The sequence below is a fragment of the Cygnus atratus genome, chromosome 1 (genome assembly GCF_013377495.2).
Source record: "Cygnus atratus isolate AKBS03 ecotype Queensland, Australia chromosome 1, CAtr_DNAZoo_HiC_assembly, whole genome shotgun sequence".
NCBI lineage: Eukaryota > Metazoa > Chordata > Aves > Anseriformes > Anatidae > Cygnus > Cygnus atratus.
This window is the reverse complement of record NC_066362.1, coordinates 15,377,885-15,428,939: the sequence shown is the minus strand read 5'-3', so window position 1 is coordinate 15,428,939 and position 51,055 is coordinate 15,377,885. Positions and strand designations below refer to the sequence as shown.

General features: G+C 43.6%; 1 protein-coding gene across 1 annotated transcript; it reads left to right on the top strand.

Annotated features, from left to right (window-relative positions):
• Window positions 1-366: 366 nt before the first annotated feature.
• LAMB4 (laminin subunit beta 4) lies at window positions 367-47,344 on the top strand. Its single transcript, XM_035549313.1, is given in 35 exon segments — window positions 367-412; window positions 5,805-5,962; window positions 9,084-9,219; window positions 10,331-10,404; window positions 11,053-11,241; window positions 11,753-11,816; window positions 12,357-12,571; window positions 13,935-14,055; window positions 15,348-15,536; window positions 16,561-16,740; window positions 17,422-17,531; window positions 18,518-18,597; window positions 19,669-19,819; window positions 20,616-20,747; window positions 21,780-21,965; window positions 23,214-23,335; window positions 23,817-23,937; window positions 24,895-25,072; window positions 26,228-26,371; window positions 26,626-26,857; window positions 28,424-28,581; window positions 30,437-30,661; window positions 31,673-31,860; window positions 31,862-31,894; window positions 33,109-33,205; window positions 34,100-34,475; window positions 34,850-35,010; window positions 38,124-38,329; window positions 39,250-39,453; window positions 41,399-41,552; window positions 43,366-43,573; window positions 44,010-44,148; window positions 44,393-44,569; window positions 45,607-45,760; window positions 47,205-47,344. Coding segments are annotated over 35 exon segments (5,448 nt in total).
• Window positions 47,345-51,055: the final 3,711 nt, after the last annotated feature.

The window sequence follows — 51,055 nt, the reverse complement described above, 5'->3', positions numbered from 1 at the left end:
CAGAGCAAATGAAAATGCATGTTGTCCTGCTGTCCCCAGTGCTCTACTGACCAAATCTGTCAAATAAAATATTTCTTATTTTACTGTGAGCTTATGCTTTGTTCTGTCTTTGTTATTCAGTGCTACATTCTGTCAATATGTGGAAAATCAAAAAAATACACACTCTTACCTTTGAGAAATGACACTTTAAACAAAATTGAAGAAATAAGAGCAGAAACAAAAGGGGAAAGATAGAAATGTAGCAAGAATTTTTTGCTTTTCAGACCATTAGATTTCATTTACTATTTCGGCTAGTTCTTTATGGATGGGATTCATCTAAGTGCACTTCATGTGCTTAAAATGCCGGCATCTGGCCTAAGCTAGGGCATGGGGCTGCCTGTACCCAAAGGAAAGCAGTGGATACCTCCAGAAGGTGAGTTATCCCTTTAGGTAAGCATCTAAAAATATGGTAGGATGGACCTGCAGGGGTCCTTGTCTTTCTCCATGGACTTCATGAAGCCCAGGTAATTTGTTTAGATTAAGTACTTTTTTTTCCACATGGCAGGAATAATCCCAGGCTCAAATTATTTTATTTCTCATCGTTTTTCTTTTTTCTTTGTTTTTTCTTTCTTTCTTTCTTTTTTTTTAAAGATAAATTATTTGTATTTTTTCTCTGATGTTTTTGAAATTTTCATTAAAGGGAAAAAAATCCATATACCCATAGAGATATATTTATTCAACATGTTCATCAGAGGAAAACATGCACCTGCAGAGGCTGGTGCCATTCTCTGAAGCGTGGCTGGTGCACAGAGGCTGTCAAGGCTGGTGCCTCTACTCATCCCCCTTTCCTCACTGCTGGTTGGTGCCTATGAAGGGAAAATATGCCGAAGTGCTAGTAATTCCTGTCCTTCGTATGTGTTAAGGATATGCCTTGGGCCTAAGAAATGACGCCCATAGGATCTGTGATGACTTGAAAAATCATGCACCAGTACTATCTACCCTCCAGCCAGCATGGGACGAGTGATGCATTATAAATCCAGATCCTTTACCTGGGGAGAGATTAAAGAAGCAAGAAAAAAGTTTCTTAATCCCTGCCTCAAGCGGTTTAAAACCTCCTTTTTGTTTGGGATCCTACATAAATCAAAACACAGGACCAGCTATATTCTGGAAATAAATCTTCCTTCATATTCACTCCTCACATAACCTGTCTGTAACAAAATCTGAATTCCCTACGAAATATGCTAATAAAACATCAACCATTCTATAATTTAGTAGCATTACAATAACAATACTTTCTTCAGTTAAATGTCATTCTTTCAGAGTGTACTTGACATCCTCCTTACACATAAAAAGTAGAATTAATATCTTAATTTATCACTTAGTTGATTATTTCTTAACATTGAAACTCACTAAATAAAAATGATGATATAATATATAATAATTTAAGTAAATAATTGATCATGTATCAATACTAAAAAAATGCCAATTAAATTAGCCTGAAAAGTCTCTCATAGGCAATTTCCACATGAACTTGTGGAAGATAATTTCAAAAAAATGTAAGTATATGCATTATTTCTGCTAGAGTGAACACTCAAAGTAAAGGTAGAAGATACATAGCACTGAACAGTACAATATGATTAAAGAGCAACTACCTGTTTTTGTTTGTTTTTCTGTGTTTTTTTTTTTTGAAAGAATAGGAACTACTAAAAGAAAAGCAGTGATTAGTATATAAAACATATATTTTGCACATTTAGAAAACCTTTTATTTGAAGATGCGATGCTTTACAGACAACTATGAATTAGGCCTTACAAGCAGTCAGAAGAAAACTGATAAAAAATATATCAAAACCAAATATATGTATCCAAGAAGGTCTGCTGTTCTGAAAATTGAAATTTAAGTGCCATAGATTTTGGCAAAGCCATCAGAAAATGGTTCAGAGCACAAGTGGATGAGTGCCATCTTGGAGCTGCTTCATCACAGTGCTTCTCATGATGGCGGGGTAGGCCTCACCGCCCTGCCCGTGCTTGCTGGTGAGGTAGTCCCAGGCAAAACATGCTGAAATTCAATGCTGTGACTGTATCTCAAGCTGCCATGGTGTCTTTAGCTTTAAACTGAAAACAGTAAAAATAAATAAATAAAAATAGTGTTCATGCCATTGATCCAGAGCTTGAGCTAATTTGAAGCTGGCTTGATATGTCCACGTGGGCTTTGATCACGGCTTTTGGCTGGGGACATTTACAGTCACTACAAAACCAAAACCTGGTCCTTTCAGACACTTTGCACCCCTGCCATGAGGAGGAGTCCTTTAGACCACGCTCAGTTAAACCAGTGCCACTGGACCTCTGATGCAACGCAATGGTGAAGACTTCAAGGTATGGGTGCAAGACAGAACAATTTAACAGTTGTTCAATCATACAACAATTAAAGGGTTGTTTTTTAAGAATCCCACTCTTCTCTTTTGAGTTGTGTGAACTTTTTCTGCCTGTCACTGTGTTCATTCACTGCTTGTACTTGCTAATGCCAGAAGCCCCGGCAGAATGACTTCACAAATCACCCCCTTGGCAGGTTGCAGGCCAGGTCTCATTCGCACCTACACCTCGGTGCCTCGGGGGACGCGTGATCTTGTTCGGCTGAAGTGCACAGGTATGCCTTTACTTGCTTCCCTCATTCTGTGCTGTTCACTTCGAGCTGAAACGCCTGGCTGTCTGAAATACAGGTAAGATGTCTCCACTATTTAATTTTCCTACTAAGCGTGGAACTGAAGTATTGTTGGGGTTTTGCTGGTCCTTGTTTATCTGTTAAAGTGAGCCATGTATAAAGAGTATCATTGGTATGAAGCGTGACTGGGACATGTAACTACCAAGATGGGTAGATTACTCCTGCTGTGGATACCTGTGTTTTACTGCAGTGCTGTCACAATGGTTGCATTTAAGGTCATCTCTGAGTTTGTTCATTATTTTCACAGACTATTAAATTTGAAGTCCATCTTGGCAGGACAATTTCTTTGTTTTGCCTGATACTGGCTTGGCTGCCAGTTCTCTCTGTAGACGGGGGAAAACGTGCAGCTGTATGATGGTAGCCAGCATCATCTCACTGTAGCACACCAGGCTTTCCATGGTTGTGGCAAATGACAGAAACCAAAGGAGCACGAAATTCTGGTGGTCCCTTATAGCTTTCTCTACCCACGGTTGCTGAAACAGCCACGCAGGTATGGCTATTCTCCCGTGTACTGAATGGGACTGTGTGAAACAAGCCTATGTGGAGCCTGTAAAATCTGAAATACTTTGAATGCCTTTGTTTCTTAAGTGACTAGTTCCTCTACTCTAACACACTGGGGTATTTCATCTTAGCTCTTGCAGGGAGGGTAGTGACAGCTGTGTGAAGGTGAGAAACAAGAACAGAGCCAAGAAGCAGCGCATTGGGTGTGCTTGCATGGGGACACCTCAGGAAACAGCTGCATCAGGACATGCTGGTCCCGCTGATGTCTACAGATGAAGAAAGAGGTGGAAGGCACAGATTTGGAGTCAGGCTGGGACTTGGGAGCTCTGCGTGGTGGCAGGACGCTTTTCCATCCATGTCTGCCTTCTGTTTTTCTAAGAGAGTTTTTGTGTTGGCAAATCATATTTTCCTCCATGTGAGTGGTAGGAGGAAGGATGTAAAGTAAAAACCACAATGAACCTGCCTTGGGTTCCAGCTGAGGACTCCTCTATACAAGTATTTTGCACTAATACTGACATTACCCATTTTTCCTCACTGCACTTAAAGATTGATTTTATAATTTATAATTATAATTTTGTTATAATTTTGTCTCTGATGAGACCAAAATTCGTAGCACCTGATTTCAGGCATTTCTTGGTAGCAACTACATTAGAACGTCTGGCTTTGTTTGAAGTCAGTGCAAAGAAACAAGAAACAAGAGAAGGAGTTAGGTGTCTTCAAACAGCCCTGTTGAATCTAGTTAGGATTAAATAGCTGATATTCAAATACTACAATATTTTTGCTGATAGCATTTTTTTTTTTAATTTCAAACTATCTGAATATGTTTTTATGGTCTTCTGCTAAAGCACATGCGAGGTGTCCCTCTACTTTGATCCCATTCTGAGCACTGAAAACTCTGTCATGAGAAATTTCTGCTAGAACAAAATCATAACCAGGGTTTCCTTTCAGTCGTGATGTTTTCATTTCGTTCCTTAATTTTGCTGACGGATAGCCCTGCAAAAGGTGTGCCCTTGTGCAGCAGAACACTGTGTGACCCATCAGGTCTTCTCTTCCAGCCAGACCAGCCTGAGCTCCACACAGAGGCATGAGGCTTGGGCTGGCCCTTCTGTCACTTCTCAGTAAGTACAAATGTTACAGTCATTCTAGCCAATTTTGAAATACTAACATGTCATTTATGTGTCTCTCCAAGATTTTGCTAGAGTACTTCTTTTACATACACTGTTAAAATGCATGTGATAGTGAGTCCTTGTTCCCCACTCTCCTGCCTAGGAGCTATGAGTGATGTGAAAGCTTTAAATACAAAGAAAAGATACACATTGTGATTGAATCTGAAACAGGTCCTGAAGTGGGCAATCAATGCCTGCTAACAGCTAATACGTGGTGGACCTGGATAAATAAAAAACCGCAAGCCAACCAAACATATGCATTGTTTTATACTTAATGAGTCAAGCTTCATTGATCGCCTGAAGTATAGCCTGAGCCACAAATTGAAATCTGGATGTTTCTACAACCATTCATAGTAAATAATGCATATTTACTGCTGTAATTGCATTACTGCTCCTCGTGTCCTTGTGGGATCTTCACGTATTGATTCTATTTTTTTAACTGCACTTTTTATAACAAGTTGAGCCAAGTAAAGCTGAGCAGATAAAGCCTCCAAGGTACCCATTCCTTTTCAGGGTTTCAGGACAGAACTTGTTTAAAAGGACAAGCCCTGTAAGGGAAGTCTTGACATAATGGAAAAAAAATATTTAAATTCTTGTCAGATAAAATAAACTGAAAAAAACTCACAATTATTTACAGAACCATGAATTATTCTGTTTATTTATTAATGGCTATTCCATGGGTTCTGAACAGAGGGTGCTGGGACTGGATCAGGATGTTCATTGCAGATCACCAGAAAATCATAAGGACCCCTGTCTCCATACCTGTACTCAGCTCCATCAGTACAACTTGGACAACTCAGCAGAAATCAGCAGAATGAATCAGAATCTGGTTCTGCTCACAAAGTCAGAGAATCACATAATCATAGAATGGTTTGGGTTGGAAGGGACCTTAAAGACCACCCAGTTCCAACCCCCTGCCATGGGCAGGGACACCTCCCACCAGACCAGGCTGCCCAAAGCCCCATCCAGCCTGGCCTTGAACACCTCCAGGGATGGGGCATCCACAGCTTCTCTGGGCAGCCTGTGCCAGGGCCTCACCACCCTCATAATAAAGAACTTCTTCTTTACTTCCTATCTAAGTCGATTGTAATGCCTGTGATTCTGCTGCAGTAGTGCTGTCTCTGAGTATACCAGGATCGGACACATCATATGTTATTACTCCTAGCAGATTGGCATGTTTGTTGAGCAATAAAGTGCAGATTATTTAAGTTTTAGCATAAATTTGCAATATCCTAGGTGTATTTTTTTCACGATTTTGCAGCAGGTGTGTTCACGAGCAAAGCTCTTCCAGGTTCAGAGAGGATATGATTAAGTACAAAAGGAAAATAGACAAAGAATTTACTTTTCTGCTGATGTCAGAACATAACTCATTTTCTCTGAAGAGTGTTGCTGAGTACATGAACTAATTTCAGCTGTGTCTAATTTTCTTCTATGCTCAGTGTTGATAAGACTCCAGCAGGCGCAGGATGACTGTGGTGCTGGGTCCTGCCACCCAGCCATTGGGGACCTCCTCCTGGGTCGCAGCAAGCAACTAACAGCCTCGTCAACCTGTGGGATGAAGAGCCCTCAGAAGTACTGCATTATAGGCTACCTCGAGGTTGGTTTGCTCTTCTTTTTTAATAAACTGAGCTCTGCTTACTAATGATGTTCTTGTCTGTAAAAGAAGTCGACCAGACTGTGAAGCTTCTACTGGAGTTGTTTGAATAATCATCAGACAGCATGAAATATGCCTGGTGTAAGGCTGTGCCTTATTGCAGCACATATGGAGGGTTTGGCGAAAGCAGCACACAGCCTTCCCAGTGATGCACAGCTTCTCCAGAGGGAGAAATACCCATGAGATGCAAATGAGCACGGGGATTTCTGAGCGAGCTTTGGTCTGCCAGTCTTTCCCCACTCAGAGATGAAGACCACAGTTTGTGTGCGTGTGAGTGCTTAGCAGGATGAACGTGGTCCTTGACATCTCTTTATTGAGGGACACATCCCATACAGTGCTGAGAGCTGAGGCAGCCTGTTAAGAGATTCACACTGCATCCTCTCATGTTGTTTGATCTGAAGTAAGACCAACATTGATGAAAGCTAAAAAGCCCTCTCTGGCAGAGGAAAAGCTGCAGTCTTTGGCCTTGTGGGTAGGTAGGCGGACACAAAATGTGGGCAATTAAATGGATCCCTCTTGGGGAAGCACTGTGGGTCCATCGGATGTGTGGGAACACTGTCCAGCAGAAACAGACTCCCCTGCAGCACATCCTGGAAGACTTGGCCCCACTGAGCTAATAAATTCTTGCAAGCAGAAGTATTTTCACTAAATAGCATCTGTAGGCTAAAGAGGAAGTTAATAAAATGCCACTTCATTTATAAGCAATTGAAAATATTTAGTTTATGACCTTCTGGCAAAATGCTGTGACACATTTACAGTGTAAAGCTCTGCCATACTGAGATGACACCAAGCACTGCTCCAAGTTACTCATTGCAACTGCGTTTTTCTGCAAAATGTAAATATCTTTTTTCCTTTCTGAAAGGTCGTTTGAGCTGCTCTTCACTCTTTGCAGTTTTTCCCCAGGTTGTTTGAATAAATGGATCCTGGGCACTAAATTGCTGGCTGTGCTCCAAGCCTTGGTGCATCTTGGTAGTGAGGCACAGAGTCATCTCTGGGACATGGCATTTCTGGCCCTTGGCTGTACGGCTGCCTTTTTTGTCTTTTTAAGAGGAGATCAAAGAGTGATAAAAAATTAATATTTTCACTTGCCTGTACTTATCCTTTGTATTATGTAAATACAGACTCGAAAAGGAACAGCTGTTCCTGCAATAATCCCAGTGATTTAATGCTGCCTTGATGCATCTTGACCCTTGGTGGCTGTGTCCTGAAGACAATGAGAGTTACAAGTCCTGCAGCTTCCCAGAGATGTTTTTATGTTCTAGCAATGCGATCTGCTGTACCAGCTCCCCTTAAATGTGTGTGCCACCTAAAGAATATAGAGAGTCCTGCTGAAATCAATTCTCTTTCCCACCAGCATACCCTTGAACACTTTGCTGGAGGCAAGCCAGGAAGCTTCACGCCTTGCAAAGTCAAGTTCTTCCTCCCCAGATTCCCCTCCCGCTGACCTGTGCCATGACAAGAGCACCGTGACGAGAGCAGTCCCGGCGTGTGGAAGTTTGTCAGTCAGCGTGGCAAGCTGCCAAAAGCTCAGGCTTGGTTAGGATGTTTAAAGAAAATTCAGATTGAAAAAAAAAAAATTAGAGTTTGACTTCTTTGTGTTTGAAAAGAAGCACTTTAAATAATTGTCAGTCTTCTTTAGAATAACGTCTCTGTTTGTTTCTAAATGTAGGTTGAGTGGATTTTGGCCCTATGATTGCACTCACTGCTTACATGTGTTTAGGAAGGAAAAGAAAGAGAACTCGGTGCTGAGGAGAGTGTAAAGCTGCGTGCTTCAGAGGCAGATGGGATCTGGCAGACCTGCCTACGGGGACATGCGCATGCTTGTCATTTGGGGCACAAAAAGGTTGTTACGGTGCAACCTTAAACATAAGTTGAATGAGTGTCATACTGAGTGTGTCTATATAAGCCAGAGCGTGGGTGTGCACAGTCCTGCCAAATGCTGAGATAACCGGAGCTCTCCTTACCAGAGCTTTGTAAAATGAGATGACTGAGTATTTTTTGTGCTTCTGTCTTGTCTTATAAATTGTATTTTCATCATAGGCCGCAAAGTGCAATGTAGAATGGCTAAATATGACATACATTTATCATAATATTTAAGTATATATATATTGTAGTATTTAAAACACATGGACCATAGCACACCTGCGAACCTGTATCTGTTTATTCATTTAAAAGTGAATAATTCCTAGGTGATTTCATAATACATGAAAGCTGGCCACTTGGCCAACCTGACTAGTGGGTGGCACCCCTGCCTATGGCAGGGGGGCTGGAGTTAGATGATCTTTAAGGTCCCTTCCAATCCAAGCCATTCTGTGATACATGTGCAAACCATTCCTAGTGTTTCCCTGCACATCCTGAGTGTGTTGGGCAGGCACCTCTGCCGCAGTCCCTTTCCAGTCATTTCCAGCCTGGCCTCTGACCATTTCTAGCCACTTAACTCGACTTTGTGCTTTCAGCTGAATCCCTGGCAGCCTTAGCCAAGGTGCTAAATCCGTGCCTCCTCCTTCCTTCCCTGTAGGATGCTGTGCTATGCCCAGCTCCCTGCTGCATTTCTGCCGCCACACTCAGCTTGTGCTGTTGCACACAGCTCAGCACGGCTCATCTGCCCACCTGGCATGTTCACCTTGTCACCTCTCCTTGTGTCTTCCCTGTCACCCTACTGACATCCCAGTTTTGCATCGTTTTTAAGCTTTTCCCACTCCACGCTGCCTGCAGAAGGCACCGGCAGTGGTTCAGGTGATGGTGTCAGCCCAGACCACTTACATTTTACCTGGATCCAGACTTGCTTTCCACTTGCACAATTGCACCTGGCTGCAGGTCCTAGCATCACCTCCAAGGTGCTAGGAAATGTGCAAAAAAAAGAGAGAAAAAAACATATGAGTGAACATAGTGAATGTTCCTCTTCAAGGCTTCTTCAGTCCCTGAAGGAGCCAGTCCTCCCTTGCATCCCCTCTGAGATCTCACTCCAGGCCAGAGCCTGCAATCAGATAAATACGTGTGCATCCACCTGATCTTTAGAGAAGACACTGAACTCATCCTTTACCCTGCTTGTTTTGTTTTCTAGGCTGAACAGAAGTGCTTTCTCTGTGATTCCAGATACCCATACAATCCCTATACGCAGCACAACAGTCACATGATTGAAAACGTTATCACAACTTTTGAGCCTGATAGGAAAAAAAAGTGGTGGCAGTCAGAAAACGGTAAGTTTCCTTGGCAAAACATCGCTGCATGCGGTTAGATTCACTTCTGTAATTGTTATCCACCACTTGGCCTTCACGAAGACCATGTGTGCTCTTTGCTTCAGCAGTACAAGGTACATTTGCCTACAGATGCATAGTGACAGAGTAGGCAAAGCACAAAGACCCATTTAACACAAGTAGTGCTTGCAGTAAAAAGTACTCGTATTTTAGTGAATAATTAAATAAATCTTAGCTACTGTACCAGTACCTTTATTGCCCCATGTTAATTTTGTCACAAGCTTCTCCGTAGTAGTTCTTCACTGACATCAATTTATATATTCTTACATCTTCTCTGTGAAGGCATAATAGGAGGAATATCATTTACTCCATCTTATTTGGCATACAGCGAATGTATAAGGATGTTTGACAATTTGGAAATTAAAGCATAGAAAAATTAAAATTATATGTTACCACTACTTTGAATATCCAACTAAAAATTCGTAAGCCTTGTTTTTTCATGATGTTTACCAAGGAACTGTCACCAGTTTTGGGCACCACATTAAATAGAGCTGTGGGACAGCTGTGAAAGGATTCTTCCTGGCTCTCCCCATCTTTCCTCTGGGTCTCGTGCATAGCCTGGCCAGCAGGAGCCCAAGGATGGTGCATGCAGATGTGAACAGTGGGATATCAGCTGAGCTCTTGCAACTCTCTACGGAGAATGTGTGAATTGTGTTTTGTTTGTTTGTTTGTTTTGTTTTGTTTATCTATATCTGTTGCACTTTTGGAAAATGTCTGGTGTGGTAGCTTTGCTCATGACACTTTCAGTCTGTCAGTATAGAAGGGTTTAACAGATCAATTTAGCATGAAGAAAACCACATATTTTGTACCCAGAACCTTACGATCACTGTCATTTTCAGTCTGAATGGTCTGAGCAGGACCTTCAACCATCTCATGCAGCCACTGACTCACAGCATCGCGGATCCCATTCTGGGTTTGTGCTCACAGGATGCCCCAAAGAGCATGGCTGCTGTGCTGGAAAAGGCAACTTTAAATTCCCCAAGGAAAGCTGCCTCAGCAGTCCCTCAAATGTGTGTGTTGTGCTCTTCATTTCATTTTCCTTCTCTTTTTTCAGGTATTGACCATGTCAGCATTAGACTGGACCTGGAAACCTTATTCCAGTTCAGCCATCTTATCCTGACCTTTAAGGTACTACAAGCACATCTTTTACCAGAGCTTTCATGTAATTTTATACACTAATTATTTAACCACAGGAATAATGGCTTAGAGAAGCAGTGAAAGCATCATCTTTAGAGGTTTGTAAGAGCAGGTTAGATAAACACCTGTCAAGTATGGTTATAGTTGATCCTGCCTTAGGGGAGGTGGATAGACTGAATAGCTTCCCATTCATGTGCCATCTCTTCCTATTTTCTATAAATCTGAGAATTACATCTAAAAAAAAAATTCAACATTAAGCCCAAACATTTTAGGGTGTTTCTGAACTGAGGTTGCTCTTTCAAGTTTAATTCAGTCTTATGCATACCTATTATGATCTGTCCAGATGGTTACACACTTTTTTCTACAGAGTTCCTACACTGTTAACATAGATTTCCTTATTTAGAAAGCAATCTTCTACCTCTACGGGAGGTTGCCCTGCCCTTTTGCTTCTAAGGTTTGTATGAGGAATCTGGCTTCTTTAGAGACACCAGTAGCCCCATACTGCACCTGCAAGCTCCAAGCACAGAATTTTAGCTGCAGCTGTTGGCATCCCCCAACCAGAAATGTCAGTATAACAGCTCCTGAGATGTCTCATCAATGCCTGGCTAAGGAATTCTTGAAATAATGGTTTTTTTGCAGACATTTCGGCCTGCAGCAATGCTGGTTGAACGCTCCACTGACTTTGGACAGACCTGGAAAGCATTTAGATATTTTGCACAAGACTGTGCAGCTTCTTTTCCCAACATCTCTTCTGGTCCAGCAAAGGGTGTGGGGGACGTCATTTGTGATTCAAGATATTCAGACATCGAGCCCTCCACTGAAGGCGAGGTATTGCTAAGAGTCTGTGTTTGAGATCATATGTGGCCAGTTTTCTGGAACTGATGGACTCACTTTTGTACCCATCAGATCCACTTATGCAAGCCCTGGGACATGAAGTGCTATTGATTTTACTGAAGTAGGAGGGAAAGAAAACCACAGTATTTTACTCTAATTTTCACATCCAAATGAACTCATAAAACAACTTGTGCAAAGCCTTCCAGTGCTTTTTGCTCATTTCCAAATTAATGTGAAAGTCCTTCCTCATAAGAGTTCTTCAGCCTCTGTGGCTGAAGGGCACACACCTAATCCTGACACGTCAATCTTGCCAAAAAGGCTTTTTGCCTCACAAAGCCAGGGTGAAAGAGTGAGAATACTTGCTGAACCAGGGCCACCAACTGGTTTTAAGTTCTATGGTATCTGTAAAGTGCAATCAGTATCTAATGGGTCTCGGGTAACAGACTTTATGTCCAAAAAGAATAGCTTCCATGACTTATAGAGCTGTTTTTAATTTGTTTTGCAGGTTGTCTTAAAAGCTTTGGATCCCAGGTTTGAAATAGAAAACCCATACGTGCCATATATCCAAGGTAAGAACAGTGCAGGTTTTCTCTGAAGATACTTTGCTGGTGTTGCTTGTTTTGTACACTGAGAGGGTCAAAAGCTCAGCTGGTGTAAATCAGTGATATTGAAAATTAATCCCTAAAGATCATAGGGAGACATCTGTATTAAAAAATAAAATGGGCTGGTCTTGTCCCCTAACCCAGTAGGCAAACAGCCCAGCTCTGCACAGATCCATGCAGCTACGCTATGTTTCCCTCAGGGACCAGGTGGCCTAATCCTCACTCCCTTTTGGGAGCAGCCCCAGAGCTGTGCATGGGCCCAGGAGGCATTGGATGGGGAGACACAGCTTGGCCAGGCCAGGGCTGTGCCAGGGAAGGTGTGAATGCTATGCAGCTGTGTGCCGGGAGTGTGTCCGTGCCCCGACACTGTGTGGGTTACTGGTCATGGCCAATATAATTTTACCTATTTCTTCAATATGGGGGAATTACTGGATGTTCGATGCAAGCTGAAGATTTGACCCTCTTCATTTTCAAGTGAACTTTGGCTCTTGACTTCTTTCCCTCCAGAGCTCATTACGATGACAAACCTAAGGATCAATTTCACTAAACTCCATACCCTCGGGGATGCTCTGCTTGGAAGAAGGCACGGTGACCCCCTCGAGAAGTACTACTACGCTGTCTACGAGGTGGTTGTGCGGGGCAGCTGCTTCTGCAATGGGCACGCCAGCCACTGTGATCCTGTGCAGAATCTGCGGGGTGATGCCTTCCATCAGCCCGGGATGGTATGTCATTAACACTATCTCCTACAAGGGCAGTCCCTACCTGGTATTCTGGGGGAAGGAAGGGATGAAAGGAGGGAGGGAGAGGAAGGAAGGTCCCTGATGGCCTTTGGACTGACCATTTGCAGCTCCAGTGCACAGCTTCTTCCTCTAGAGCTCTGGGCCAGATAGCTCAGAAGTTTCTTTGTTGGCACCGGTATGGTGTTTCAAAAGCAACCGGGTCGTGACATGTTGATAATAGCAGCAAAATACCAGAGCTGTAATGGTGCAAATATAACACAGTAAGTAGCCTGCGCTGTGTGCGGACTTGACTGGCCCCTTGCTGGGCGCATTCCATGCTCCAGCTGGGCTCGGGGGCTCTGCGGCAGGGAAGGAGATGCTGGCACAAAGAATGGCTGATAATGCAAAGCTAACCCATGAAAAATGGATTATTAAAAAATTGAGGGACATTATTGCAAATTCTTTCTGTGAATAAGAGTGTTTTGTTTCTTTTTGTCTTTTTTTTTCTTTTTTTCTTTTTTTCTTTTTTTTTCCCTGGAAAATATGTATTTCAGAATAGAGACATGTAGGGAGAGAGATACAGAAATAAAAAAGTTGAAGTCTCCATTGGTATCACTAGAAATCTTTTTTTTTTTTCTTCAGTGTTGCTCAGAAGCTTTAAAACTGGTTAAATTTTACAGGTATTCTCCAGACCTTTTACTCAAATAAATGAGCATTTTGTCAGCTGAGGGAGCCAAAGAGCTTTGGATTTCCCTGATCTTGCTGGTGTACCTCAAGCAGATTATTATTGACTGGATTTGCAAATAAGCCTTTTAACATAGCATAAGCAGCTCAGGAGGGGCTATATCCCTTCTTATGAATACAGATATAATTCCTGGAATGATAAAACTTGATTTAGGAGTCCTTGCTGGAGATTAGTGGCCATTTTGTAGCATTAAGACTTGCAGTAGAAGAGGAAGAAAAGATCACTTGGAATCTATTACTTAGGGTAGGCAACAGAGCCATCAGGAACAGATTACTCCAGCAGACATAGAGAAAACATCATTTTGATCCACATCTGTTTCACTTGGGAGAGGAAAAGATGCTTTTATATTTCACTTCAAGTTCCACAAATCTGAATAGAGTCTCTCTTCTCTTCTCTTCTCTTCTCTTCTCTTCTCTTCTCTTCTCTTCTCTTCTCTTCTCTTCTCTTCTCTTCTCTTCTCTTTCTCTTTCTCTTTCTCTTTCTCTTTCTCTTCTCTTCTCTTCTCTTCTCTTCTCTTCTCTTCTCTTCTCTTCTCTTCTCTTCTCTTCTCTTCTCCTTTCTCTTCTCCTTTCTCTTCTCCTTTCTTGTCACCTTATCTCATCTGTTCTCACCATATTGCAGGTCCATGGGGGATGTATCTGCCACCATAACACTGAAGGCCTGTCCTGTGAAAGATGTAAAGACTTCTACAATGATGCTCCCTGGAGGCCGGCTGAAGGGGCACAAGATAATGCTTGCAAACGTAACTCAAAACATATCGCATATCATTTTCCTTTTTAATTACTGGGGGTGAGGGGGGGAGGGGCATGCAGCATAGTCCCAGCACAATGCATTATGTGATGGTTTCTGGGATGGAACCTTTTCCATGCCTCATCTAGAAAAACAGATGGATTCATGCATCCAACGGTGTTGTGTAGCCCTACAAGAAGGAGAACTGTTTTACATTCTTATTTTTCATAAAAAGAAAAAAAAAGTCAATAATGCAAAAAAGACCATTCATTGCTTAGCATAAGGTCTTTCTTGCAAATGAAAGAAGTATTTAGACAAGACTGAATTATTTCTTTTTCACAATGGTGAATAATGTAGGACATGCAAGAATAATACATGAGGATCTGTAGCAAACATTCAGCTAGATCTTTCTTTGGTGGAGTGGTGTTCCCCACTCCATATCAGGCACAGACCCCTGCATGGGTGCTTCTCAAAGTGTAGGGCCCAGTTCTGACTTGTTTAAGGCTCCAGCTACCCCACGGAGAAGGACGCGATGGAGGAGGTTACCTTACCTCACTGTCTCTCCTACCTTACCCTCCCCAGGGTGCCTGCGGGGTGTTTTATGGGAGGATGCTGCCTCCTCCTTGGGGCAGCTGCTTCTCCCTGGAGGGGGTAAATGGCAGGCCGAGGGCTCGTCTCCCTGAGGCAGGATCAGAAGCACCCAGAATTTCTCACAGCATCTGGCAGCTGGTATGTCAGCCTGAAATGGTGTCTCTCACGTAATGAGGTGCTGGAGCTTGCTGTCATGTTCCTCCTGGCAGCTCATTTGACTTGGTTTATACTTTAAGACATGAACATATGCCCAAGACAAGACTCTGAAATGACTCAGAACTACCTCCTGTGCAGACTGCTGACTTCTGCAGCCAAGAGATTTAGCTTTCTTCACCTTTGGTCTTGCTCCCCTTTCACTCCAACTTTTTTCCACAGTCTCATGTTTCCTTTTTTTTTTTTAAATTTCAATTAGTCCCCAATCTTAGCATCATTATATTCCTACCAAATAGGTATAAATCAAATCAACCTTGTTGATGGCAGCAAAAGAAATTTGCAATAGAAGCATCATTATTTGCAGAACCTGGACTCTGTGATTTCTGGAAAATCTTGGCTTGACCCCACTGTAAAGCACAAGGCCTGGGATGCTGTAGTCTGTCTGGGACACTGAAATCATGTGAATGACAAGTAACCCAGAGTTAAAGGTAGACAGCAGCGGTGGCAAGGCTGCAGCAGGAACCGTGGTGCTAAATATCTCCTGTTTGTTTTTGTTTGCAGGCTGTAACTGCAATGGCCATTCTGGCAGATGCCACTTTGACATGGACGTGTACCAGGCCAGCGGTGGGGTCAGCGGCGGGGTCTGCGAGGACTGCCAGGACAACACCACGGGGCAACACTGTGACCAGTGCAAGCTTTTCTTTTACCAGGACCCACGCAAAGTCATCTCAGACCCTCACGCGTGTCTTCGTAAGCTTCCCTTTTTTAGCTTCTATTTGCTTCTGTTGCATCCCCATACCTGAATGCTAACGTGGTTGTAAAAATGTCACCAAGCCTATAACATCCAAACTACTGTACAAAATAGCTGCATGACTCCATTCTTGAAACAGCATTATACAAGGGGCTGCATATTCCATCATTGCCAAAATGAGATTTGAAGTCCAGCAGGGGCATCACCCTTCCTGAACAACATCAATATAAATATCCCTACAATAGTGCTTGTTGTTGCTTCTGTGATAGTAAGGGATTACAGAAGGGGTGTGAAATGGTGGAAAGAGGAGTGTCTAGATACCTGTCATATATAGAAAACACAAGCTTTCAGGCATGTAAACCCTTCTTTTGAAAGATGAGCTAAATTCAGTATTAGCATAGAATGGGGAAGGTGCTTTGAGTGTAATTTAATTATAGTAATTGATTGTTGTGGAAAATCCTTAAGGAGCTAAGGGGAGGTTACAAAGGGAAGCGCTGCGGTAGATTTTAACTCTGCTGTGCGAAACAGCCAGTGCTGAAGCAGAAAATGGAATACATCATGAAAGCAGCGTCCCCTGCTGATCCCATCCTTTCTAGCAAATAGTTCAGCCATGGCCAGCTCAGACCAGCTCTGGGGAGGTGGCTCCTGTGTGGTACCCCCTGTAACCTTACAGCTTTCACAAGAACATCCTTGAAAGCACAGGGCCTGCTCCTCCCCATGTGCTCTGGACAGGGTATGGAGCGGGTGAGTGACACCTATTTCTACCTAAAGCAAAGGGTAAATTTCTACCAAAGTGAAGACTGCAACTTTCCTCCAGAGAAAAAGTAGATCTTTGAAACCCTCTTGAAATATTTCTTAGTTGTGGCTGTGCATTAACTGTGAAGCATCCAACACAGCAGGCATGGGTGAAAGTCTCTAGTCTTTACAAGAACACCGAATTTTTGACAACCTGCACTTCTATAATTGCATTTTCATGCCTATATCTAAATATGCCTTTTTGTGCCTCTTTGACCCTGCCTGCAGCCTGCAGCTGTGACCCAGAAGGCACGCTGCACAACGGCATGTGCGAAAGCCACACGGATCCTGCTCTGGGGATGGTGGCGGGTCGGTGCCTGTGCAAGGAGAACGTGGAGGGCGACCGCTGCGACCGCTGCAGGGCGAACCACTACGGGCTGAGCGGCAGTGACCCCCTGGGCTGCCAGCGTATGTAGAGCACTGCTTTTGTTCTTCTTCCCAAAGCATTTTAAAGAGATGAAGGTAATTGAACATGCAGACGCACTTGCTAACACACAGATACTATCCTCATTACAAATACTCAGTTGCCTACTGTAATTTTAGGTCAAGGACATGTCCCTGGTACAGCATGTGAGAAAAGCAAGGGTTATCAGGACAGAAAATATATGAAATCACTTGCAGAACACATAGTATTTTATAATAGATCAGGCTGTTGTTAATAGAAAGATCGTTAAGTATTCATTTTAATTGGGAAGGGAGGTTAAAACACATGAAAACTATTTTTGTACAAAAATCAGCACAAGAGTCATTCCTCTGAGCAAGGGTTGCTGGCAAACACATCTTACCCCTACTCAGGCATGCTGTGGGTTTGCAAGCCCATTATGCCCAGCACATGGTCCTCAGCCACATGGAGGGACTGTGCAGTGCAGATCAGCATGCCGGAACACATGGCAAAACACCACATCAAGCTGCTGCTGGCGCTCCCTGTTCCCCCCGAGGGTCCCCACTGAGGAAGCTGCAGGGTGTCAGGACATGTCCACCCAGAGGATGGAGACTGCCTGCCGTGTTGCTGCCACATCTAAAGCCAATGCCAGTCCTGCTGCAGTCACCGGAGCCAGCAGAGCTAACCACACATTTCTCTCCCTGCAGCCTGCAACTGTGATGCCTTTGGCACTTTGCCTTTCTCCATCTGCAACCCTGCCACCGGCGAGTGCCTCTGCCAGCAGTTCGCCACAGGCCGACGCTGTGAGAAATGTGTTGTATGTACCCAAACAGTTTCTGTTAATACTTCATGCTGGCTCTCCTTGCATGTGGTTGTAGAAGTCTCCTCTCCCATCCCCTGCCTTCCTGTGGGCTCTGGGCTGGCATTTCATCAAAGGAGAAAATGGTATCTGTTCTGTGCATGAGACGTCATTTCTTGTGCAGTGACACTATTTAGGGAATATGAAGACCATCTGGTTTTACCAAGGGAGTGCCTCCACCCTGGCATGGGACAGCTTGGGGGTTTGCCCTTGGTGATGTCTCCATTGTTTTCACTCTGTGTTCGTGGACTGGGATCATGCCCACAGATGAGGAAAGCAGCAGGAGATGAGTCCCTGAAAGTGTCCTTCATTCAAAGCCTGAAACTGTCCTTAGATTCATTCAAAGCCTTTCCTTAACAGACTCTGGATGGGAAAAAGTGTCCTCTGTGCAGTAGGCTGTGAACTACTGCTACCCTGACCTGCAGGGGAGGATGGGGAAGCTGTGGATTTAGCTGCTCTCAAAATATTTGTAGTGAGTATCCTCACAAAAAAAATAGGATCTCGTAGTCTTTTTTCCTGTATAAGGGAACAGTCATTGCCAAAAAAGTAAACAATTAGATTTACTTGAAATTAATTTTACAGCGATACACTTCCATTTTGCATGGACACATTTGGTTCTTCTTTTTTACCTCATGCAAACATTTGTGCAGTCAAACTGGACTAGGAGCAACACTCAGAAAGGAAAGGAAATGCAACGTCAAGTCCTCAGACCATCTCTGCTGTTTCCAGAACAACTTGCCTGCACAAATGCATAAATATCTGGCCCTTCTTGCAGTGTCTGAGCACCCATGCAATCTGGTAGAAGAAGCAATCTCACATGGCCAAGCACAGGCAGGCATCTCAGGAATGGTCCAGAGCATCAGTCATCCAAGCAAATAAATTATGTTGATGTAAATAATTGCCATTAAATATATATATATATGTTTCATTTTCTTTTATCTCAGGTGGAATACTGGGGTCTCGGCAAGAGCTTGTATGGCTGTTCTCCATGTGACTGTGACATTGGCGGATCCCAGAATAACTTGTGAGTTAATGTTCTTCATCAAGATTTGTCCTATTTTTAATTTTTACAAAATCTTGGGCTAGACTTTCTCATTAGGTTAATAGAGTCTCAGTGCAAGTGGGAAAACAGACTGTCGACATAATTTCATCACATATGAACAGTATAAAGTCATGGTGGGATTGTGGAGATTTGTTTGTAATTTTAAGTGGGATTTACCTTTTACCTTCAAAGCCAGCTTTGGATCAGCTAGAATAGAGACTAGTTTAATATAAAATACAAACTGTATAGCTTGAGAGAAACAGGGGCCCTAATTTCAGTAGAAATTAGTAGTTATGGGTGACATTTTTGACTTAGCTTCCTATACATTCTTCAAAGCTTCAAAAGCTAGAAATATATATATATATATATTTTTTTTTTTCCTAAAGCATTGGCTCATATTCAAAATATATCAATTTAGAGGCCAGTTTCATTTCAGTTGAGCTGCTCCAGTCTGTCAGGCAGGGTTCTTAACTGTTAGATTTCAGACACATCCTTCTCAGACATCCTTCAGACATCCTTCTCAGACTTCAGACACAGAAGCACATAGTCCAATATCATGCATAGTCAGCAGCTCCTCAGCATGTATGGCATGTACTTGTCAGTAAGTTAATCAAAGCTAGTAATCATTTAACGCGTTAAGTAAGAGTGCAAGTATATGAAAACTACCATATCACTCAAACCAAAGGTCCTTCTGACCTCATGTCGTGTTTCTAAAAATGTGTGAGAGGTGCTTACGAAAGGATACTGTAATAGATATAGAAACAGATATGAGAAATGGATACAGGAATAGATGGGAACAGATGCTCAGGAAAGAAAAGGATCTGTGCTCCTGGTTATAGGCTGGATGGAGAAAGACAAGGCATGTCACGTCTCCTAAGTGAGGAAAAAGAAGCACGAAATACATACAGCATTGGAAAGAGGAAACAATGAGGGTTGTTGGTGGAAATCCTCTTCCACAATGGAAGTGGATTAAGTAATTCACACTGGAAGAAATGAAACAGAGCTAAAGCAATGGTAGAGCTGAGCAGCTCTCTTTACCAACTCTTGCCCCAGGTGCTCACCAGAGGACGGTCAGTGCCAATGCCTTCCCAACATCGTGAGTCGCCAGTGTAACGAGCCAGCCCCAGGCTACTTCTTTTTACCCCTGGATTATTACATTTATGAAGCTGAGCATGCAACATCCCTTTCTGGCTCTGCACCCTTGGTATGTACCTGGACTTCTGGGTGTCATATAGAGAACGCGTCCATATGGTGGTTGATATTAAGCAAGTCCCTTGACCATCCTCAGGACATTCTTGTCTTCCATGTCTCCCATAACTGTGGCTGTTACCCAGGGACAGTCACTACAAATTAATCAAATTAATTTGATTATTTAAGTTAGAGGAAAATGATTGAGTTGCCAACAGTTTGAGGAGAAGCTGTCACTAATTGTGATATTTCTGGAAAGCTCTAACAGGGGAAGAAACAAATCCCTCTCTGCGTCATTGGACTCATTACTGCTGCCCTGTATAAAGGTACTGATGGTAGCCCTAAAGAATTTGGCATTAATTCCACAACATTTTTAGAATTATTTTTTTCTCCTCAAAATTAGGGTAGCTGTTCCCCCTGCAAAGTACAAGTCTCGCCTTGCTGGAATGTGTCCCTTCCGCTGCCTACATTTTTAATAATGTTTTTTAATCTGATGTGTTGTCCAGAAGCTATGGAGAAGGAATAATAATAAAAATGTTTATTTTCAGGTCACATCCACAAATATTTAGCTATAATCACAGCCAGTAATCATCCTACAGTCCAATAATTAAATGGAAAACAGATGTCTGGGACGAAGCTAATTTTAAGAGTGAGGGAAAAAGGTTTCCAGCAGTTGCTGGGCTGTGTTTCAGGGTTTCACCCAGCAGAGAACAGAGCTTATTTTAAAATTGGGTTTTCCATTTAGTTGCTTACCAACCCTTCACAACTGTTGAGACAGTGATACCTCCTCTCTCTTTACTTCTACCTCATAGGTTAAACCAACCGCTCTTCCAAGGTGTGACATCTACTTCCAGAAGCAAGGATATGAGTTCACGATTGAAAATGGAAAGATTGTGTTAAACAGGAGCAAAAACCGAAGTGTAAGAAAAGCTGGACTTGGGCAGGTAAATAGGTGCTTTGTTATTTAAGGAAAAATTACAACAAATACTAAATTTAATCTTGCAACAGGGAGAGAAAATGTCTGAGCATGTGGAATTCACAGTCCTAAGCATCAGAATCCTGACACAAGTGAAATCATTTTTTTTTATACAGTTTAGCTGTATTTTTTATAATTCCCACAGACAGGCTTGTTTTGCTATGTTCAGTGCCACTGTAGGCTCAGGTTCAAAGAATTGTTTAGAAGGGAAGAGCCTCAAGAAAGGTAAAATCCCCACCACCACCACCTTTTTATTTTGTTTTGTTTGCAAGACGTCTACAACATTTAAGTGTACCTAGAAGTTAACGTGGTACATTCTGTATTTAAATGCTCCATCACTGCAAGTCAGCTTAGTCATTTTAAGTATTGATATTTATTCATTCAGCTTATAATGAAAAGTCCAGTCATGTACAAAATCAAGTTTAATCTGTTTAAGGTTTGCAGTGTGAATGCCTGGAGGTGCCACATATACAGAGATGGATGGATTAATCTAGTCCTTCTCATTGCTGTTGTAGCAAAGCTATAGGAAGCTTTTCTCTATCTGTGACCCTAAACATCCTACATGTGGGAGAGTTCTTAGCATGCAGATCATAGAATCATAGAATCATTGAGGTTGGAAAAGACCTCCAAGATCATCTGGTCCAACCATCATCCTACCATCAATGTCACCCACCAAACCATGTCCCTAAGCACCACGTCCAAACTTTCCTTGAACACTCCCAGGGATGGTGACGCCACCACCTCCCTGGGAAACCCGTCCCAATGCCTGACTGCTCTTTCTGAGAAGAAATGTCTCCTCATTTCCAACCTGAACCTCCCCTGGTGCAACTTGAGGCCATTCCCTCTAGTCCTATCGCTAGTTCAAGAGTGTGTTCAGAAAATGAGGCTGACCAGTGGCTGAAATAAGTAAATAATATGGCAAAAAGCAACTCCTTTCCTTTTTTTCTGAGTTTGCCTGTTTGTAACTTGCAATGTTGAAAATGTCAATGTGTCTTTGCAGGATGCCATTCAGCTAGGACAGGGCTCAGCTGTGGCAGTGGTTTTCAGGCAGCCCAGTGCTGGCCGGTCCGTCACGTGGACAGGAGCTGGCTTTGCCCGTGTCCTCAGTGGAGCTGGGCTGAGATTTGCCATCAACAATATTCCCGTCGCTATGGACTTTGATATCTCGATCCGTTATGAACCTGAGGTATTTGTGATGACTTGTGTGTCTTGTGATGTGATAGATGCAGGGTCTATTTTGCCAATAATAGGCAACTCCTCCTGCTCTTTATTTTTAAAATGAAAATTGTTTGCCTGCTCATCCTGAACAGCAGAGAAACATGCACTCTACTTATTCCCTTATCTCCTTGCAGTCATATTAAAAAAAAAAAAAAAAAAAGTGTTTTCTAAGTATCAGACAAATTTTCATCTTCTGGAGCTCCTCATTTGCTACCCTTGCTTGTACTGCACTTTTGTTCATGGGTCAGACACCTGCAAAATGCCAGCTCCTTCTGGGTGGGCATCTTATATTTCTATCTGAGATTTTCTGGGCAGGACAGTGTGCACAGGCAGGAGTGAGCTGATCTGTGCACACACAGAAGGTATTTATCCAGGACCTTTGTAGGCATCCAGCCTCCCAGTTGCCTCAGCTGGGCTCTGAGATGTGTGAAAACTGTTGGATATTAACCAAAATCATAGAATCATAGAATCATTAAGGTTGGAAAAGACCTTCAAGATCATCTGTTCTTATTTTATGTCCGGACAAAATTTCTCAGTGATGAAGATATGTCTAGGGAAATCCATTAACCCAAATCTGGTTAAATCCAAGTCCATAGCCATGTGTTCAAAGACATATGCAAGTGTTTTATCCATACCAGTTATTCATACATGCTTTGTTCCTTCCCTTCCCAGCTCCCTGGGACTATCCCACCACTCAAGATACTTCTTCTGTCTATTGTATTCTCCTCTTTTCCTGTCATTCTGAGGCAAACAAAACTCCCACTGACTTAAAACATGAGAATAATTTCACAGTGGGCTGGTTTGACATTGCTTTTTCCTTCTAAGGACTGGATGAAACAGCTGAATTTGAAAGACTCATGTAACAAAATCATTTATGTTTGTTATTCCTTATTAGATGTGAGGGGAGGCACACAGTGAAGGCTATCTGTGGGACAACACTATGCTGAGAAAGGAAACAACTCCAATGGCTTTAACAGAGCTGTTTCCATTTGCACCAGCTGAGGTCCCATTTCCACTACTGCTATTCAATTAACCATTGCAAATACAATGCATTTTTCACCAATAACCTTATTTTTAATCCTATAAAGAACAAAGAGAAAACCTGCTTTGTCACTGCTATTTGCAACCACTCAGTTGGCTTTCACAAACCATGACAGGGAGAAAGAGGGTTTTTCAGGTATGAAAAATGATCGTAATTCTTGTCTTTTGTTTATAGACCTTAGAAGACTGGCTAGCAAGCGTCGCCGTTCAGCCCACTGGTGCTTTGTCAAGTCAACGCTGCAGAACCCAAGGCTTTTCACAGGAGCCACATGTGTTGGCTCTCCCAGCTGTGAAGAGGTCCAGCTATTCCTGTCCTTCCGCTGTAGATTTCCTGTGTACAAATCCTTTGCTGAACCACTGCAGCACGTTAAATCTGTGGGAAAGCGTGGATATTGGAAACACATGTGTGGCCTTTCCTGTTGCTGCCGAACCACAGCACCAGGCAGACCGAAGGAGGGCAGGAAGAAGCAGATGCTTCAGCCTGGCAATGGCTCGCCAGAGCTGGGAGAGCAGCCTTAGGTCCTGCTGGGGCTAATTCCTTTGGCAGAGATCCAGCTGAAGCTATTTCCATACAGGAAGGAAATACTGACCTAAAGACACTGCCGTAGCCTATTCTCAAAACCAGGTTTTCAGATTGCACCTATGTAAAGAACAGAGAGGAGCCGGGAGGGCAGGGAGAGCTCACAGCATCCCAGCAACTTGCCCCATCCTGCTCTGGTGAGGGACCAAGCATATAACTATGCTCTGTCCATAACTGTGCTTTGTTTCTGCTAAACAGGGTCGCTCTTCTGCAAACTCCAGTCTGCCTGGAGCCAGGAACAGAGTATTCTGTGGACGTGTATTTCTCTCAGCCCTCTGCCTCTGGCCCAAAGGCTAAATCGTTCATCTTGATTGACTCTGTAAGTAACGCTGTCACAATTCCCTCTAGACTGGATTTATACCACTTTGAAATTTGTTTGTTTTTAGCATAGACTCATCCAAATATTTTTAAATCATTTATGGTGTGTTTTATCAGAAATCCAGGGAAGCTTGCTTCAACTTACCTCCATTGGCACTGTCTTTCTGTGCTTATATATGGAAAGACAGGATTGCATCATTTACAATTTTTATGGAGCAATACCATAATAGCTCACCAAATCATACATGTTATGTATGTTAATAGCCAGAGTGTGTACCTCTAGAGGTTGCTCATTTATTATGAGCACATTCCACATATGCTGACAAAGTGGTGTGGTTAGGGACACACATTTTTCAATTCTTCATTCACCTATTTTTTTGAAAATCTATATAACTGAACCTAATTAAAAAAATCATGGGGATTTCGAGATGGGTCTTGTCACTGGAGAAGTAAAATTAGTTCTGTATTATCCTGGGAATTATGTCCAGACATTTCCCATGTTTCCACCAAAGCAGAAACTGGGTATTAGTTTTGGGTCTTTCTCTTGAGAAAAATATTTAAAAATTCATTCCTCTAATTACTTCTGTAGAACTGGAGCTGACAAAGGCTGGCCATACTTGGACATGGAGCCTCCAGATTATTTTTTCCCTATCTCAGTAACACAAGTAAAAATTTTGGCCTGCTTTTGGAGTCGTAAACATGGTACCTCTTAGCAGCAAAAACAGTTCTGAGCATATATCTGAGGTCTTATTATAATCTGACTTTTTTGTACACAGTCTCTTTTATTTGAGGAACGCGGGGAATGTCTAGATCTTCAGAATAAATGTGAATTTAGATTTAGAAATCCGGTGCTCCAGGCCTCTGTCCTTACCATGCGCACCACAGTCAGGGAATGTGGGAAATTCTGTTTTTCACTATATCTAAGCAAAAATATTTTCTTTTCCTCTTAACGCCGCAGCTTGGACTTATTCCCAGAATCAGCTCTGTGGAAAACTTATGCAGTAAAAAGGATTTAGATGACTACCAAAAGTACCGCTGCATTGAAATTGCGTCAGAAGTTGGACCTCACATCCTGCCTGAGGCATGCTCATGGCTGATCGCGAGCATGTCCGCCCGCATTCACCATGGTGCCGTCGGTAAGGGGCAACCCGCACAGACACCTGGTTTGGTCAGTTGATGTTTTTTCCTTGAGTTTGTTGGGCATGTTGACTGGAGAGCTTTCAGTCCATGGTGGTGTAGGTAAGTGAAGCTTATCGGTATGGGCATGCTGGATACATCCCATTGAACCCTGAGCATGCTGCAAACATCTGTGGGTGGCATGGCTCTTGAACAGCCATGGATCTTGAGCCCATCGCATGTTGAGCTTGGTGGAGCAGCAAGATGGAGCAGTGCTTGTGTGTTTTCTGAAGAGCATTGCAACCAGAAGCAGCTTCACCAGCTGCCCAGAGCAGCAACTTGGCTAGTTTTTGGCTGCCAGAAAATGACAGAGGAGTTTTTAAGCCCTCTCTACAGATCCTGCAAGACATCTGGATGGCCTGGTAGAGCTCCAGGCTTGATGGCACACAAGCCAATGTGCTGAAACAAGTTCTCCAAGAAAACATCAGTGGTGTCCCAGCGAGAGTGCAGTGGCAGGTGGGGTTTGAAGCCCCTGGCAGTATCCTGGCCCCATTGCAGAAATAACTTCTCTGTTGTTGGGCCCACAGTGATGGAGCTTCTCTGTACTTCCAGTATCAGGAATTGTCTTTCTGGGCACCTTTGGTGGTCAGCTCCCTGTGGAGATGACTTTGATCCTTGCCAAGACCTGACAGCTTCTCCTTAGTTCGTGCTGTCTTTAGAAGAACAGATGCCTCACTCACAGATCATGCGATGTGGCCATGGCCACACAGCTGCAATCTTCCCCTCAATTAAATTTGGGCTGCACTGATTCTGTGTAAACATTCCAGTACGGCTCCCCATAGTGATGGGATTCTCACTTTGGCTTTCTAGCACTGGCATGTGAGCATCCTGGACAAACATCCTCTGTGAGTTAGCAGACCACCTTTGTTCAGTAGGACAGTCCAAGTTGCTCACAAAGGAGCAGACAATGCACAGGCACAGGCTAAGCACTGCTTGCAGACCACGTCCAGTGCTGCAGCTAGTGCATGGCTGTTGGTGGTTAGTGAATCCCTGATGAGAGGTCATCAAGCTCTTTCCTTCCTGTTCCTAAGTGCAAAAACTGCAAGATTATGAGAACAGTCACACCCCTTTGTTTTTTTAACCAAGCCTGGTTTGATTTTCTTTTCCACTGGCAGCATGCAAGTGCAATCCCCAAGGGTCGCTGAACGCCAGCTGCAGCAGACTGGGGGGGCAGTGTCATTGCAAAGCCAACGTCGTGGGACGCTGCTGCGACACCTGCGCTGCGGGCAGCTACGGCTTTGGCTTCCACGGCTGCTACTGTGAGTACTTGGCAGCCAGTACCAGCACCAGTACCAGCACCAGTACCAGCACCAGTAACAGTATGGTGCTCTTCATGGACACCCCAACCTTGTAGGGCTTTGAAGCCACTAATATGCATGATGCGATAAAAAATTATTTCCACATATAACAAATTTGCCATCCCCGTTGCTTGTCCTGTCTCTGAGCAGTGTCAGCGATGGGTGGGTTGGTGGGGACATGCTGACGATGCAGCTTCTCTCTCGGTGTTTTCCAGCATGCGAGTGCCACCCGCAAGGCTCGGTGAGCTCGCTGTGCGACCAGGTGACAGGGCAGTGCGCCTGTCGCCAGGACGTCGATGGTCAGCGCTGCAGCCAGTGCCTACCTGGGTATTTTGGGTTTCCCCACTGCCGCCCGTGCCCATGTAATGGCTACGCAGAGCTCTGCGATGAGGTGACCGGCAAGTGCCTGAACTGCAGCAGGTTTACGGCTGGAAGCCGCTGTGAAAGGTAAGGTGATGGGCAGCACTGCACCGCTCACCCCAAAAACAGCTGTCTGAGATATGTGGTTTGCTGGGGACCCACCTACATCCCATGAATGCATCAGAGACCTTAACTGGAAACATAGCTAAAAACAGGATTGAACTGGACCTCAATGCTGAATGACAGATGCCCGTTTGTTGGGTAAATGTGAACGGGAAGGCGGATCCTCTGGGATGGACCGGGGCACAGCCACCTGCAAGCGGCATTTGAGACATGGGTGCCCAGGTGCTATGTGCTCGGAGACCTGTGATACAAGATTTTCTGCCAGCTTCTAAATTGCCAAGAGGCTAAACTAGAGCTGAATACTCATTTTAATACCTGCAATTATCTCTGAGGTGCTTAAATAAACATGCCCTCTTTGCTGGCTCATATCATTTCCATATGACCAGCAAATGACTTCACCCACGTGTTTCCATCTCTGCTCAAAACAGTGCTCATGTTTTTCATTTATATCCTTGCAGAATTATCAGCAGATTCAGCATGGACATCAGAATTAAATTTATTGGCTGGTTAGTTTGGTTTGGCTGGATTGTACCTCTTCATTCCCTTTTAAGAGGATTTCCCCATGAAGCCTGTTGAGCTTCTCTAGCAATGCGTTTGGACAATGCGGCCTTTCGCTATTGTGGCTGTAGAAGTCAAATAGATTAAAAATGGGAGACTGAAACACTTGTTGCCCTGCGCCTCCACGGGAGTTCCATTACCCAGGGCGAGGATAATTGGAAAGCCAAGACTTTTAAACTGGCTTGTATAAATATACAGAATTGTGTTCCCATTTGCCATAGTAAAGCGGATTAAAGACTGAGGATGCTTCAGAAGCTGCTCCATTGCCTGCTTGTCCGGGTAATGCCACAGATGCCACCACCTTGAAGCAGCCATCACTCCAGGTTTGCAGAACGTTTCAGACAGAGCATTTCTACATAAACGTCACGCCTGAAATATGCAATATTCTCTAAGTACTCTGAATGAATATTTGCTCTTTCACCCATGCTGGGACTTTCTAATGTCATGCCAATCACTCTTTGTGTGTATATATGGCAAAATACATGTGGGAGAGGAATACACATAGTAAGAGCTGGATATGCAGATTTTTTCTGTGATTTTACAGAATCACAAAATGATTGATTCTGTAACCTAAATGATAGTATGTATACGACATATCACACATATCACACGCAGAAATTCTGCATATCCAGCTCTTACTACGTGTATTCCTCTCTCACATGTATTTTGTCATATATACACACAGGGAGTTAAAAATATTTCAGAGTAGGTGAAAGTTTTCAGGAATATTCCTTGAAAAGAAAATGTATTTTTTATTTTTGTTTTGTTTTTCTCCAGATCTTGGGAATGCAGCTCTGATTTTACATTTTAGAGCATGTTTGAAGCTGCATACATCTGCACCAACTAATGGGGATAGCATTAAAATGGCCTGGAATCCCAAATTAATTATAGATATATATAAATTGATTCACATGCCAGGACTGCAAGGAGCATTTGACAGTTCCTGCTGCTTTGTGTTGACTCTTTTGACAGGTGCATGGATGGCTATTACGGAAACCCCCTGAACAGAGAACCCTGCCGCCCATGCATGTGCCCAGGGGCACCTACAAGCAAGAGGTTTTTCGCACATTCCTGTTACCAGGACTCCCAGACTGCACAATTAGTCTGCAACTGTCTTGAGGGATATTCAGGTAACAATCAAAATAAAGACTGGTTTTGATTATATTAAAACTGATGTAAAACAAAAATTATGATCCTCTGCCCATCCTCTGTTCAGAAATGACAAGTGAGATAATGATAAAATAGATAAGAAAAGTTAATGCCCAAATTTACTCAACTTGAGTGGGAATATCCCAACTGAGAAAAGTGGGATTTGTGCAGTTAGTATTCAAAAAAGGCATTCATCTATTTGTATTCAGTGAAGTCATTAATTAATCTAATGTCACTCTCTGGAAACGTCCCCCTTTCCAGGGGTACCTGGTGGAGGGAACTCCAGTTGCTCATCACCTCTGAGAAACAAGAATTGGAAACCCAAATCAGAAAGATCAGGGCACCAAAAAGGAAGTTTTCACTGTTTGAAAGGTTACTGCAGAAAGGGCCATTCCCAGCTATCTCAGATGCGGGTATTTTTTGCAGCAAACTGATGTCTCACTTCCAGAGATCCCATTGACTTAACTTGAATTTCTGCAGGGAAGAACTGAAGTTATTTCCCTTCCCCTGGGCATTACAAAGATTTCCAACAATGGAGCCAAAACTAAACCAATGCTGTCATATTTATTTAGGCCATGTTCCTTTATAAGTGAAGAGCAGTTTTGTCCAAGGAATCACTGTTAGGGCCAAAATGATCCCTGTTGGTACTTACCCAGGGGATTACTGTCCTCAGAAACAACTGATATCCTCAGTTCAGGACTTTCTTCCAATTGCTCCTTCCTGGCAAGGTTCTTGGTCACCTCTGAGGCACCAGGCTCACTCTTCTGGAGACTGGGAAAGGCTCTGGTCCTTGGGACTGTGGTGAAAGAGCAGAGTCTTTGGCCAAGGATGAGCCAGTGGACAAGGTCCCAGTAACACTAGCCTGCCCAGAAAGGTTTTTGAGAGTGCAGAGTGGTAGCACCTTGATTGGGGGGGGGGGTGGGGAAGCTTTGGGATGGATGCAGACAGAACTGCAATGCCAGAAAGCAAGGACAGAATCTCCCAGAGCTCCTCTGACCTCCTGGAGATCCTCTGTTAGAGAAAGGAAGGCAGGTCTGGTGGGCTCTGCATCACTCCAGAATAGGGCACATCCCACCTTCCCTTGACATTGGGGTGAAGACACCAGGGAAAATCCTGCAAAATGGCCTAACTCCAACTACAGTTTTGTTCTCTACGACTTTCCAAGGAGGAGAAGTGGAGATGGAGGTGCTCATCCATTTTCCCTGATGTAAAGCAGCATCAGGGGAGGTTCAGACTAGACATTAGGAAATCCTTCTTTACTGAGAGGGTGGTTAGACACTGGAACAGGCTTCCTGGAGAGGCAGTTGATGCTCCATGCCTATCCATGTTTAACGGTCACTTGGATAATGCTCTTAATGATAGGTTTTAACTTTAGGTCAGCCACAAAGTAGTCTGACAATTGGACTTGATTGTCTTTGTAAGTGCCTTCCAACTGAAACTATTCTGTTCTGCTCTGCTCTGCTCTGTTCTATCCGATCCGATCCGATCCTATCCTATCCTATCCTATCCTATCCTATCCTATCCTATCCTATCCTATTTGAAAATACTTTGCTGGAAAAAGATGCTTGGAGGTGGTGTCTGAGGGGTATCCCTTTACACATACTGAAAGGGCTTCCCTGGTAAAAGAGGCTTGGGGTGAGAGGGGTGTGTTTCCAACAGATTGCAGTATGGGAGATATAATTTTAACTGATCACAGGAAAAAGGCACCAGTCTCAAACAGATGGGTATCTTCCATTCGAAATCTGAATTTGAACAGGCAGCCTTTTATTATTAAAAATTACATGACTCACTTGAATTCTCACCAGCCAGCACGTTTTTTACCTTTCTCTCCGACAGGCCGGCAGTGTGATGCGTGTCCTAGCGGGTTCTACAAAAACCCAGGAAGCCCCATGGAGGATTGTGCACCATGCCCCTGCAACAACAACATTGACGTGACTGACCCAGAGTCCTGTAACGGAGTCACCGGGGAATGCATCAAGTGTTTGCACAACACCCACGGAGCACACTGCCAGTTCTGCAAACCCGGGTATTTTGGTTCAGCCCTTGCTCAGGACTGCCAAAGTAAGTGAACAACAGCACTGCAATTGCATATTATCAGCGAGAAAAGTTTTAAACAAATAAGGCTATAGGGAGAAGTTAGCCCCTAAGGGGATGATAAAACTAAAGCAGACAAATGGAGCAGTATATGAGGGTCCTGAATAAATTTCTACTCAGTGATACATATAGCTGCTAATATGGCATCTATTAAATTCTATCCTTGTCATCCAAGTCTCTCTAAATCTTCTACTGAATACCACTCCTAGGAAATGATTATTTGTGAACTGAAATCAGTATTAGCTGTCAGAAAAATAAATGTGCATTCTTGCCATTCAGGAAGGAATCAAAATTAAAGAAATCAAAGATAATCAAAAGCAATGCTGAGTTAGCCAGATGACCTCTTGCTGAGCTCCCTGCCTTCCCAGTTGTTTTGATGATATGGCTAGAAATAGAGACTGCTCAGGAAATTTAATAGACCACATGAGGACACTGTCAATAACAGCATTTTGAGAGGAAAGGAAGGAGTGCAAGAACATGCAGGTCATAAGTTTCTTCCCAAAGTTTCTCAAATACCATTTCACAGATGTGGCTGATTGAAGGTCTAATTTCAACAGGCCAGAAAAATATATCTATTTTCAAGTATCACTTTTTCTGGGATTCTCTGAAAAATAGTACAAACCAATTCCTCATTCATTCTTGGAAGATGTCACCCAGAAATGGTTTAGCAAGAACTTTTGGCTCCTCAAAAGGAAGTCTTCTTACGTTACTCAGCTTGCCATTAACTGGGGGTTCCCACACTGTACAGTGCCTACTGTAAATCAGTTTTGCCTTATCCAACATATTCAACATTTCATTATAATAAGATTCAAAATTCACTACACCTTCATTTTTGTGCTGGTATTAAAAGCAGTAAAAGCTCCCAGTAAGTTTGTTCAAAGCCACGTTTCAAGGCCAAGCTGTGCTTTATGTACAATTCTGTTTGCTCATCTGCTGTATCAGCATCTGCTGTAGTAGTTGTCCTTTTTTTTTTTCCAGTCTGCACATGCAATCTCACAGGTGTCCTCCCTGCCATGTGCCCAGGGAGGGATGCAGCCTGCCTGTGTGACCCGGCCACTGGCGCTTGCCCCTGCCTGCCCAACGTGGTGGGTGCCACGTGCAACCAGTGTGCGCCTGGCTACTGGGACCTGGCTAGCAGAAAAGGATGTCAGCTCTGCGACTGTGAGCCGAAAAAACACCCAAAGCAACCAGTGCAACCAGGCAAGGAAGCTACTCTGCTCTCTGGGAACTGGGATGGTGGCATTTTGGCCTGGCATGCTTGGGACCTGCTCCTATAAGAATGTTTTTCTGTCTTGCACCCTGAAAACAATGAGTCTTTGAAATTTGCAGTTGTTACAACTGGGCTTGGAGTCAGTATATCAAATGTGCTGTTCTGATACCGTGACTTTGCTTGCAAGCAATTTCTCTTTGCTTGTGTGTTTCTTTGCAAAGTGGATTGTAGAAATTGAAGAGAAAATGATATATAGGAAAAAATGCCTCATACACATACGTACAGGGAAAGAGAAAGTCCAGGCTTGGGCCCAAGAGACTTGCATGTGTTTTTTTAAGTGTTTCCTTTCATAAAGTAGAAGCTGCTACCATTACATTAATCATGCATCATCAATCAGACTGCTAGAGTATCTTTTCTCACCTTTAATTCCTGTGCACTTTCTAGAGCAAGAACATAGAAAAAATAAAACAATGCTTCAGAATAGAGAGCTAAAATTGTGGTCCCCATGAAGACAACTGCAATTTTGCTCTTGACTACATAGCACCAGGACCTTATGCCAAGTTCTTGCTGATATGCTTTCACATTTTCCCTTCATTATGCTTTCTGTTTGTTCTGGTTTATTTAGCGGATTTATTATTTTTCCCAGGAAATGTAGCTCTTAACGTGACAGAACTACACTACTACTGCTTTTCTGAGTTATACCAGTTATCAGAGCTGTAATTCCCTGCAGTTTAATTTTGCTGCTGAATTCCAAAATAAATTTTCTAGGGCAATGTGCATAGCATACCCTGGAGGTTTTCTGTTACAGCTAATATATCATGTAGTTAAAAGTTGAAATGTTAAGCTTTGTTCAAGCAAAAATAAGACATTAATCTGTTTTGCAAAAGGAAGAAAAAAAATCCTCTTTCAGATAATAGTCAAAGGATGAGTTCTCAAAGATCATCTGTAGGCTGGACCATACAAAACTTTCCATATCAGTAAAGAAAAGCCAGCTCTCCATGCCCATTTTGTTTTCACAGCCTTCAGGAGGAAGATGGGAAAAGTGGCTTATCATGTATAAACCATGTTGTTTAAAGAACATATGGAAGCTGTGTCACTGCAGTCCCCATGCAGCTGTATGACAGAGCAAGAAAGAAACCCAGCAAATAATGTCTGTCCAGTCATTCCGTGTGGGCAGCTGTTTAATCCTGACCTGTCTTTACAGCTTACAGGCCAGTGTCCATGTAAGCTTGGCTATGGTGGAAGACGTTGTGATGAATGTGAGGAAAATTACTTTGGCAATCCCGAGATGCATTGCATTTGTAAGTATTACTAAGTGGGGACAACCAGACTAGAAACTGCTGCAAAAGAAATGTTTGGCCCTTACGTTCACAGAGAAGACAGGACTTATATCTAGAGAAATAAACTTTAACACATTTGAGTGTACAAGATGGATAAAATTGTTTATATTATTTATCAGTACTTTTCCCTCTACAGTTATGATGTGAATATGGATGCAAGAGCTAAAGAAGAGATGTTAGACATGTAGTCCCTTTCACTCTAACGTGAACACTGGTTTCACCCTCTGCTATTTAGAAATGGTCTACATTAGCTGTAGGCTGCAGAAGTGGAGTGGAGTGCAGCTCTCAACAGACAGCTCCCCACCCCAGGGAGTACCAGGGTGAAGTTTCAGGAGGGATTTATCTCACCTGACTTTAGCTGTCCCAAAGCCAGGGACCTAGTCTGAGCTCCTCTGATCAGTGGTGCTGATTTCCAGGTTGTGCAGGCTGATAAGTGTCTCCAAATAATATTTTATGTCCATTTTTGTTGTTCAGATTGGATGTTAGGAAAAGGTTCTTTACTGAGAGGTGGTCACAGAGACATAGTGCTAGAGGAGCAGAGCTGCACACAGTGGGGGAAAACTCCACCATGGTCCAAGGAGCAAGTAGCAGTAGAATCACATCAAGAAAAAGAAACCCCATGAGTGGTCTGCTCAGCGGGATAAAGTTGATCCATTGGTCAACATTAATGTTGATCAACATAATGTTGATCAACATAATGCATTGATCTCTGCAGACCCAGCCTAGCAGGCTCAAACAGCAGCAGAGAGAACCAGTTTCTGTTTGCACCGTTGAAGTGCACGATTGTGTCTCCTGTATGTGTTACTCCTGCAGAGAAGGGACAACTGCATGTGACTTGCTGTCCCTTTCTTGCAGCATGTGCATGTAACCTGGAGGGAACCAGCCAGCCCCAGTGCGACAAAGCCACCGGCGCGTGTAACTGCCGTGCTGGTGTCACGGGGTGGTTCTGCAACCAGTGTGGCCGTGGCTTCGAGAAAGACTTTCCCTCTTGCCGTCAGTGTCATCTGTGTTTTGATCAGTGGGACGCCGAAATTACTGCCCTCACCCAGACTGTTCAAGGACTAATGAGGTTTGCTGCAAGTCTAGAGGATAAAGGAGGACGAATGCCCAGCTGTGACATGCGCTTCAAAACCTTTGAAGATGCCATTTCTGAAACTGAAAGAATTTTGAAGCATCCTGTTCTTTCACTGGAGGCACTCACAGGCATCAAGGATTTTCATGGCTACGTTCAGTAAGAATTGACTGCCCTGTTAAAATCACTTGGCTAAGAAAGCAATCTTCCCCCAGGCTTCACCAGCCTTACCTTTGCTTACCCTTACCTTCAAATCCTGTTTCTGATCAGCACACAGATGTTGGAGTGCTAATTCACTGTTTCCAATAGATCTGTGAACAAAATAATCTTTATATATAATATTTTCCCCCCCACAGGCATGTACTTAAATGCAGGAATTTTCCAGTTCCTAAAAGATTCCTAAATAAGCCATTACAAGTAAATGTTTCTGCTCATTTAGAAATTTAACTCTTGTCATCTAAAATATTGTGTACCTCAGTTGCAGTTTAATAACATTTCAGTCTGATTACTGACAACTGTCATTTCCCTTGTAGAGAAAAAGTTGCACAAATGGGTCCCCTTCCTAGAATGCTGTATGAATTTCCTGACCTTAATGAGAACATTGAAGATATTAGGGAAGAAGCTGACCTTGTCTATGAACTTCTACAACAGAAAGTGCATCTGCATCACAGTTTTCATTACTTGAACCTCAAAGGTAAGTCAGCCAGTAATTAACTGGAATAAGTAAACATATTCCATGAAATTTCACAATTTTTTGAACCATTGAACCACACATTTCAAAGATCCCTAGATTTTAGTTCCATAGGTTCAGAAAAAATGGAAATGCTAAGAACATAATTATACTAATTTCCAAACTCTCTTTTGTTGTAAAATGCCATGATTTCTAGCATCATAAATTTCAGATGCATGCACCAGGGTCATGTCAGTCAAAAATCCCATGAGTCCTGATGTTTACATCAGGATTTAAAGGCCACCCAGTTTCACATTATAGACTCACAAATCATACAGTAGAAGAGCAAAGGATTTTTTTTTTCCCTGCTTCTGACTGCTATTGCTCTTAGCAATACTTAAAAAATGTACGGCAATAGTTTGTTTAATTAAAGCAGAGAGTCATAGTGCAACTTCTCAGTGTTCCCATGGGAAAATGCATTACTTTATGTGGTAAGGAACTCGCTCTCCATCATCAAAAAATGTGAAATCAGAACTGAGTTGTTTGACATTTTTTAAATAATTACACCGCCTCTGCTTGAGCTAAGTATACTCCCATCAGCTGCTAATGGCAGTAATAACAGTGTCACAGGCTGAATTCTGGAGAAAGATGGGAATGTATCAGTCAGGGATCTTGAGCAGACACTAGATCATCCACAACAGCAGATTTTCAACAGTGTACACTCTACCAAATGACCAAAGAGATGGCTGCCAAGATACAAACCCCCAGAAGACATGGTAAGCACCACAGAAGACACCAGCTACAGGCACTGCACCCCCACTTTGAGTTCCTCTGTGTTTTGTTCAAGCAAGAAGAAGATTGGACTAAAAAAGATCGAATAAAATGAAGGAAAGGTCAACGGAATGTAAAGCCAAGGGAAAGGAAGAGGGGAAAAGAGGGATTCATTAAGATTTAGGGCTCCCTGCACCGTTGTGCTTGGCAGTGCCCCCAGAACTGTCTCCTCCGCTCGGATCCTGCACGAGAGGTCAGCACAGCTCTCCCATGCACTGAGTCCCAGTTTGATCGGGTCTTGTGCTGACTCTGAGAAAGGCAGGAAGGCAGAGAGACAATAAATCCCAGTGAGATCAGTGGATGCACAGCTGAAGCATCTGTGGTGCTCTCTGGTGATGTTCCAATTCTGCTTCATCTTTCGGCTTCCAGAGGCAGATAAACAGCCCTATAAAAAGCACATGGGGGTGTGGGGAGAGGAAGACCTTGAATATAAGTTGAATTGCTGGTCAGAACCACAAATATTCATTGGTCCTGCTACCAAACATCTAGCAGCACAGAAATTACTTTTCCCTCAGGACAACTGTCTTCCCTGATGTCTGGGAGAAAGCCTGGTTCCCTCTTCCTTTCTTCATTCCAGGACCAGCAGCAAATCCTGGCTATGGCTCTGCCTGCTTTGTCCTGACCAAAGCAAGTGGGGTAGAGCAGGATGGAGGATATGCCCTGTACCCCATCTGGGGCGCATTTGACACTTGTGCTCTAGACACACATGGGGAATGGGCTCCTACCTACCTCCTACCTACCTCTCCTTGCAGAGGATCAAGTGAAATGAGTTCAGGACTCTTCCTGAGCTCCTCATGGGCATATACTCAGCTGTCTGACCTGGAAATGTCAAGATCTAATGATGAATTAAAATCCCTGGAAAAAAACAAAACAAACATGTCCTTAAAAGAAGGCTTGCAGCTTATGAAATCTCATTAAATTACCTCCTCCAGCCTTGGCCCCTGGCTTTGCAGCCACTGTGGCGTGGTAGTGTGGTGAGTGTGGCTTCCTAGGCTGTAAATCAAGCTATGTTTAACATAAAGGAACTTGGAAACTCTACAGCTCCATCACAAACCAAGCATGAAAAATATATTTGGGCCATTTAATGAAGAGCTGAACCACTGTAAAATATTCCTGCAATGGAAATGTTGCATAGAAAACAGCCGCATGCTTAGATATGGAGTCACAGCAGCCCCTTGCCAGGTATTTTATATTAGTATCTAACTTGAAACTGTACGTTGTTTCCAAGAGTTACAAGATAAAACAAACAGCCCTAGTTCCACATGGTAATTAAACATTGGTCAGCTTCAGCCAAAGCAAGGCCAAGAGCTTTAGTGCCTGGTAGAAAGCAGTCAGGACTTGATGAGATTCTTCTTATTGACTTCAACCAGTAACTGAGCCATTATCAGCACAGAGGGTCGCTAGTCAATGACCTCTAATGCTTTTTCACTGCTGACACATCAGTTCTGGCTCATTGCACATACTTCTGCCTGGGGATGTCCAGAAAACTTTGGGTTCCTTGGAGATCCGGGAAGCCTTGACAGCAGCAGCTTTGAATTGTGAGTTTCACAAAAGTCCTGAGTCCTTTCTTTAGGCTAAAAATAAAATAAAATAAAATAAAATAAAATAAAATAAAATAAAATGAATATTCTCCATGCCTTTTGAGTCTCTACTAGAGAAAAAGGTTACACTAAGTAAACAAGAAAATGTTTGTTGCTTGGCCTACAGGCTTATCATGGAAATGCATTTTTTTTTAGCACATCAACCCTGCAACTGAATTTTTCCAGAGCCAAAGAAAACTCATAAATTCCCATTTGTAATCTACAGTTTGGGCTTAGTTAAGCTGACTGTTTAACTTTTGGGTACTATGCTGACCAAGGAGAGGACAAATGCTTTCCTGTGTCACAGTCCCAGACCTGGTCATTTCATAGGTTTCACAACTAGCAGGAACAGTTTTCTGCCTAAACTTCGATTCTGGAGAATAACACAAGATCCAGTGCATTTGTGTCTATTTTAGAAGGTTTAATGGGTATCAATTCCTGCTTGGTAGCTGGCTGAATAAAGGATTTAAAAATTGGACTGAGGAAATCACAGTTCCTGTCCCTCCCTGCTGACCCACATCAACCACCAGTGACACAGACTGAGTTACCCGTCATTCACCATTTGTCTAGAATTCAAGTATTAATTAAGTATTTAAGTATTAAGTATTTAAGTATATTTAAGTATTAATTAAGTAATTAAGTAAAAAAGTATTAATTAATTAAATAATCTTGAATTAAATGCAACCAAAATACAGTTAGTACTAACCACTATTTCTATTGCTATAGAGGCCATCAGCAACATTAGGAAACACTTTGAAATGTCATTGCTGGCAGAACAGAAAAGCAGTGGGACAACCCCAGTCATAAGATACTCTGAATACACCAGGAACAGCACGCTCGCTGTGATGGGCCAGCAGGCCTTGAAAGGAAGCAATGTGCTGGAGCAGCTCAAGATGATCAAGATCCCTGACATCCAAAACTTAAATGAAAAGGTAAGTACTGTGGGTTTTTAACAGGAGCTAAATAAAAACTACTTTTTTTTTGTATTTTTTTTTTGATGCTGCTATTAGTTTTTATTTTAAAAGGGTGATTACATGCATTTTAAACCTGGAAAAGGCCACTTCCCTGGCATAGCCATGCAGTCACGTCAGAAACAGCTGTACTTCTCAGCTGTGGTTGCTACCACCCTTCTGCAAGCTATTGTTCCCAGGGCAGGCCCACCAGGAGGGACTGTTTCCAATCTCAAGCACTTTGTAGTCTCAAGAGGACTTCCGTGTAAATTCAAAAAAATTGACACCAACCTCCTCCATCAGTGGCTTAACCTAAGCAGAGCAACTTTGCCCTGGAGTGGATGAGGAATGTTCATGTCCTTTGCAGCACCTGTGGGACAGGAAGGCCAGGAACCTTCTGCTGGACAGCAATGATTACCTGACAGCATCTTTAGCCAACACTGACATCTGGCAGAGCACATCCACATCGGCCTTTAGCCTTGACTGACATCTGTGTCAAAATATGTAGAGGTCTAGGCATGGTACCATGCTGTGTGAGACGTGATCAGGGTCCTTCAGAACAAGCAGGATGGGTTTGGATGCCCCATGGACTGGATATGGCCAGGGGACGGTTTCAACACTTTTGCCACAGAGTGAAGCAAAGGCCTACATATAACACAAAGAGCCCCAAAAATGGTTCCTGCAAGGAGGGGGTTGGAGCTGGGGGCTGCTATCGCATTCTTCAGGTCAGGGAAGGGGGTCCTGTTACAGTCTGTGACCCTATCTTTGGAGATATTAAACCGTGACTTTTGGGGAAAATCCCATGCAATGTTCAATGTTCACATTATGCCCAACACCCTTCCCGCAGGAGGTTGTTTCAGATGCCCAGAGGAGTCCTGACACTAACATCTTCTTTATTTCAGATCTGCGGGGTGCCAGGGAACCTGCCCTGCACTGCAGCAGCCTGTGGTGGAGCATTGTGCCGGGACAGCCAGGGACTCAGGGACTGTGGTGGCCCAAACTGCAGCGGAGCTCTTCCCCTCTCCTCCGATGCCTTCAGGAAGGCTGAGGAGACTGCTGTCCTGTTAACTAACTTGACTAGTCAGCTACAGGAACCTGAGAATCAGGTACACATATCAAACTTATATTTGTTCGATGCAATGGATGGAGATGGGAAAGAGGGTGGTCCCCTCCTGGGAAACACCGTGCATGAACAGTGTCCTGTCCGTAAGTCCACAGTTGGGCTAAAACCCTCAAAACCCAGGGAGTTACGTGCTTCCTACAGCACTGCTGTCTTTGCAAAGTAAGCTTTTCCTCTGCTCTCCCTGGATGCTTTGTCACATTAGGGAGGAAAAACTGTTCCTGGGAATCAGAAAAGGCCAGTTTGCTTCTAGAACTTATAATCAGAGAGGGAGCTAAGGATGGGGGTCCTGCCACCTCCCTTGACAGTGATGGAGTTGGCTACATCACAGCTAGTCACCCACCCTCCTTTTATAATCAGTGGAAAGAGTCAGGCAACTCCAGCTTCATTTTCTCCATACCAGCTATATGTCTGTCGTTGCCTGAAGGTCCTTTTTTTTTTTTTTCCACTTTGCAAGAATGGCTGGCTTAGATTTGGATGGGTGAATTGTGGATAGCTAAATTGAGCAAAGATGTAGTAGTAAGCCCCAAATCTACAAAAACTCAGCTGCTCTTTGGGCAGAGAGCAGTGACCTAGTCATGGACTCCATCCCAATACAGTAGGCATATTGTGGTTCAGTGCCAGGAGTATTAGAAGCAGTCCCACCAAGTGACTATGTCTATCAATGCCTTCCTCTTCCTCACAGCTTCCAAGGTCTCATGGGTCATGGTGTCCTGTGCCTATGGAATTTGGTAGCATGAGGCTAGTGTTGTCTATATTTTTATTGGGAAAGATTCAAATGGAGCCCTTTGTCAGTAGCCTGAGCATGGCCCACGTTTATTGCATTGATATTATTACTCCGCATATCATTAAGCTCAATTTATACAACTTCATTTTACTATTATGGTTGCCATAAAGGAATTATTGCAGATAATTTCAAGCTGAAGCTTTTCTGTCCCCCATAATGTTTATAAGGGCATCGAGTATTTGGCTGCTCCACTTTACTACAGAGGAGCACTGAAAATAACTCAAAGCGTGGCCGATGCAACGTGCAAAGGAAGCAAAACAGACAAGTCCCCAGATGACAGTGAAGACAGTTTGTTCTCATTAACAATCAGAGAGAACGCCAGTTACAGTGATAGGCAAAAGCCATTTTCCAACAGAAACATCATTCTGCTGTGGCTTTGTCCCCTCCCTGCAGGGTGTCTGGGCATCCATTTCCTCCTGTTAGAGTCCACGCGACATTGCTGTGCAGCTACCAGGTGTAGAAATGAGCAGTCAGGGCACACATTGAGGCCCCAGTACATGCAGGGACAGCAGTGATGGGCATCCCGCGGACGTTTCAGAAGTAAAAACATCATTGTTTTTCTTGCTGCCTAGGGTAACAGGGAATCTCTTCCCTCCATCCCTGTGCATTTCCTTAAGAGCAAAGCACAGCCCCCAACAAAGCAAAGTACTGTTGGGGTTTGGTAATTAAACTAAAGTTCTCAGTTAAATGATCAAATATATTAATTTAATGGCAAAATTTAACTTTTAAAGACAAGCATTAATTCTAGCTTTTTTACCTGTGTCATTTTAAGTGCATTTTCAGCAGCAATTCTGGCGTGAAAAGGCGAATGAAATTATGTGCCTTTTCTGTACTGAATCTGGTCAATGACACGGCGCAATACTGCAACAGAAAATAAGTCAGCACCTTCTTTTAGGAACAGAAGTGGTTGTGTCTTAGCAGTGGTTGCACAAAATAAAAAAATAGCTTGATTTAGGTTTTTTCTAAGGCCAAAGGCCATGACTTAACAACTTCGAGAGCTGCCCAAAGTGGTCTCCTACTACAGGTTTTTCAAAGGCACATCAAGCGACTCCATTTGAGGTTTGTATCAAAAGTATCTGTCAGAGCTCAGCTTGCCAAGCAATGATATACAGCCTCCAGAAAATGGCACTGCTATTTCTAATAGTATTTCCAGGTTGAAAGCATCAGAAAGATGGCGGAAGACACCAAGCTGAAAGGTTCACTGTTTAATGGGGAACTGGAGAGAGCTAAGAACCAGATTGAAGTTGACCAAGAAATCACAAAGGAGTTCATCAAAAAAGTGAAAGACTTCTTGTTAGGTAAATATGCAAGGAAAGTTCTTCTGACTCATATATATATATATATTTCAATGTAACGTTAACATAATAGATGGCTAGAAAGTGATCTAGCTGCATGCATATCAAATTTCTTGTCTACCTCCTGATCTGTGCATCTTTTTTTGATTCTGTTGTTTCTTTTTTCCCAGATGATGGTATTTTGTATTAATTTTCCCATAGATTGCTATGTTCTGATTGTCATCTTTTATTAATTTGCTTAATTTGAAGCAGGCAAGTAATTCCCTCAGTTCCTGGTTCATCTGACAAAAGGTCCGCTAATGTAATTTCATACAATATATAACACCCAGGCATCTTCAATGCACCCTCAAATTGTTATTCCACCCTCTTCTTCCCAGCCCATAAATAGAGGCTCTCTGTAGGGAGCGTGGGAATTAGGACACAAAGTGACAAACTGCTCCATCTTCTCCATAAAACTGTAACTTGTGGAATCAAAGGATTCTGGTAGGACTTCAGCCCTCACAAAAAAAAATAACAAAATAACAATACATGCCCTAAAACTTTTTCCACCCTCACAATTGCAGAAATGTCTTTTACCAGATGCACATAAAAGGAGTTCAACTGTGTTAGTATAATCTCTTGAATGTAGCTGATCTCATAATTCTCTAAGGATTGCATGTTGGCAGTCCTTTGGCATTCATACCTCCGTATCCAAACAACAGCGAGGGAGTGAGGGCAGAGGACTTCCTTTGTTCAGGAACATTTAAGTTATTTTTCCGAATTTGAAGGAAAAACTCAGTTTAAGTCCTTAGTGGTGTCATATTTTTATTTGGTTGCAACTGAGAATTTCATCTTTGGCTCTTCTTTTATGTTTCTTAGAAGACATATGGTATTTACTAATAATTGTAAAGGATTTATTCATCAATTTTTGGTTTGTAAATTGAAGTTTATGCACCATAGCAGCTAAAATGCATACAATTACATCAAATCTGCTGTACTCTACAGCAACTGGCATAGTGGTTTTAGATTAATGTATTTTGACAGAAGATAGCTCTCAGAAATGCACTCTTGGTTGCACAGTAACTGCCTTTTGTTTAATTCTTGGTAAGTTACTTTGGAGCATTAGCACAAATGTAGCATGTTTCAACTGCCTTATCACCTAAGTTCTTGTCTACAAGGGGAAGTGAGCAGAAAACAGAAGTGATGATGGGACTTTGCAAGGCATTAGCTACTCTAACCCTGGATACCTGCACCTCTTAGCACAGTTCATATTGGGATGAGAGCATTTGGAAGAGGGCTTGCTAAAGTATGTCTTTCCTACTGTAAATTCCCATCCTATCTCAGTCTGTCCCAAATTCCCCTCTGCAGCTTAGCTTTCCACATTAAGCAGCGGAGGAACCACTTTCTGAGCGCTGTGGCAACTCCAGGGAAGGGATTACTCCCACCAACTGGCTTGGAAAGCTTCCTTCACACCCCGGTCTCCCCAGCGCCTCTTTGATCTGGGGACTGAGGGAGAAATGGGCTCTGACACATCTGGCTGTGCCTCATGCCGACTTAAAACCTTCCATGGGTTCAGTTCTGCATCAGAATTTTAATAACCCAGTTCAAAGTGGGTTCAAATCCTCAGCTCAGTCAGCTCTGACAACACCAACAGCAGTACCTGGAAGCGTTAATATTAAATCACAAAATGGTGGAGATAATTCTCTTATCCCCTTGCTGTGCTTGTCAGCTTTATTCTGCCGCATAACTCAATATCTAGGCAACCCTAACGATCCTTTACATTTCGCTGGGAGGAAGCCTCCACTTCAGAACATCCCAAGCTCAGTTTCTGTTGCAGATGAGAGCGCGCCTCCAGAAGACATTGAGAAGGTGGCGAGTTATGTCCTGGAAATCAACCTGCCCCTGACTCCACGAGAGCTAACGAGCATGTTTGGCAAAATCCGAAGCATTATGGCCCACTGTCAGAAGTACAAACTGAACGCAAATAAGAGAAACAGGAAAATGGAAGCGGCTCAGACACTGCTGGGGGGGGCACAAGATGCTGAGTGAGTAGGCTGTTCTCTTACATGCTGACTGGCAGCTCCCCAGGGCTCCTGGTCCTGCCTGCTGAACGCAAAGGACCGAGGCAGCTACATCCTTCCATGTGGGTCATTACACCTGGTTCACTGGGAGGCTGAAATATGGGTGAGGAAGAAGAGCCAGAACTGGGGAGGGAGAAAATATGCCTCATAAGTGACCTTTCTTTACTAGCATTGCTTGCAGTATCCATCCTCAGCTTCATCGTAGCAGTTAATGCACTCCCACACAAGGCCCCTTGCTGGTGTCGTGCTTTGCCAGCTAACAAATCACACTTTTAACAGCTGTTGGTGGACTTGAGGGAACATTTCTGCATGTGAGCATCGGTGCGTTTGCAATGTGTTCATGCTTTGCCTTCTCTCCACACCACAATACTACACACGTTTTTATTTTTCCATTTTTAAGGAAAGCAGCTAAAGCTCTTCCACCTGTGCGTGAAATTAATGAGAAACTAAAAAATGCTGTGAGCTCCCAAGGACCCTTCAAAAACACCTTCATAAAGTTGAATGAAGAGATACAAGGAATCAGAACGCAAATCTCACAGGTATCTTGCTGTAAATCTTTTAATTTATTTGCAACATACATTTTAGAAAAAGATAGTTCATCTCAAATTTTCCTCAACGTAAATGTAAAATAAATAAAACCAGAATGTGTCTCAGATACAATATCGATTCCACAATGTGTAAGGGTCTCCTCTTTTTTATCAGTTGCCATTCACGTCCTTCATTACCAAGCCCTGCAGGCTGGGTGGACATGGCATAAGAAACCACAGCCTCCTTCTGTTCTAGGCTGAGAACCAACTGAACAAAACAGGCGATGAACTCAATGACTTTTCAGCAAAACAGTCCAAGGTGGAAGATGGAATTGCCACGCTGCAGACGAAAATGCTGATGAACAGGAATCAAGCTACGAGTGCAAGAGCAGGGGCAGAAGCAGCATTCAAGCGAGCTCGGAAAATTGACAACGTAAGCCATTCTGTCACATATTAAAGGAAAAAAGGTTGCGTACATGTTTGATAGTATTTTTGATTCGGAAGTGTAATTGTGCTACCCTGCTCTCCTCAAAACTCTAAGCTGTCCTTATGCCACACAGTGTGCAATCCCCCAGGTTAAGTCTAATTTCCTTATTGCTTTAAGGTTTCTAGAGGTTCTCCAAACTTCTGTTTGCTTGAATGAAAAAAAACACACACATTTCTCTAGCTACTCTGTGACATTCTTCCTCACACTGTGTATAAGACTCGTAGTCACCATGGGCACCAGAAAACACAACAGAGCAAATCACAAAACCAAATATTAAAATATGTGAGCGATGGAAGCAGTCTGGCCATTCATCTTGTGCTGTTCTCCTTCAGGGAAAATCGCGGTGGGAGTTATGTGGAGGTTGTGGCTGGCTGCTGCTCGATAGCTCCAGTTTTTGAGAATGCACTGAGGCAGCTGAAAATTTACTAAAATGCTGTGTGACAAGAACCAGGTACCCACAGCTCTGAAGGGAGAGCACAACTAAGTGGCCAGGTTATAAGAAAAACAGTAGAAATCTAAACTGCAGCCTCCAAGGCACCCTAAATCAGCATGAAAAGGAGGTAGCCAGTAAATATTCCTACATCCAAAATTGTTTAAAAAAATGATGCTACAGGTAATTCATTACATTTGATTCAAGCCTCATGGCAAAAATGCAATCTACAGACAAGCCCCATCAAAAGAAGTAGTAACAGCATAAGCTTTAAAAATCTTACACTGGATTTTCTTTACATCCTCACCCTCCATTGACACTTCAAATTGCTCCACTGGCAGTGTGTTTAATCAAATTATACCTGGTTTTGCAAAGCACTGTTCAATGTATACTTAGTATGGATTTATTTATGTTTTTATTTATTTAACTTAAGAGAATGTGAGATTTTAAGTTTGGTTCAAACAGGATATTCATAAACTGTCTAAAAATCGCCTTGGGTATGCCAGACTAATTATGAGGTGCTCCTAAACCAAGAAATGGCTTTTTGTTACAGGAATTTGCTGCCATTAAAAGGAAGTACACCATTCTTCAAGACAGGCTGAAAGCCAAAGGATCTCCAAAAGCAACTCTAGCGAAAGTGAAGCAGCTGAAAGAAGAAGCAGAAAAACTGGCTGAAGAGATTGAAAAAAAAATTAAAAGAGTAACAGGTGGTGTTCTCCCTTTCATAGAGAGCAGCAGAAATTGTGGAACTTTAACTGAAAGCCTTTCTCACAGATACCAGCAGACTAGATTCACCTGAAATTGGGTTTAAAACAATTTAGCTAGTGAAAATCCCTGCTTGAAGCTTCTCAGTTTCCAAGTAGCCGATTTGGTTTGGCTTATGTACATTTTCTGACATACACTGGTTGCTATAAGCAGAGGTCAAGAAGTGTGCACAGAGAGACTTGCAGTGATTTGACTCAGGCAGTGGAAAAATAGGAGAAGCACAAAATCTGTGCAACCTGTCCCAGGCTGTCAGAGAAGGGCCTCCAAAAAACTTAGCTGCAGCTTTACCTGGGAGCTTTGATTTATGTCCTTGCTTTGGACATTTGGGCTTTCGATCCTTCATTTGTATTCTGCCTTTTCTTACACTACCAGTGTGATGACTTGTGTTACAGAGAGCTGCATGGAACTGTTTTTCCATCAAAAAAGTGTGCAGACCAAATCACTGCATCTTGGGTGTCAGTTAAACACCCCTGGCCTCAATTCCTTGCTTTGATCACAGAAAGTCTGGGCAGATAGGTAACTTTGTCCGTCCAGGTTTGCCTGAGAAGGAAAACATTGAAAAAACATTGATTTTAGGTTAGGGGTTCATCTGTGGCTAACACTGAGGGGCCAGCATATGTCAGGATCTGGCACCCTGCCCCTTCTGGTGGGTGAGGGTCTGGGACCTGCAGGAAGGCAAACTTCCAGTACAGCTCCTGTAGTTGCACGGGGGGGAGCTAATTCTGCTCGTAGTGAAGGTCTCAGCAACTCCACTGGGAATCCTTGAGCATAGGCTGCTGCTCAACATCCAAAACGACCATGTAACATGAGCAGAACTGAAGCAGAAATTGCAGTCTGGGAGCAAATCCTTCAGGGCAGGAGCTGAATGAGTATTTTGAGCAGATACCTTGAGAAGAAGCTTTAAAAGCACTCCAGTCTCTCCAAACACCCAGGTGCTAGATGAATTGGAAACAGGCGGTGAATAATGTGTTGTTGACTCACTAACAGTATGTTCTCATCGGTGTAGCTTCACAGGGACCAGCAAAAAAACAGTGAAGGAGGACGACTTAAGCCCATTACATCCAATTTTTCTAGGCTTTACGCACATCGATGGACACACTGTTCCTCTCAGTGTTTCCATTTAAACAACTGCTTTAAGAGCTCCGTGTCCTGCCCCATCCTAGCTGATGGACAAAAGCACGTGCTGAAAAAAAAGCTGTTTTAAGGCTGTCATGTTTCTCTTGCTGTCCAGAAGCCAGGCTTTTCCCTCCAGTTGCATATATAACATTCCCCATTTGAAATGGGCTTGTTGCCTCCAAAACTGCTGGGAAAAGGAGCACAGTTAATCCCTGGATTTTACTTACACAATTAATATGTGTATCACTGCATGTCACTTTGCTCTTACAGATTTGGAGAAGAAGCTTCAGGACCTGAATCAAACCAAGCAAGACAAGGCAGAGCAACTCAGACAACTAGAGGAACAAGTGATAGCCATCACAAATGAAATTACAGAGCAGGAAAGCAAGTATGCAACATGCAAAAGCTAAGGCCTGAGCAGACCATGAGGTAAAATGCAACTGAGGTCTCTGTTGGCCACCTCCTGAGCATCCCAGCACGGGGTGGCCGTCCTCTGTATATAAATCTGAAGGTGTATGCAGTATTTTGGCACAGGGAATAATGTAACTTTCTCTTGTTTTTTAACCTGGTTGGGTATATATGGAAAGAGGAAATACCTTTTAATAAAACACCTGATGAAGTAATCAGGATGCTGTCCCGGAGGGATCGCAAAAACACACTGCTGCCCGCAGCCTGGGACTTCTCATTGCCTGGGGTGGGAATGCAAAAGGGGGATTTCTAAGAGACCACCAGGTAAGTGCCTCAAAGACAGCCTCCCAACACCCTCAGTCTCACTGCTGAACCCTACAACAGCCTGGGGCTGCGCGGGGACAGCGATGGGGCCATGTAAATCATAGGATCACAGAATCATTAAGGTTGGAAAAGCCCTCCAAGATCATCTGGTCCAACCATCCCCCTCCCACCAATGTCACCCACTAAACCATGTCCCTGAGCACCACTTATGATGGGTTTCTGCAGCCATCCCTGCTGACAGCCAGCATCGCCCCCACAGTCCTGCCTCTCCCCGATCCCCATCGCCTTGCTGAGGCAGATCAGGGACCACCAGCAACCCCTGACCATAAGAGGGTCCCTATATGTTCCCCAAAACATGAGGGGGTCCCCATATGTTTGCCAAAACCTCTCGGCAATGCTGGGCCACCTGAAGAGGTGGGTGACAGGGAGCAAAGTCCCCAGCGCCCACTGGATGGCAGTGCACAGATGCTCAATACTGAAATCAGCTCCAAACTCGCTTTCCCTCCTGCAATACCTCTTTTTTGTACGTTCAGCGAGGGGTTGCCCGTGATTTTCATCAATGCAGCCCGCACACGGTGCTGCACAGGAGTCAGGGTTCACACAGCTGTGTCTCGTAGCCATACACAACACCACAGGATTTGTCCTAAATTTTAGTTTAGAGCTTGTGTTTGATATAACAAGGAGACTGGGGACAGGTAAATACTACAGCAGGGCTAGGGCTTAAAAAAGGCTGAAGGGAGCAAAGCCTCCATTTCGAAATCCTGCCCTTGGTATTCTGGAAGCTGAGCAGAGTAACGCTGGCTTTTCCTCTGTAAAAAGGAGTCACCTTGTCCCCGTCTGGACTGCTTGACACCGGCCCCAGAGAGCCCCGAGGCAGCCCTGTGCCAGCAGCACATCCAGAACAAGCCTTACCTGAGGGCAGCCTCGTGTCGATCCATGGGAGATAAAACCTCCGCAGTTAGGAGAGCCAAAGCAGCGCCTGCACGTGGTGGGGGGCTTGGCTGGGAGCTGCCGGCGTGGAGGAGATCTCAGGGATGTTCCTGGAGCGCCAAGCAGTGCGTGCTTGCCACGTGATTACCCGTGTAGCAGCTCCTGCTGTGAAAATCAAAAACTTTGCTGCCAAATCAAAACCTTGATCTAATCTAGCGATGGCACTTCAGTGCAGGTGTGCGCAGAATTTACATTTTTTTCCTGAATTTTAGCACTTAAAAAAAACCACCTGTGAGGTGCAAGGTTTCTTCGCAAGTCACTAGGCTGTAATCAGATGAGCGTACGACAGATTGACTTTGCCATAATTAAACTGAGCACCTCTAACAGCCAGAGGGCACAGCTCAGCTACGTGCTCACGTGAAGGTCTCCAGGTAATGCCAGGGAAGGAGCTCGGATTTCCTGCAGGTTTAAATGTGGCCGCTACACTGCACCTGAGCAAGGCAAGCCGGAGCTCTCACGTTAAAATTTCAATTGTGTATAAAACAAAAGTGCTTCATTCACGGCTTTAAAAATCTGAATTCACAAGCAGAAAGCTGACAAATTTCATCTTAAAATGCCACTGCTGGCTGGGCTGCTCAGTGAGGTAGTTGTCACATGGCTGCCAGGATGAAATGTCCTTGAACACAAGGCAGTAAAACAGGCCTGGAGAGGAAATGTATCCACGGGAGGAACAGAAATTGCTGGGAGAAAAGCAGGAATGGGAAGAAGAAAGCCTGCACGGAGTCCCAGTTGTGTGCTCAGAGCACACCAACCAAGTGGGATGGGTGGCCACAGGCCCCCAGGTCCATTTGTGACAACTGCTGAGGTTTAAAACTGGGTAGCATTCCCCGCTGGAAGCGGCACAAAACCTTTTAAAGTATTTTTGAAAAGTCAGTCTCTGTGAAAATGCTTGATCTGGTTCAAAACCACCTGTTTGTAGTTCTTCCTCCCAGTTCTTTCTTGTGGATAGAAGTGGCTTCCGAAAAATGTTTATTGAAAAAAAAATAATGAAATAGGTATCTTCTTATACACCATTTTGACTTCAATGATATCAAACACAATACAAACAACATTTAACCAATGCCACACACAATCACAGACATTTAATCAAATATGGTTTCGCCAGTTCTGTTTGCTGGGCATTCAACCACTGCGGTGGTACAAGAGAACAGGCGATAAATCGGGTCCCACTGAGGTCAGAGACAACTCCGAACGTGGTTCTTGGAGGAAACTTCCAGCCACACAGAAACACAATACCAGCAATGCCAGCAGCATGAAGTGCTCCACAGAGCAAGCTTAGCCCATTTAGATTCAGGGGAGGACAGAAGTTCTACAAGACTAAGAAACAGAATAAGGAGGAGAATATTTCAATAAAAAATTGAAAAAATATGGGACAGGAAAGAACCCAGTGGAAGTGAAACATGCTGCTGTTGCACAGGCACAGGGAGGATGCTGAGGAGCACTGCTGACTTTCTGCTGTTTACTGGAGCAGCTCGCCAACCAAGCAGAGTAAAACATTTTTTCTGAGAAAGGCAATCCTATTTGTTGTATTGATACTTAAATGCAAAGCCGAGCTGTGATTTACACGACAGGATTGTGAAATTCTATGAGTTTTGCGAATTCAAAAGACCACGTTGCAAAAGAGGTTTAGAATAACAATACCTGCCCTGCCAGCTAGAATGGTTTAATTTCCTGGGTATCTTTAATGAAACACAGCCACCGCTTCTTCAGTCGAGGGCCCTGGGTTATGTTTCGGACGTGGTGTTTAACCTTTAGGGCAAGTCGCTCGGTATCTCTCTGTTTCTGCTTATCCATCTGTAAAACGAGAGCGAGCATATTTACCTACCCGGCAGGGTTTTGAGGGACACGCAGCCCGCCGCGTGTTTCCATTCAGGGACTGCAAACAGCGAGGGCAAAGTGTTCCCGAGGCACTCCCGGTACCTGGTGAAGGTCTACACACCAGCTCACGCGCTACGCGTGCACTAGCAAAGCTCACACGTGTGAACTTGGGCGCCCATTTCAGTGTGTGCCAAGCCAGGGCTGTGCTCTGGAGACCTCCATTTCCAGCCTCCACGCCGGCTTCACCGTTTTCTGAGAGCAGCAGGAGGGCAAACGCAGATGGACAGGCAGGCGGACGAGATCCCCCTGAAACAACAAACTGCCCCCCTCGCCCCACCATCTCCATCCCAGCACTGCCTCGACCTAATGGCAAACGGGCTGGTGGCCCCTCGGGCTGCTCGGTGGCCTCAACCTAATGGCAAACAGGCTGGTGGCCCCTCGGGCTGCTTGGTGGCCATCGAGCATTGCACGCGGTGGCTGTGGCCCTTCACCGCACCACCAGCCTCGCCAGGCAGGGTGGCCCCCTCCATCCACCCCCAGCAGCGGTGGGAGCTCCCTGCGGGGTGCTGAGCCCCCCCAGC